The sequence below is a fragment of the Bos indicus genome, chromosome 3 (assembly GCF_029378745.1).
Source record: "Bos indicus isolate NIAB-ARS_2022 breed Sahiwal x Tharparkar chromosome 3, NIAB-ARS_B.indTharparkar_mat_pri_1.0, whole genome shotgun sequence".
NCBI classification, from domain to species: Eukaryota; Metazoa; Chordata; class Mammalia; order Artiodactyla; family Bovidae; genus Bos; species Bos indicus.
Window position 1 is genome coordinate 173,991 of NC_091762.1, and position 68,088 is coordinate 242,078.

Consider the following 68,088-nt stretch of genomic DNA (forward strand, 5'->3'; position numbering starts at 1 on the left):
GAAACAACAAAAACCCCAAGAGGAAGAAATTCCAATACAAGCCATGGCAGCTTTAAAAATTTCCAAAAAGCGCTGCACTCGATGTCATCGACCTTATCATCTTCCTACTTGAAGACAGATAAAAACCCTTACTAATCAAGCTGAAAATCTGATTTCTCAACAGGGAATGCCTCGGAATCCTGAAAATATTTTTGTCACTATGCTTGCTTTGCTTGCTTTTGCTTCCCCCTCTCAGGCTGACTTGATTGATCACACTTATTGGGCTTATATACCTAACCCCTCCCCCTTTTATTGTAGGTTATAGAATGGACAGATATAGGGCCAATCGTATCCACTAATGACTCAACACATATGCTCCCTCCTTGGAGCTTGGAGGGGCCCTCTCATCCTGAGGAAGAAGGAAAACTAATTAACATTTCTCTAGGCTATGAAATCCTTCCTTTATGCATGGCCCCAACAAAATTATGTATTAATACTAATCAACAAACATGGGCTTTCATCCTGCCTCCAAAAAGGAACTTTCACACATTGCTTGGACTGTTTACTGCCCTGCACTTTTATAAAAACCATGTCAATGCTACCAAAACTCTAGGAAAAAGACAAAAGTTAAAATGTAAGGGGTTTACTTATGAAGACTTTAAATATACTCCTGTTTATTGAGATAAATGTCAAGCTAAATCAGGGAAATTAATGTTTATAGCCAATTACACCATTGTTGATCGGGGACCCCATTGTATGTGGGTATCTAACTGCTCAGATGGTATTAATAGCACTTTGTATGACTATGCTACTCAAGTAGCATAGAAGGTTACTAACACTACAATGGAACATTACCATGACAAAGGACTTCTTGGGTGGCTTGACAATGGAATGCCTCCCCCACCCAATCCTTGAATCGTCCTTGATAAACAGATTGAGCCTGAACAATGGAACATCTGGAAACTTGCTGTGAGCACCAAAGAACTTGAGATTTGGACCGGACATTTCACAGGGACCAATTGTAGTCATAGAAACTATTTCTTTCGTTATAATCAATCATATTTCATACAAGCTTGTGTTCCCCTTCCTTTTGTTCTAGCTATAGGAAGTTTATAATTCAATAAGACTGTATGCTCTGTAACTTGCATAAATTGCAAATTATATACTTGTCTTAACTCTTCTGTTTCCTTAAGAAATGAATCCCTTTTGATTCTTTGATCTCGACGTAGTCCGTGGTTACCAATAAATCTCCAGCAGCCCTAGTAAGAAGGTCCCATGGCTAGACTTGCTTCCTGGTTGCTTAATAAACTGCTCCAGGGACCTAAACAATTCATTGGATGGCTGATTCTTGACATTTTGGGATTGATAGCTATTTGCACCACTGCTGCCATCACTGGTGTTGCTTTGCAAACCTCAATTCAAACACACAATTTTATCCAAAATTGGACTAAAGATGTTCATACTATGTGGGCCACTCAGGCTCAGATAGCTGAAGATATTCAAGATGAAATACAGGAACTAAAAACAGCTATCAAATGGGTTAGAGATCAATTAATAGATGTACAAAAACAGGTGATGCTAAAATGTGATTTAAATTCTACTCAATTTTGTGTTACTTCTGTTCAATTCAATAATAGTGCCTACAACTGGGAACAAATCAAATTTCATTTACAAAACATACATGATAATTCCTTTCTGAATGTACAATTATTACAAAAAGAAGTCTTTGAAACCTTTTCTAAAAATCTGCCCTCTTCCACTAATTTGAAAACTTTAGCTGAACAACTAGCTGATCAATTATCTGGGCTAGAACCACACGAATGGTTTCAAAGCATTACTCACAGTATCTGGTCTGGAACTGTAATTTTGGTGATTGTCTTGACAATTATATTTGTCGTTTACTGTTGCCTTCATGCAAAAATTGTTAAAACTAAACAAACTCAGTCATAATCCTTTTTACAAATATTATAAATAAATAAGGGGGAATTATCAGGGAATGTTTAACAAGAGGATTCCTACATGCTGTTTCTCATAAATTCTCTGTTCCTTATCAGTTCCTATTCCGAGAGCGAGTAGACCTGCATGCAGCTCTCAGGACTGAGATCATGAGAAACGGTATCTGCTTGGATTCCTTTCAGTAACTCCCTTCAGTAACTCTTTTCAGCATCAGCGACCTTGTATGTATTAGACTATCCATATTGTGGCTATTGATAAAATTTCATCCTGTGTAATAGCTGAGTAATCATCTTACTAAAGATATATAAGCCTGCATTTCTGCTAATAAAATACCTTTGCTCCATCAGAGCTTGAGTCCCCATGTCTTTCCTTCTTTTTCTCTCTCTCTCTCTCTCCCTCTCTCCAGATCTCTCTCTCTTTCACTTTCTTATCATCGACTCTGGATGACCAGGTTCTGGTCCATTAAAGAACCCCAACACCTGACCATGTATCTATGGTTACCTGTCCACAGTCATAGGGTGACCCCACCTCATGACACCTTTTTATCTCAGGTCGCACATCCACAGTCTCCAAGGTGAGCCTCTCCCCCCAGACCCTGCTTTTGGGGTACACATACATAGTCTCCAGGATGACACCACCCAGACCCTTACTAGGGTTCACACGTCCACAGTCTCCAGGTTGACCCCACCACACCAAACCATGCAACTAGGGTCACATGTCCACAGTTTCCAGGGTGACACCCTCCCAGAGGCTGTAACTAGTGTCACATATCTACAGTCCCCTGGGTGACTCATCCAAAACTGTACCTGGGGTCATACGACCACAGTCTCCATGGTGACCTCTACCAAACCTGCACCTGAGGTCACATGTCCACACTCTCCATGGTGACATTCCCCAGACCCTGCACCTGGGGTAATATATCCACAGTCTCCTGGGTTACCCCACTTTCCTTAAGATACACCTGGGGTCACACTTCCACAGTCTCCAGAGTGATCCCCCTCCAAAACCCTGTACCTGGTACCACAAGTCCACAGCCTCTAGGATGGCCCCACCTTCAAGACCACGAACCTGTGGTCACAAGTCCACTGTCTCCAGGGTGAGTTCAGTTCCCAGACCCTGCACTTTGGGTCACATGTCCAGAGTCTCCAGGGTGACCCCACCTCCCAGCTGTGCCTAGGGTGAAATGTCCACAGTCTTCAGGATGACCCCAACTCCTAGAACCTGTACCTGGGGTCACACTTCCATAGTCTCCGGGTGACCCGACCTCCCAGACACTACACCTAGTGTCTTACATCCCAGGTCGCCAGGTTTACCCCTTCCAAAACCCTGTAATGGGGGTCACATGTCCACAGTTTCCTATGTGTCACCACTTCCCAGACCCTGCACCTGGGTCACACATATTCAGGCTCCATGGTGAAACCCTCGCAGACCCTGCACCTGGAGTCACATATCCACATTGTCCTGGGTGACCGCTCCCTAACCTGTACCTAGGGTCATATTTCCACACTTTCCACGGTGACCATCCCCCAGACCCTGTACCTGGGGTCATATATACACAGTCTCTTGGTTTACCCCACTTCCCATACCATGCACCTAGGATTACACCTCCAAAGTCTCCAGAGCTTCTTCCAAAGATCTCCAGAGCTTCTGCCAGAGCTAGCTTTGCTCCGCATTTTGACATTTTGCAGGCCAGCGGCTGGCCCACCACTCGGTGCCAGGTGCTCTCAGCCAGGTGACCCCAGCATGGCACCCAGCCCCCTCAGACACACTCCCGCAGCCTCCTTCCCCACAGGTAGGACCGAGCTGACCTAGGAATGTGTTTGCAAGGCTTTGAGAGTGCAGGGAGACACACGGCCCTGAATCAGGAATTGAGGCCCTCGGAGCAGGCCCCGAGGTCTGGCGTCTGAGGAGCCACACACTTGCTGCCAGGTAGAGGCCTGAAAATCCACTCTCTGGGGCTGCCATTCCTGCCTCCAAGGAGGATTGCGTTCCCAGCCGCCTGCAGGCTGTGGGTCAGACCCAGATGGGAAGCTCTGGCTGGGAGGTCACTTCTCAGTGGCAATGGCCCCTGAGGTCCTGCACCTAGAGAGGGCTCCCACACTCGCAGGGAATGTCAAAGCAACCTCCACATGACTGTTCAGTCACGTTTGCCCTGCAGGAGAGAGCTCGTAAGCCTAAGTCTGTCTGCACCATGCTCAGATCCTGCGGGGAGAACACTCTGGGCACCCACCTGGTTCCCGGGCCTAGGGGCTGAAATTCGCATGTTTCTCCCGGGGAGCCCTAATGCGGGGTGGCTCAGCAACTGCTTGCAAAGGCATCCCGTTGCTGCTTGGTTCCTTCTGCCATAGCTAGCTTTCCTCCCTGCTTTGGCATTTGGCAAGCCAGGGAGCAGACAGACACTCCTCCCCAGGGGCCCATGGGAGGTGCCAGGTGCCCTCAGCCAGGTGACCCCAGCATGGCACCTTGCCCCCTCAGACACACTCCCATAGCCTCCTTCCCCATGGGCAGGACTGCGCCGATCTAGGAAACTGCAAGGCTTGGAGAGTGCAGGCAGACACATGGCCCTGACTCGGGAATTGAGGCCCTCGGATAGGCCCGGAGGTCTGGCATCCGAGGAGCCACACACCCTTGCTGCCAGATAGTCCTGAAAACCCACTTTCTATGGCTACTGTTCCTGCCTCCAGGGAAAAGAGCTTCCCCAGCCGCCTACAGGCAGAGGGTCAGACGCGGATGGGAAGTGCTGGCTGTCACTTCTCAGTAGCAATGGCCCCTGAGGCCCTGCACCCAGGGAGGGCTCCCACACTCCCAGGGAACGTCAAGGAAATCTCCACGCTGCTCTTTCGTCATGTTTGTTCTGCAGGAGAGAGCTCATGAGCCTAGGTGTGTCTGGAATGTTCTTGGATCCTGCGGGGAGAACACCCTGGGCACCCCCCTGGATCTCGGGTCTAGGGGCCCAAACTGGCACTTGTCTCCTGGGGAGCCCTAATGCGGGGCGGCCCAGCAACTGCTAGCAAAGGCATCCAGTTGCTGTTTGCTTCCTTTTGACGGAGCTAACTTGGCTCCCCACTTTGGGATTTCTGAAGAAAGGGGGAGGCCCGCAACGTTCAGCTGGGGACCACTGAAGGTGCAAGATGCCCTCGAACCGGTGACACCAGTATGGCACCTGGCCTCCTCAGACACATTCTCACACCCTGATTCCTCATGGGCAGGACCGATCTGAACTAGGATGTGTTTGCAAGGCTTGTAATGTGCAGGGAGACACACGGCTCTGACTCTAGATTTGAGACCCTCGGAGCTGACCTGGAGGTCTGACTTCTGAGAAGAGAAACTCTTGCTACAAGAGTTTAGGCTTTGAAGCCTAAACTCTTTAGGCTTTGAAGCCTAAAACACAGTCTCTCTGGATGCCTTTCCTTCCTCCAATGAAGATAGTCTTGCCAGCCACCCACATACTGAGAGTCACACACAGCTTTAAAGGGCCTGCTTGTAGTTATTTTTCAGTAACAAATGCCTCTGAGTCTCTGCACTTAGGGAGGGCTCCCACACTCCCAGGGAACGTCAAAGCACCCTCCTAACATCTGTTCCTTCATGTTTCCTGTGCAGGAGAGAGCTAATGAGCCTAAGTGTGTCTAGAACGTTCTCAGATCCTACAGGGAAACACCCTGTGCATCCACCTGGATGCTGGGCGTGGGGGCCAAAATTCATTTTTTTCTCCTGAGGAGCCCTTGCAGGATGCGGCCTAGCAAGTGCTTGAAAATCCATCCAGTTGCTGTTTGCTTCCTTCTGACAGATCTAGCTTAGCTCCCGCTTTGGAATTTCTGAAGCAAGGGGAAGACCAGAAACTCCTGAACTGGGACCTGTTGTAGATGCAAGTTGCCCTCGACCAGGTGACGCCAGTATGGCAACCAGTCTCCTCAGACACACTCCTGCATCCTGATTCCTCATAGGCAGTACTGTTCTGACCTAGGAATGTGTTTGCAATGGTCCGAAAGTACAGGGAGAAACATGTCCCTGACTCTGGAAGTGAGGCCTTCAGACCAGGTCTGGGGGTCTGACATCTGGCAAAACACTTGCTGCCAGAAGCATGAAACATGCTTAGAAGCATGAAAACACAATCTCTGTGGATGCCTTCCCTTTTTCCAAGGAAGATAGCTTTGTCAGCCTGCAGCATACTGAGTCATACACGGCTGGAAAGGGCCTGTTTGGAGGACATTTTTCCGTGGCAAAGGCCTCTGAGGCTCTGGGCCTAGAGATGGCTCCCACACTCCCAGGAAAGTCAAAGCAACCTCCAAACGTCTGTTCCTTCATGTTTCCTGTGCAGGAGAGAGCTAGTGAGCCTAAGTGTGTCTGGAATGTTCTTGGATCCTGCATGGAAAACACCCTGTGCCTCCACCTGGATGCTGGGCCTAGGGGCCAAAATTAGCCTTTTTCTCCTGGGGAGCCCTAGCGGGGTGCAGCCTAGCAAGTGCTTGAAAATCCATCCAGTTGCTGTTTGCTTCCTTCTGACAGAGCTAGCTTGGCTCCCCGCTTTGGAATTTCTGAAGCAAGGAGGAGACCGGCAACTCCTGAGCTGGGGCCTGTTGGAGGTGCAAGGTGACCTCGGCCAGGTGACCCCAATATGGCACCCAGCCTCCTCAGACACACTCTTGCAGCCTGATTCTTCATTAACAGTATCACTCTGACCTAGGAATGTGTTTGCAAGGCTCGAAACATGCCGGGAGACACACAGCCCTGACTCTGGAATTGAGGCCCTCAGAGCAGGCCTGCAGGTTGATATCGGAGAAGCAAAACACTTGCTGCCAGTTAGAAGCCTAAAAACACAGTGTCTCTGGATGCCTTTCCTTCCTCCAAGGAAGATAGCTTTGCCAGCCTCCTGCATACTGAGACTCATGTATGGCTGGAAAGTGCCTGCTTGGAGGTCATTTTTCAGTGGCATAGGTTTCTGAGTCTCTGCACCTAGGGAGAGCTCCCACACTCCCAGGGAATGTCAAAACAACCTCCAAATGTCTGTTCCTTCATGTTTCCTATGCAGAAGAGAGCTAGTGAGCCTAGGGGTGTCTGGAACGTTCTTAGATCCTGCAGGGAAACACCCTGTGCATCCACCTGGTTGCCGGGCCTTGGGGCCAAAATTCGCCTTTTTCTCCTGGGGAGCCCTAGTGAGGTGTGGCCTAGCAAGTGCTTGAAAATCCATCCAGTTGCTGTTTGCTTCCTTCTGACAGAGCTAGCTTGGCTCCCCGCTTTGGGATTTCTGAAGCAAGGGGGAGGCCCCCAACTCCTCACCTGGGGCCCATTGGAGGTGCAATGTGCCCTCAACTGGGTGACCCCAGTATGGCACCCAGCCTTCCCAGACACACTCCCGCAGCCTGATTCCTCATGGGTAGTACCGCTGTGACCTAGGAATGTGTTTACAAGGCTCAGAATGTGCACGGAGACACACGGCCCTGACTCTGGAATTGAGGCCCTTGGAGTAGGCCAGGAGCTCTGACATATGAGAAGCGTAATGCTTGGTGCAAGTTAGAAGCCTGAAAACACTGTCTCTGGGGATGCCTCTCCTTCCTCCAAGGAGATGTCATTCCTAGCCTCATGTGTATGGAGAGTCACACACAGTTGGAAAGCACCTGCTTGGAGGTCATTTTTCAGTGGCATAGGCTTCTGAGTCTCTGCACTTAGGGAGGGCTCCCACACTCCAAGGGAACATCAAAGCAACCTCCAAACATCTGTTCCTTCATGTTTCCTGTGCAGGAGAGAGCTAATGAGCCTAAGTGTGTCTGAAACCTCTTGGATCCTGCAGGAAAACACCCTGTGCCTTAACCTGGATACAGGGCCTAGTGGCAAAAATTCACCTTTTTCTCCCAGGGCAATCTAACAAGGTGCAGCAGAGCAACTGCTTGAAAATCCATCCAGTTGCTGTTTGCTTCCTTCTGACAGAGCTAGCTTGGCTCCCCTCTATGGGATTTCTGAAGCAAGGGGGAGGCCTGCAACTCCTCAGCTGGAGCCCAAAACACAATCTGAGTGGATGCCTTTCATTCCTCCAAGGAAGATAGCTTTGCCATCCTCCTGCATACTGAGAGTCACATAAGGCTGCAAAGCACCTGCTTGGAGGTCATTTTTCAGGGGCAAAGGCCTCTGAGGCCATGCACCTAGGGAGGGCTCCCACACTCCCTGGGAACCTCAAAGCAACCTCCATACGTCTGTTCCTTGATGTTCCTGTGCCAGAGAGAGCTAGTGAGCTTAGGTGTGTCTGGAATGTTCTTAGATCCTGCGTGGAAAACACCCCATAAGTCCACCTAAATGCCAGGCCTAGAGGCCAAAATTCGCCTTTATCTTCTGAGGAGCCCTAACGGGGTGTGGTCTAGCAACTGCTTGAAAATCTATCCAGTTGCTGTTTGCTTCCTTCTGACAGAGCTAGCTTGGTTCCCCGCTTTGGGATTTCTGAAGCAAGGGGGAGACCCACAACTCCTCAGCTGGGGCCCATCAGAGTTGCAAGGTGCCCTCGACCAGGTGACCCCAGTATGGCACCTGGTATCCTCAGATACACTCCCGCAGCCTGATTCCTCCTGGGCAATACTGCTCTGACCTAGGAATATTTTTGCAAGTCTCGGAAAGTACAGGGAGATATACAGCCCTGACTCTGGAATTGAGACCCTCAGTCCAGGACTGGAGGTCTGACATCTGAGAAGCGAAACACTTGCTGCAAATAGAGGCCTGAAAACAAAATCTCTGTGGATGCCTTTCCTTCTTCCAAGGAAGATAGTTTTGCCAGGCTCCTGCATACTGAGAGTCACACACAGCTGGAAAGCGCTTGCTTGAAGGTCATTTTTCAGTGGCAATGGCCCCTGAGGCCCTGCTCCCAGGGAGGGCTCCCACACTCCCAGGGAATGTCAAAGCAAACTCCAAACATCTGTTCTGTCACGTTTCCTCTGCAGGAGAGAGCTAGTGAGCCTAGGTCTGTCTGGGATGTTCTTGGATCTTGTGGGGAAAACACCCTCTGTGTCCACGTGGATACTGGGCCTAGGGGTAAAAATTCGTATCCAAGTCTTTGGAGTATCTTTACTATCATTATTTTGAATTATCCTTCAGGTCGATTGCTTATTTCCTTTTTGTTTATTTGGTTTGTGAGCTTCTCCCTTGTTCTTCCATGTGTGCTGTATTTCTGTCTTTTCACTTTTTTTCTTGCTCTGCTTGAGGTCTCCTTTTCCCAGGCCTTAGGGTGTATTCCTTCTTTTTGGTTTTTGCCTTTGGAGGGAAATGTTGGTTGAGTGGTTTGTGTTGGTTTTCTTGTTAGGGATGACTTGTGCCTATTTTCTAGTTGGAGGAGATCAAGAAGGTCATTAGAGAAATAGTAGGACATATACACACACTTTCACATAGAGTTATAACCAAAGTATTCTGAAGAAAAGAGTACAGGAGATTATCTTGGTGAACAAGGGAAACCAAAAGGGATATCAACCAATTAAAAGAAGAGCTAGCTAGTATTCAACCTGGAAAACTAAGCCTGAGCAGGGTGCCAACTGGGGAATATAGCAAAGAGAGCTCAACAATTTAACTTACAAAAAAGAAAGAGTGAAAGCAAAAGGGAAGAGAAAGAGAAAAAAAGAGGAGCGAGAGAAAAGAGAAAGGGAAGGGGTGGAAAAGGTTAGCAAAGAGAGTGAAAAAAGGAAAAATAGAAAAGCAAAGATAAATAGCTCTATGTGAAAAAGATTCTTATATAGTCGGGAATAGCAGCAGCCAATAAAGAACTACAAGAAAACAGTCAAATATACCAAAAACAAAATCAGAAAAAAATCACACACACACACAAAAAAATGGTGACAAAGGAAAAAAAACCTTTAAAAAAATTTAACAAGAAAAAGAGGGAAACTCTACAGCGCTGCAAAGGGCTAATGTGAAGGTGGAAATATGTAGGGGGAAAACATAGTGTGCTATATAAGAAAAACTTTAAAATAGTTATCAAGATCATAGTTCTTGGTTGTAGGGTCTGCCCCCATAGATGGGGCTGGGTTAGTGTCCTGTGATGTTTTCCTCGTTGGGGGAACTTGTGCCTGCGTTCTGATTGATGGAGCTGGATCTCGTCTCTCTGAAGGACAGTGCAGTGTACAGTAGTAGGTTTGGGGATGTCTATGGATTCAGTATGGCTTTGGGCGGTCCTTCTGGCTTTGGCAGTGTTAAACATGTCTGTTTCCATAGCCACTATCAAAGTGGCCCTCTCAGCATATCTTTCACTGCTGCCAGCCCCCTTACTTGTCCCTGGAATCTTTGCTGGTTCTTCTGTTCCCCAGTCCTTCTCTGCACTGCAGGCCAAAACTTGCTAGTTAGGGGCTTGAGTCGATCTTTTCTCAGCTCCCCAACCCTGCCCTCTGTGTCACTGAGAGTTGTGTGGGATTCCCTCAGCCTGCTGAGCTTGCCCTCTTTATCATGGGGCTTGTGTGCACTTGTCTCAGCTTCCTGGGCCTGCCTTCTGCGTTGCAGGACTTGTGTACACTTGTCTTGACTCACGGGACCCACCCTTTACTTCACGGAACTTGTGTGTTCTTTCAGTCCCTGGGACCCACAGTCTGTGCCACCGGCTTTGTGTGTGCTGGAGAGGTTTGTATGCCACACCTCTCTTGGTGCCCCAGGCTCGCCCTTTGTGCTGAGGGGCTTCTGTGGGCTTCTCTCAGTTCCCCAAGCCTGACATCTGGTTGGGGCCAAGTCTGTGAGTTGTTATGGGCTGAGAAGTGCAGTTTTCTCTGTTTCGTGCCTTCTAATCCTGTGCTTTGCCCTGTTTTCTGAGATTCCACAGCTCCTCTTTGGGCTCTGTAAGGGAGCTTCCCAGTGCATGGGAACTCTTCCTGCTTCATGACTCTCTCCCTCCCTCAAGGCATAAGCTCCCATCAGGAAGTTCTCTTGTCTTTTCCCCTTTTTTGTCTCCATTCTCTCTCCTACCTCATTCCAGGGAGCTTAGCCTGCCCCACTGGAGGCCTGGGGTCTTGTGCTGTCACCTAGAGGTTGCTTTGTAGGAGTTGTTCCATATTTTGATGAATTTTTGATGTTATTTGTGGGGAGGCTGACAATCTCCCTGTCTTACTGATCCACCATCTTCTTCTGCTCCCAAGCCATACATATATACATACATTTACACAGTCTTTGACTGTGTGGATCACAACAAACTGTGGGAAATTCTTAGAGAGATGGGAACACTCTGCCACCTTACCTGTCTCCTGATTAACCTATACACATGTCAAGAAGCAAGTTAGAACAAGACATGGAACAATGAAGTGGTTCCAAATTGGGAAAGGAGTATGTCAAAGTTGTATATTGTCATCCTGCTTTTTTTACTTATATGCAGAGTGTATCATGCAAAATGCCTAGCTGATGACTCACAAGCTGGAATGAAGATTGCCAGGAGAAATAACAACAACCTCAGATATGCAGATGATATCACCCTAATGGCAACAAGTTAAGAGGAACTATGGAGCCTCTTGATGAAGGTCAAAGAGGAGTGTGAAAAAGCTGGCTTAAAACTCAACATTCAAAAAACTAAGATCATGGGATCCTGTCCCGTCACCTCATGACAAACAGAAAGGGAAAAAATAAAAACAGTGGCAGATTTTATTTTCTTGGCCTCCAAAATCACTGTGAATTTTGACTGCAGCCATGAAATTAAAAGATGCTTGCTCCGTGGAAGAAAAGTTTTGACATACCTAGGCAGCAGAAACATACCTAAAAAGCAGAGACATTACTTTGCCAACAAAGATCTGTATAGTCCAAGCTATCATGTTTCCAGTAGTCATACATGTATGTGAGAGTTGGCCATAAAGAAGGCTGAGCATGGAAGAATTGATGCTTTCAAACTGTGGTGTTGGAGAAGACTCTTGAGTCCCTTGGACTGGAAGGAGATCAAACTAGTCTATCCTAAAGGAAATCAACCCTGAATATTCATAGAAAGGACTGATGCTGAAGCTCCAATACTTTGGCCACCTAATGCAAAGAGCCAACTGATTAGAAAAGACCCTGATGCTCGGAAAGATTGAAGGCTGTAGAAGAAGCAGTCGACAGAGGATGAGGTGGTTGGATGGCATCACCAAGTCAATGGACATGAGTTTGTGCAAACTCTCAGAGATGGTGAAAGATAGGGAAGCCTGGCATGCTGCAGTCCATGGGATTGCAAAGAGTCGAGCATGACTGAGCAACTCAACAAGAACAATTATACCACTCATGATAATGCAGTATCAGTGGGAGCCTTGGGGTTGTTTTTCTGCAACTAGACAGTCTCATCTGGGTGTGATGTGAGACAATAACACCTGAAGTTTGTTGTTCGTATCCAATCTACTCCATAATCTTGTTTTGGTTGCTGTCACTGCAGAAGATAAGATGCTGCAAATGGAAGCAGACTTTTCAGTGCTTTTGTGGCAATCTCAGGACTTTGACTTTAATCCAGAATGTATGGAGATTTGAAGTTGCTTCAAACCTACTTTCAAAGCCACCATCATTTGCGATCTCAAGCAGTTGATCCTCTTGTAGCACAGACAAAGTAGATTCACCTGGCTTATTCACAGATGGGTCATGGATCCATTCCTTCCCAGTTCAGGGGTCTTTTGTGGTTGGGAAGTAATGCTCAAACTCTTTTGAAAGCTGAGATAGGTGCCCATGCACCAGCTGGGAGGTAAAACCCTAGTTCAGTCCCTTTCAAAATCTCTACTAATATGTGAAATCTGTCAAAAATATGAAAGATCACTCATCACTCCCCATAATTCCAGTTTGGCTTTGAATGCAGCTACTTTATTTGCTGACTTGAACACAGTTGTTCTCTCCTGAAGTGACAGATAGAGTTCGTTGAGCAGGTTGAATATGTTAAACAATTAAGGAAGTTTTGTGACCCATTCTTTATTTTGCTAGTGGTGAATGTTTTTCTAAAATAAATCTCTGGAGCAGTTATAACTCAAAAACTCTGGCCAGTCGTCTACCTTTAGAAAGCCATCTCACTTCGTGTATAAAAGAAGATGTGTGTGCTCTGCATTCATCTCCACAAAGCTGCATAAACAGATGTGACTTAAGGTTATGTACTTTAACATGGTTGATAATTTTAATCACAGCCCACAAAACATTGTTAATACAGGTAATTTTTCTTGGCTAGTCAGCATTTCTCTATAGATGATATAGGCTGTGTTCTATGGTCAGAAGCTACTTTTTTGTCCCAAGTAGTGAAATCAGAAACAGTTCAGTTTTCCTGATATGTAATCATTCAAAGACTTGAATAATTCTGCAGCTGTGATGTTAGTCACAAAAGTGCACATAACATATGCACACTTTCCTGGAAAATATACTGAAAAGGAAGTGCAGACATACTTGATGAAGTGCTGGCCTTCAATAATTCCTTCTGTTCTTTGTGTTTATGTTTTTTTCTTTTGAAAACCTCCAAAGATTTTTTTCACTTTTTAAAAGTTTTAATTGGAGGATAATTGCTTTACAATATATTGTTAGTTTCTGCCATACAAAAACATGAATCAGCTATACATATGGCCCTTCCCTCTTGAACCTCCCTCCCATCTCCTACCCCATCCCACCCCTCTGTGTTGTCACAGAGCACCAGATTTGAGCTCTCTGCATCATACACTGGTTATCGATTTTAGGTGGTAATGTATATGTTTCTGGAGAAGGAAATGGCAACCCACTCCAGTACTCGTGCCTGGAAAATCCCGTGGACGGAGGAGCCTGGGAGGCTGCAATCCATGGGGGTTGCAAAGAGCCAGACCGACTGAGCGACTTCACTTTCACGCATTGGAGAAGGCAATGGCAACCCACTCCAGTGTTCTTGCCTGGAGAATCCCAGAGATGGCAGAGCCTGGTGGGCTGCCATCTATGGGGTCACACAGAGTCGGACACGACGGAAGCGACTTAGCAGCAGCAGCAGCAGCAACAGTATATGTTTCAATGTTACTGTTTCAATTCATCCCACCCTCTCCTTCCTCCACTGTATCCACAAGTCTGTTCTCTATGTTTGCATCTCCACTGCTGCAAAAGATTGTCTTTTAATGCAGGGTGCTTAGTCTCCATGTGGCAAAGAAGTTTTGAAGGTTTCATGGCTTCGTCGGTTAGCCAGTCACCACATATTATACAAAGTGGGCTTAGAGAATGTGGCTCACCTGTTGCAATGAACCCATAGTTTAGGACGCTTAGTGTTCTTTAAAATTCAGCTTTCTTTTTGTTGACAGTCTTAGAGTCTTCTGCTATCTCATCATTGGGTCTTTCCCCCTGTTCAAAGAAGCTCTCCAGAGACATTTGTTTTTTACTCATTTTGGCTAGGTTAGCTTGTAGGCTTATCAAAACTGTGACTGAGACAAGTGCAGTGCATGAAATAGTCATGGATAGAAGTGATAAATAAAATAATATGTGAGCTATGCATGCACTAAAATAAGTGTCAGATTTTGATTTAAAGTCTGCCACCAGATGCAGCTTAATTGTCACTTGCCATTCACTGATAGGGTTTTGATATGAGTCTGTAAACAATTGATTTATTATGGTATCTGTGCAGCCAAACCTCTTTGCTAATGATGATCTCCACTTGTGGCCACTTCCCTGTGCTAGCTTCATCACCTCAGTTCTACCTCAGATCATCAGGCATTAAATTCTCATAAAGAGTGCTCAACCTAGATCCCTTGCATGCACAATTGACGGTAGGGCTCACCCTTCCATAAGAATCTAATGCCTTTGCTGATCTGACAGGAAGTGGAGCTCAGAGTGTAATGTGAACAATGGGGAATAGCTGTAAATACAGATGAAGCTTTGCTCACCTACCTGTCACTCACCTCCTGCTGTGCAGCCCAGTTCCTAACGGGCCATGGACTGATAGTGGTCCATAACCTGGGGGTTGAGGACCCCTGTTCAAGTATGTTTCATTTGATATTATACAATTATGATTTATCATATAGCTTAATTTATATAATAATACTTCGCTTAGAATATCTTCACCTTTGCTTATGAAAAACATGGCCTATACTTTGTTTTCTAATGTCCTGGTAGAATTATGGTGTCAGTGTAATGGTGGCCTCACAAAAGAAACTGAAAAATATTTTATTTTTCTCCACAAATGGCAAATGCAGATTATTTATGAGTTAAAATTTTTTTTAATTATTTGGGTATTTTATAATTGCAGACCTATAGTTTTGTTTGTGGAAAGTTTTTGTTGCTTCTGTGGTTAGTTGGTCTGGCTTTTTAATTATGTTTTTTTCTTTTTTAAAGATTTATTTATTTTTTAATTGAAGGATAATTGCTTTACAGAATTTTGTTGTTTCCTGTCAAACATCAACATAAATCAGTCATAGGTGTACATATGTCCCCTTCCTCTTAAATTTCCCTCCCATCTCCCTCCCCATCCTACCCCTCTAGGCTGCTACAGAAATCCTGTTTGAGTCCCCTAAGTCATACAGCAAACTCCCTTTGGCTATCTATTTTACTTATGGTAATGTAAGTTTCCATGTTACTCTCTCCTACATCTTGCCCTCTCCTCCCCTCTCACCATGTCCATATGTCTGTTCTCTATGTCTGTTTCTCCACTGCTGCCTTGCAAATAAATTCATCAGCACCATCTTTCTAGATTCTATATACATGTGTTAGTATACAACATTTATCTCTCTTTTTCTGACTTCACTCTGTATAGTTGTCTCTGCTGATGCTGCTGCTAAGTTGTTTCAGTCGTGTCTAACTCTGTGCGACCCGATAGATGGCAGCCCACCAGGCTCCCCTGTCGCTGGGATTCTCCTCTAGGCAAGAACACTGGAGTGGGTTTCCATTTCCTTCTCCAATGCATGAAAGTGAAAAGTGAAAGTGAAGTTGTGTCCAATTTTTCACGACCCCATGGACTGTAGCCTACCAGGCTCCTGCGTCCATGGGATTTTCCAGGCAAGAGTACTGGAGTGGGTTGCCATTTCCTTCTCCACGTAAAAGTCTCTAGGTTCATCCATCTCATTAGAACTGACTCAAATGTGTTCCTTTTTATAGCTAATTATTAATTAATTAGCTATGATTTATTTAGTAGATATATACATTTTTCTTATTTTATTCTATTTTTATGTGTCAATTTTGATACATTGGTATTTATAACATACGGAATTTTGACCTCTGTTGTTTAATTATTAGTCCTAAATATTTCACAAAGTTCTCTAAGTACCTTGTCAAGGTCTAGTTTAGTTCAGTTCAGTCATGCAGTCTTGTCCGACTCTTTGTGACCCCATGAATCGCAGCACGCCAGGCCTCCCTGTCCATCACCAACTCCCAGAGTTCACTCAGACTCACGTCCATTGAGTCAGTGATGCCATCCAACCATCTCATCCTCTGTCGTCCCCTTCTCCTCCCGCCCCCAATCTCTCCCAGCATCAGAGTCTTTTCCAATGAGTCAACTCTTCGCATGAGGTGGCCAAAGTACTGGAGTTTCAGCTTTAGCATCGTTCCTTCCAAAGAAATCCCAGGGCTGATCTCCTTCAGAATGGACTGGTTGGATCTCCTTGCAGTCCAAGGGACTCTCAAGAGTCTTCTCCAACACCACAGTTCAAAAGCATCAATTCTCCAGTGCTCAGCTTTCTTCACAGTCCAACTCTCACATCCATACATGACCACAGGAAAAACCATAGCCTTGACTAGATGGACCGTTGTTGGCAAAGTAATGTCTCTGCTTTTCAATATGTTATCTAGGTTGGTCATAACTTTCCTTCCAAGGAGTAAGCACCTTTTAATTTCATGACTGCAATCAACATCTGCAGTGATTTTGGACCCCAAAAAAATAAAGTCTGACACTGTTTCCCCATCTATTTCCCATGAAGTGATGGGACCGGATGCCATGATCTTCGTTTTCTGAATGTTGAGCTTTAAGCCAACTTTTTCACTCTCCTCTTTCACTTTCATCAAGAGGTTTTTTTAGTTCCTCTTCACTTTATGCCATAAGGATGGTGTCATCTGCATATCTGAGGTTATTGATATTTCTCCCGGAAATTTTGATTCTAGCTTGTACTTCTTCCAGCCCAGCATTTCTCATGATGTACTCTGCATGTAAGTTAAATAAGCAGGGTGGCAATATACAACCTTGACGTATTCCTTTTCCTATTTGGAACCAGTCTGTTGTTCCATGTCCAGTTGTAATTATTGCTTCCTGACCTGCATACAGGTTTCTCAAGAGGCAGGTCAGGTGGTCTGGTATTCCCATCTCTTTCAGAATTTTCCACAGTTTATTGTGATCCACACAGTCAAAGGTTTTGGCATAGTCAATAAAGCAGAAATAGTTGTTTTTCTGGAATTCTCTTGCTTTTTTGATGATCCACTGGATGTTGGCAATTTGATCTCTGGTTCCTCTGCCTTTTCTAAAACCAGCTTGAACGTCTGGAAGTTCACGGTTCACGTATTACTGAAGCCTGGCTTGGAGAATTTTGAGCATTACTTTACTAGTGTGTGAGATGAGTGCAATTGTGCAGTAGTTTGAGCATTCTTTGGCATTGCCTTTCTTTGGGATTGGAATGAAAACTGACCTTTTCCAATCCTGTGGCCACTGCTGAGTTTTCCCAATTTGCTGGCATATTGAGTTCAGCACTTTCACAGCATCATCTAAGTGCTATATAAAGAATTCTTCTTAATTGATTTCTGATACTGGATATTTGTGGTTTCTTCCTTGTTCTTTAGTTTTACTAGTAGTTTATTAACTTGGAGAATAACTATTAATTTTAGAAATATTTGGAAATTTAGAAAACTATTAATTTTAGTAACAGTTTATTAAGCCTGCAGAATCCACGTGGACAGAGGAGCCTGGCAGGGTACAATCCATGGGATTGCAAAGAGTCAAACATGACTGAGTGACTAAGCACAGCACAGCACAGTGACTGTATGCTTAGCTTCACAAGAATCTGGCAAGATTTCTTCCCAAGCAGCTTTACCATTTGGAGTCCCATCAGCAATGAAGAAGTTTTTCTGTTGTCTTACATCTTCACCAGCAATTGGTAATCTCGATTTTTATTTCTTAGCCATTTTAATAGATGGATAAGCATATCATTGTTGTTTTCCTTTGCTTTCTCATTTAAAATGCATGATGCATTTTATTTTCCACAATTCCCCAATGTTGAGCACTTCATATATGCTTTGGTAAGATGTCTATTTATATATTTGTCTACTTGTTTCAATTCAGGGATTTTTCTCTTACTGTGAAGTTTTACTGGTTTTTTGTTTGTTTGTTTGTTTTTTGTTTTTAGTATTTTTAATGAAAGTCTTTCCTCACATAATGTGTTTTGCAAATATATTCTAGAGACTTACCTTTCCATTCTTTGAATATTTTCTGTGTTCCACAGAGTGTATATTTTAGATTTAATAAAGTCTATATTACTGATTTTTCCTTCATGGATCATGCTTCTCACATTGTATATAAAAACTAAACATCAAACTAGCTTATGTAAATTTTCTCATGTAAAGTTTCCCACTATAATTTTTATAGTTTTGTATTTAAGTTGATGTTGAGAGAATTTATGTCTAAGGTCCAAAGTTTGTGTCTATTTCTTTTATTATGACTATCCATTTGTACCATCACCATTTGTGGTTGATGATTAAAGACTAACGGACAAGAGATTAAAAACTAAAGGGTTTCCAGATGGCTAAGTGGGTAAAGAATTTGCTTGCAATGAAGGAGACATGAGTTCAATCCCTGGATCAGGAAGATCCACAGGAGAAGGAAATGGCAACCCACTGCAGTATTCTTGCCTATGAAATCCCATGGACAGAGAAGCTTGGTGAGTTACAGTGCCTTGGGTCCAAAACTCAGACACAACTTACACCTGAAACTAATATAATATTGAAAGTCAACTATACTTCTATTTTTAAAAGATATGCATTTATTAGAGTTACACTGTCCTTACTTATCTTCACAATTTTATACTTAGAAATGAGTTTTTAAGCTCATTTTATTTTTTATTAAAGTATAGTTGGTTTACAAAGTTGTGTTAATTTTAGGTATACTGTATATATAATTCATGTATATATATTTGAATTTTTCAGATTCTTTTCCCCTAGAGGTTATTACAAGACTAGTTCCCTGTGCTAAACTAAAGGTCCTTGTTGATTATCTATTTTACATACACAAGTGTATATACATGTTAATTCAAAACTCCTAATATATCCCTCCCCCATTTCCCCTTTGGTATTCATAAGTTTGTTTTCCATGTCTATGGGTCTATTTCTATTTTGCAAAGAAGTTTGTGTCTTCTTTTTACATTCCAACATATAACCAATATCATATGATATTTGTCTTTCTCTGACTTACTTCATTTCATATGATAATCTGTAGGTCCATCTATGTTTCTAGAAGTGACATTATTTCATTCTTTTTTAATGTCTTTGTAATAGTCCATTCTTGGTTATTGCAAATAGTGCTGCTATGAACATTGGGGTGCATGTATCTTTTCTTTTTAGAAGTTTTAAGAATGTGTTGGGACAGAGAGTATTAAAAGAGCACAGTGTATACAGCAGAAACTAATACAAAGTTGTAAAGCAACTATATTTCAATAAGATATTAATTTATATGTGAATATAAATTTATATAGACATATTTATCCATATATATAAGTAAACACAATATTCCATTAAAAATACTTACAACTTACTGTGATACATGGAATACACTATTTAAAGTCATATGTATAAAAGGCATTTATAGTCATAAAGTCTAATTCTGTTTTGTAAATAAGTTCATTTGCATCATTGTTTAGATTCCTCATATAAGTGAAGAATCAGGTAAACCTGACACCAGCAAAGGAAACTAATAAGATGCCAATATCCCACCCTGAATAATAGGAGATCAATGAATTGTCTGACAAAGAACTTAGAATTATCCTCTTAAAGGCATTTAGAGACCTATAAACACACACATAGCTACTTGAAATTAAGGCACAATGCATAAACAAAATGAGAAGTTCAACAAATAAATGAAAACTATCCCCCACCCACACACACACACATAAAACCAGAAATTCTAAAGCAGGAAAATGGAATAGTTGAATAGAAAAAACTATTGTGCCCTTGAACAGCAGCTCACAAACTCTACCAAACAGAAAAATGAATCCATGAACTCAGCTGATTGTTTGAAATTACCCAGTCAGAGGAAAAAATAGACAAAAATGAAAAAGAATGAAGAAAACCTAAAGCAATTAAGGGACACCAGTAAGAGAAACAACTTATTGCGAGTCCTAAAAGGAGAGCAGAAAGAGAAAGGGACAGAGAGTCTATATAATGGCTGAAAACTTCCAAAACATGGAGAGAGAAATATAGAGAGAGACCTATGAGACCCACAGAACCCCAAAATAAGTTGAACTTGAAAAGGGCTACCCCAAGAGATGTTATAATTAAATTGTCAAGCTGCTCCTGCTGCTGCTGCTAAGTCGCTTCAGTCATGTCTGACTCTTCACGACCCCATGGACTGTAGCCTACCAGGCTCCTCCATCCATGGGATTTTCCAGACAAAAGTACTGGAGTGGGTTGCCATTTCTTTCTTAAATTGTTGAGTCAAAGGCAAAGAGAGAATTTTGAAAGAAAAGGAAAACAACACACCATATACAAGGGGAGCCTCCATAAGGCAAGAAGCAGATTTCTCAGCATAAACTACAAGCCAGGAGAGAGTGAAATGATGCATTCAAAATATTGAAAAAACAAATCATACTAGGCAAAACTGCCCTTCATAAAAAAAAGACTTTCCATGAAAAAAAAAAAAAAAAAAAGCTGAGGCTTTCCATCACCACTAGACCTACCTTACCAGAAATGCAAAAGGTTGTACTTCAAACTGAAATGAAAGGATGCTAATTAACATCATAAAAACACAAATATAAGAAAACTCACTGAGAAATTTAAGTACATAGTCAAAGTCAGATTGTCTGATGTTGTAATGGTCGTGTGTAGATAATTTACACCTATCAGAAAGTTAAAAGTGAATATTGAAAGTAACCATAACTCTAATACTTTTATATTGGATACACAATAAGAAAAACAAATTATATCAGTAACCTGAAATGTAAGGTGAAGGCATAAAACTGTAAACTTTCTGTATGCTATTAAATTATCAATTAAAACAGGATATTATATTTTATGCATCATAGTAACTACAAAGGAAAAGCCTGAAGTCCATAAACAAAATATTATAAAGAGTAATCATCCCATCATAAAAGTTATAAAATCACCATAAAGAGTTATTAAATCATGCAAGACATCAAAAGACAAGAAGAGAGGAGGAAAGGAGAAAATGGATTTGCAAAAGATTCGGAAAACAATTTTCAAATGGTGACGCGAAGGAGGCAGTCCTAAGACGGTGGAGGAATAGGATGGGGAGACCACTTTCTCCTCCACAAATTCATCAAAAGAACATTTAAACGCTGAGTAAATTCCACAAAACAACTTCTGAATGCCAACGGAGGACATCCAACACCCAAAAAAGAAGCCCATTGTCTTCGAAAGAAGGTAGGAAAATATATAAGAGACAAAAGAGGTAGGGACAGAGCTCCGTCCCGGGAAGGGAGTCTTAAAAAGAGAGAAGTTTCCAAACACCAGGAAACACTCTCACTGCCGAGTCTATGGCGAGCCTTGGAAGCACAGAGGACAACATAACAGAGAGGAAAAATAAATAAATAATTAAAACCCGCAGATTATGAGCCCAACGGTAACTCCCCCAGCAGAGCAGCAGCGCAGACACCTGCACCTGCCACTAGCAAGCAGGGGCTGGGCAAGGAGGCGCGGACTGCATTGCTTAGAGTAAGGATGGGCCTGAATGCCCTGAGAGCAATCTGAGCAAACTAACTTGGGTTAGCAAACCCAAGTGGGATAGCTACCATGCAAACAGCCCTAAGACACCACCAGGCCTGCGCACAGAACAAAGGACTGAACAAAACTAGCCGGCTGCAGACCATCCCCCTCTGGTGACAGGCAGCCAGAGCCAGAAGGAGGCAATCACAGCCTCAGAGAGACATTATCTACCAAACTGCAAGCAGGCTTCTTTGCTAACTAAGACTTCTTGGGGTTCTGGACAGTCAACATCTGCCTGAGAAGGTGCACCGGTTGTACACCCAGAAAACCGAGCATCAGGGACTGGAGAGGCGATAAGTCGCAGCGACCGCACTCGCCAAACACCTCATCACCTGAGCTGCTCGGACCTGGGAAGGACACAAAAACGCAGGCCCAACAGAGTCTGCGCCTCTGAGGACTACCCAAGTGCCTGAACCTGAGCAGCTTAGACCTGGGAGGTGCACGCAGCCCAGGGCCGGCCTTGGACGTTTCCCGGCAGAGCAACCTAGAGCCTGAGCACTGTGGGCAGGGAAGGCACACGTGCCGTGAGCGGGGCAGGCCCAGTGTGGGTGAGACACTGCGAGCACACGCCAGTGTTATTTCTTTGCAGGGTCCCTCCCTCCCCACAGCGCAACTGAACAAGTGAGCCTAAAAAAAGTGTCCACCACCACCTCCTTTGTGTCAGAGTGGAAATCAGACACTGAAGAGACCAGCAAACAGAAGAAGCTAAATAAAGGGAGCCACCTTGGAAGTGACAGGTGCAATAGATTAACACCCTGTCATTAGTACCGACTACATAGGAAGGGGCCTATAGATTTGAGAAATACAAGGTGGACCAAGGAACTATCTGAAAATGAACTGACCCCACATTGCCCACAACAACACCAGAGAAAGTCCTAGATATATTTTTACTATTTTTACTATAATTCTTTTTTTAATTTTTTTTGAATTTTTAAGCCCTCTATTACTCCTTTTTCACTTTTATAACCTACTGCTGCTGCTGCTGCTGCTGCTAAGTCTCTTCAGTCGTGTCCGACTCTGTGTGACCCCATAACCTACTACTACTTTGCATAAAAAAGACCCTATTTTTTAAAGCAAACTTTATATATATATATTTTTTTTTGTAATTTTTGTGACTTTTCTTTTTTTTTCTTCTTTCTTTTCTTTTCTTCTTTTCTTTAATATTGTATTTTTGAAATTCCAAACTCTAGATTTTTAATCTTTGCCTTTTGGTGTTTGTTATCAATTTTGTACCTTTAAGAACCCCACTCTTCAGTACCCATTTTTACTTGGGAGCGAGATTACTGGCTTGACTGCTGTCTCCCCCTTTGGGCTCTCCTTTTTCTCCACCAGGTCGCCTCTGTCTCCTCCCTACCCCCTGTCTTCTTTACCCAATTCTGTGAATCTCTGTGTGTTCCAGATGGTAGAGAACACTTAGGGAACTGATTACTGGCTGGATCTGTCTCTCTCCTTTTCATTCCCCTCCTTTTATCCTCCTGGCCACCTCTGTTTCCTTCCTTCCTCTTCTCTTCTCTGTATAACTCCATGAACATCTCTGAGCAGTCCAGTTGTGGAGTGCACATAAGGAAGTGATTACTGGCTAGCTTGCTCTCTCCTCTATTGATTCCACCTCATCTCATTTGGGTCACTTCTAACTCCCTCCTCCTTCTTCTCTTCTCCATGTAACTCTGTGAACCTCTCTGGGTGTCCCTCACTGGAGAAACTTTTCATCTTTAACCTAGATGTTTTATCAATGGTGCTGTATAGAAGGAGAAGTCTTGAGACTACTGTAAAAAGAAGACTGAAAACCAGAAGCAGGAGGCTTAAGTCCAAATCCTGAGAACACCAGAGAACTCCTGACTCCAGGGAACATTAATTGACAGGAGCTCATCAACGCCTCCACACTTTCACTGAAACCAAGCACCACCAAGGGCCAACAAGTTCCACAGCAAGACATACCACGCAAATTCTCCAGCAATACAGGAACACAGCTCTGATCTCCAATATACAGGCTGCCCAAAGTTACTCCAAAACCATTGACATCTCATAACTCATTACTGGACACTCCATTGCACTCCAGAGAGAAGAAATCCAGCTCCACCCACCAGAACACTGACACAAGCTTCCCTAACCAAGAAACCTTGACAAGCAACCTGTACAACCCCACCCACAGTGAGGAAACTCCACAAACTGCCAGAATACAGAAAGGCCATCCCAAACTCAGAAATATAAACAAGAAGAAGAGACAGAGGAGTACCCAGAAGGTAAAGGAACAGGATAAATGCCCACCAAACCAAACAAAAGAGGAAGAGATAGGGAATCTACCTGATAAAGAATTCTGAATAATGATAGTGAAAATGATCCAAAATCTTGAAATCAAAATATAATCACAGATAAATAGCCTGCAGGCAAGGATTGAGAAGATGCAAGAAAGGTTTAACAAGGACCTAGAAAAATTTTTTAAAGAGTCAATATATAATGAATAATGCAATAAATGAGATCAAAAACACTCTGGAGGCAACAAAGAGTAGAATAACAGAGGCAGAAGATAGGATTAGTGAAGTAGAAGATAGAATAGTAGAAATAAATGAATCAGAGAGGAAAAAGAAAAATGAATTAAAAGAAATGAGGACAATCTCGGAGACCTCCAGGACAGTGTTAAACACCCCAACATTTGAATCATAGGAGTCCCAGAAGAAGAAGACAAAAAGAAAGACCATGAGAAAATACTTGAGGAGATAATAGTTGAAAACTTCCCTAAAATGGGGAAGGAAATAATCACCCAAGTCCAAGAAACCCAGAGAGTCCCAAATAGGATAAACTCAAGGTGAAACACTCCAAGACACATATTAATCAAATTAACAAAGACCAAACACAAAGAACAAATATTAAAAGCAGCAAGGGGAAAACAACAAATATCACACAAGGGAATTCCCATAAGGATAACAGCTGATCTTTCAATAGAAACTCTTCAGCCCAAGAGGGAATGGCAAGACATACTTAAAGTGATGAAAGAAAATAACCTACAGCCCAGATTACTGTACCCAGCAAGGATCTCATTAAAATATGAAGGAGAAATCAAAAACTTTATAGACAAGCAAAAGGTGAGAGAATTCAGCACCACCAAACCAGCTCTCCAACAAATGCTAAAGGATCTTCTCTAGAAAGGAAACACAAAAAGGGTATATAAACTTGAACCGAAAACAGTAAAGTAAATGGCAATGGGATCATACTTATCAATAATTACCTTAAACGTAAATGGGTTGAATGCCCCAACCAAAAGACAAAGCCTGACTGAATGGATACAAAAACAAGACCCCTATTATTGTTGTCTACAAGAGACCCACCTCAAAACAGGGGACACATACAGACTGAAAGTGAAGGGCTGGAAAAAGATATTCCATGCAAATAGAGACCAAAAGAAAGCAGGAGTAGCAATACTCATATCAGATAAAACAGACTTTAAAACAAAGGGTGTGAAAAGAGACAAAGAAGGACACTACATAATGATCAGAGGATCAATCCAAGAAGATAGAACAATTATAAATATATATATGCACCCAACATAGGAGCACTGCAATATGTAAGACAAATGCTAACAAGTATGAAAGGGGAAATTAACAATAACTCAGTAATAGTGGGAAACTTTAATACTCTATTCACACCTATGGATAGATCAACTAAATAGAAAATTAACAAGGAAACACAAACTTTAAACGATATAATAGACCAGTTAGACCTAATTGATATCTATAGGACAGTTCACCCCAAAACAATGAATTTCACCTTTTTCTCAAGCGCACACAGAACCTTCTCCAGGATAGATCACATCCTGGGCCATAAATCTAGCCTTGGTAAATTCAAAAAAATTGAAAACATTCCAAGCATCTTTTCTGACCACAATGCAGTAAGATTAGATCTCAATTACAGGAGAAAAACTCTTAAAAATTCCAACTTATGGAGGCTAAACAACACGCTGCTGAATAACCAACAAATCACAGAAGAAATCAAAAAAGAAATCAAAACATGCATAGAAATGAATGAAACTGAAAACACAACAATCCAAAACCTGTGGGACACTGTAAAAGCAGTGCTAAGGGGAAGGCTCATAGAAATACAGGCATACCTCAAGAAACAAGAAAAAAGTCAAATGAATACCCTAACTCTACACCTAAAGCAACTAGAAAAGGAAGAAATGAAGAACCCCAGGGTTAGTAGAAGGAAAGAAATCTTAAAAATTAGAGCAGAAACAAATGCAAAAGAAACAAAAGAGACCATAGCAAAAATCAACAAAGCCAAAGCTGGTTCTTTGAAAGGATAAATAAAACTGACAAACCATTAGCCAGACTCATCAAGAAACAAAGGGAGAAAAATCAAATCAATAAAATTAGAAATGAAAATGGAGAGATCACAACAGACAACACAGAAATACAAAGGATCATGAGACTACTATCAGCAATTATATGCCAATAAAATGGAAAACTTGGAAGAAATGGACAAATTCTTAGAAAAGTACAACTTTCCAAAACTAAACCAGGAAGAAATAGAAAATCTTAACAGACCCATCACAAGCACGGAAATTGAAACTGTAATCACAAATCTTCCAGCAAACAAAAGCCCAGGTCCAGAAGGCTTCACAGCTGAATTTTACCAAAAATTTAGAGAAGAGCTAACACCTATCCTACTCAAACTCTTCCAGAAAATTGCAGAGGAAGGTAAACTTCCAAACTCATTCTATGAGGTCACCATTACCCTAAAACCAAAACCGGACAAAGATGCCACAAAAAAAGAAAACTACAGGCCAATATCACTGATGAACAGAGATGCAAAAGTCCTTAACAAATTTCTAGCAATCAGAATCCAACAACACATTAAAAAGATCATACACCATGACCAAGTGGGCTTTATCCCAGGGATGCATGGATTCTTCAATATCCACAAATCAATGTAATATACCACATTAACAAAATTGAAAAATAAAAGCCATATGATTATTTCAATAGATGCAGAGAAAGCCTTTGACAAAATTCAACATCCATTTATGATAAAAACTCGCCAGAAAGCAGGAATAGGAGGAACATACCTCAACATAATAAAAGCTATATATGACAAACCCACAGCAAACATTATCCTCAATGGTGAAAAATTGAAAGCATTTCCCCTAAAGCCAGGAACAAGAAAAGGGTGCCCACTTTCACCACTACTATTCAACATAGTTTTGGAAGTTTTGGCCACAGCAATCAGAGCAGAAAAAGAAATAAAAGGAATCCAGATTGGAAAAGAATAAGTAAAACTGTCACTCTGCAGATGACATGATCCTCTACATAGAAAACACTAAAGACTCCACCAGAAAATTACTAGAGCTAATCAATGAATATAGTAAAGTTGCAGGATATAAAATCAACACAGAGAAATCCCTTGCATTCCTATACACTAATCATGAGAAAATAGAGAAATTAAGGAAACAATTCCATTCACCATTGCAACGAAAAGAATAAAATACTTAGAAATATATCTACCTAAAGAAACTAAAGACCTATATATAGAAAACTATAAAACACTGTGAAAGAAATCAAAGAGGACACAAATAGATGGAGAAATATACCATGTTCATAGATCAGAAGAATTAATTTAGTGAAAATGAGTATACTACCCAAAGCCATCTATAGATTCAACGAAATCCCTATCAAGCTACCAATGGTATTTTTCACAGAACTAGAACAAATAATTTCACAATTTGTATGGAAATACAAAAAAAACCTCGAATAGCCAAAGCAATCTTGAGAAAGAAGAATGGAACTGGAGGAATCAACCTGCCTGACTTCAGGCTCTACTACAAAGTCACAGTCATCAAGACAGTATGGTACTGGCACAAAAACAGAAATGTAGATCAATGGAACAAAATAGAAAGCCCAGAGATAAATCCAAGCACCTATGGACACCTTATCTTTGACAAAGGTGGCAAGAATATACAATGGATTAAAGACAATCTCTTTAACAAGTGGTGCTGGGAAAACTGGTCAACCACTTGTAAAAGAATGAAACTAGAACACTTTCTAACACCACACACAAAAATAAACTCAAAATGGGTTAAAGATCTAAATGTAAGACCAGCAACTATAAAACTCCTAGAGGAGAACACAGGCAAAACACTCTCCAACATACATCACAGCAGGATCCTCTATGACCCACCTCCCAGAATATTGGAAATAAAAGCAAAAATAAACAAATGGGACCTAATTAAAATTAAAAGCTTCTGCGCAACAAAGGAAATCATAAGCAAGGTGAAAAGACAGCCTTCAGAATGGGAGAAAATAATAGCAAATGAAGCAACTGATAAACAACTAATCTCCGAAATATACAAGAAACTCCTGCAGCTCAATTCCAGAAAAATAAATGACCCAATCAAAAAATGGGCCAAAGAACTAAATAGACATTTCTCCAAAGAAGACTTACAGATGGTTAACAAACACATGAAAAGATGCTCAACATCACTCATTATCAGAGAAATGCAAATCAAAACCACAATGAAGTACCATTTCACGCCAGTCAGAATGGCTGCAATCCAAAAGTCTACAAGCAATAAATGCTGGAGAGGGTGTGGAGAAAAGGGAACCCTCTTACACTGTTGGTGGGAATGCAAACTAGTACAGCCACTATGGAGAACAGTGTGGAGATTCCTTAAAAAACTGGAAATAGAACTGCCTTATGACCCAGCAATCCTACTGCTGGGCATACACACCAAGGAAACCAGAATTGGAAGAGACATATGTACCCCAATGTTCATCACAGCACTGTTTATAATAGCCAGGGCATGGAAGCAACGAATGGATAAGAAAGCTGTGGTACATATACACAGTGGAGTATTACTCAGCCGTTAAAAGGAATACATTTGAATAAGTTCTAATGAGGTGGATGAAACCGGAGCCTATTACACCGAGTGAAATAAGCCAGAAAGAAAAAAATTAATACAGTATACTAATGCATATATATGGAATTTAGAAAGACGGTAATGATAACCCTGTATGCAAGAGAACAATTGAGACACAGATGTATAGAACAGTCTTTTGGACTCTGTGGGAGAGGGAGAGGGTGGGATGATTTGAGAGAATGGCATTAAAACATGTATAATATCATATAAGAAACAAATCGCCAGTCCAGGTTTGATACAGGATACAGGATGCTTGGGGCTGGTGCACTGGGATCAACCAGAGAGATAGTATGGGGAGAGAGGTGGGAGGGGGGTTCAGGATGGGGAACATGTGTACACTCGTGGCGGATTCATGTTGATGTATGGCAAAACCAATACAATATTGTAAAGTAATTAGCCTCCAATTAAAATAAATAAATTTAAATTTAAAAAACAAATAAAAGTAAAATGGTGATGCAAGTCCTTATATATCAATACTTACTTTAGTTGTAAATGGATTACATTTTATAATAAAAAGACAGAGAAAGACTGAATGGATAGGAAAATAATATCCAACAATATGTTACCTTCAAGAGATTCACTTTAGATTTAAGAACACATGAAGGCTGAGAGTGAGGAGATATAAAAAGATATTTCAAGAAAATGATAACCTAAAGATGATAAGGGTAGTTATAACTTTATCATACAAAATAGGCTTTAAGCTAACAATGATCATAAAGGACAAAGAATTTCATTATATGAAGATGCCAATTCATCTAGAGGAAATAATAAAGGTAAATGCTTATGCACGCAATGTCAGAGCACCTAACCATATAAATCAACACTAAAATAAAAGAATAAATAAACAGCAATATGATAATAGTTTCAGATATTATACCTCACTCTAAACAATGCATATATCACCCAGAGAATAAACTGTAAAAAAAAAAAGTTAACTTGAACATTATTACAAAATGAACCTAATATACATATATAGAACACTTCATCCAAAAGCAGCAGAATACGTTTCTCCTCAAGCGTATATGAAATATTTTCTAGCATACATCACATATCACACCACAAAACAATTCTCAAAAAATTCAAGAAGATAGAAATTACATCAAGTATCTTTTCCTACCACAATGGAATGAAACTAGAAATCAATTAAAGAAAGATTATTAAAGATTTCATAATACATGAAAATTAAAGAATCTTCATCTTACTAGCCATTTTCTTAGTATATTCTCAATACTTTTTTAATAGTTCACATTTGCCAAGAGGCTGAAAATGGGATTTGAGAGTCAAGAGATTTACTGGTGGAGGGAGATTTTTACTGGCAAGCCTTCAGATTGTGGTGAAGGCCTGAAAACTGTGAAAGGTGGCAGAAAAAGAAGAACTGGCTAGGAAGAGTCTAGGACTGCAGCATTATTCTAAGAAAGTTTCAAACAGGTTGATAGTGAGTCCTTGAGCTAACATCACCTATTGGGAGTCCACCATCTTGCCAGAATGGTATTTGATAGTATTCCTTCTGTGGTCAGTCATTGGCTGGGAACATTCTGTGGGAAACATGGCCCTGACACACCAACACTGGAGTGAATTCAGAGGGCAACAATGGAGTTATCAATCATGCTGCCTGTAGCAGGAGATTTGAATTGTGCATTTTCATATCTATGGGATACACTTGCCCCATTCCCCAGCAACTGATGCTCTCAAAGCATTTACTTTCCATTTTTATTTGATTTCACCCACATCCCTTTCCTTGTTTCCATCCTATTCTCCTATTTCAAAAATTTCCAGATCTTTCTATGATTTTTTATTACAATTCATTTCAGTTCTTCTCAAATAGTCCTTCTAAAAGTGTCCCTTCTTTTTCCTTATTCCATGCCTTCATAGAATGTGTTCTAAGCTAGGAAAAACCATACACTGCTCATTATTTGAGCTCAGGGCTCAGAGCTCAAACTTTTCTGAGTATAAAGATCTCATAGCCAAACTGAACTTAAAAAATGTTAATAAAATATCCAAAGTTTTCCTATCAGAAACATCCAGAGATATAACTATGGAAATAAAACTTATAGTCCCAGAGATAAAACTATGCTGGGTACAGGATCTACCAGAAATCAAAGAAAATTATTTTTAATAATTTTAATTCCATCTAGAAAAGAATATTCTGGCATGTTGAGTGGTTATGTAGAACAGGATTCTACCCAACCATAGAGATAATCAATAAATACTTGTCAAATGAATGACTGTCTTATAATGGCAAATGAGATTATGAAGAAGTCATGTTTCCCTCCTGACCAATCTACTTCTTCCTGCCACATAGGAAGAAATGAATCTCTTGGATGTGCTATGAGCATCAGTCAATCCTACCTACATGTTGTTTTTCCTAGAAGTCTGGTATTCTCACCCAAGGAACAAATTTTGGATGGTAGATCCTTTTGGATAGAAAACCAGTGAAGGGTTTGACAAGCCTACTTCTTCCACTAGTGGCTCTCTGGTACCAAAAGGATGTTACCGTCACTCTGCCTTTCAGCATGCTATTATTAATTATTATTATTAATAATATTGAAAGGACCCAACAATGGGATGTCCTTGGCCAATTTCAAGACTTTAATTTTTTAAACTCTGTGTACTCTAACCTCCAGTATAACCACTCCAGAACTCCCAATGGCTTCTCTACATATTACTTAAACTTGACTTAACCCAGATGTTAATGTGCCTGACTATTATTCCAGAGGATGGAGTTGCTGTCACTAGCAATCTCACACATTTTACCTTCTTCCCAGACTTGTTAGATAATACTTGCTTATTTAGGATGCCGTTTACCAGTAGTCCCAGCAGAATATAGTCATCACAGTCATTGATCTGATCATTAAAATCATAGCCAAGTTCTATTTGTCCCTCTTTCAGCTGATTCTCACCTTTTAGGTCAGAGCCAGTCAACACTTGAACTCGGAACACTTTAGCAGGTGAGTCCAAAACCACAGTCAGATGGCTTCCAGCCTCAGCTGACTTGGCATAAAAGAAATTCTTATTCAAGCTATAGGCATTCATAGGAACAGAGTCATTGGTAGCCTTCAGGCTAGTGTAGATGGAGGCAGCAGGGTTGTTGGGAGAACTAATGTCATCCTCTTCAAACTCTTTATCTTTGAGATTATTGAATTTGCCTTCAAAGGAGAAGTAATTGCCCATGTGCTGGAAGAGGGAAGGGAGGAACTGGACTGGTGTTTGCTGCATGAGAAGATCATGAAAATGGGAGAGGAGGGAGTCACAGGGCATTTCTTGATAGAAGAGAAGAAGGAAATTAACAAAACAAGGGAGGTCTTTAGTACGAAAGAGTTTTCCAGTGAAGCCCAATGGAGAGAATTCCAGAGTCACCCAAGGTTTGTTTTCCCAGGCAGACACTGTAGTAGCTATCTGGGTGACAAATCCAGGGACACATTTCACATCATCTTCAATCATCAAGAAATAGTCAGAGTGGTTGGTAGCAAAGTTCATGAGGAAGGCATAATCCATATTCCTCTTGGAACGGAAGGCTACATAGGCAGGAGTGTCATTAAAGTTTCTCTTAAGGCTCTTCAAGGGAAGATAGCTTTTAAGAGGCGTGTTAATCACTACTAGCTGGCTGGCCTGGATATATGGCTTAAAGATGGTTGAGATATTGGAGATCACTTGACCACGCCACATGGGATCAGGATCTGCCAAGTGTACCAGAACAATGAAGTGTTTCTGCTCAGATAAGGAGGAAGAATAAAAGAGAGATTCCAGGGTGTCCAAGAGGTAGCTCCTTTGGGGACGCTTCATTGAGGAAATTCCTATGGTCAGCAGTCCTAGGATTGAGGGGAAAAAAACAGAACTTGTATCAATGTAGGAAAGTGAAGGAAATAGTTGCTGTGGTTGAGGTTATAAGATTTTCTTATGTCTTTCTAATATGCCAACTCTCTGTATTACTATAGCTATTTTACACTTTCTCCCCCCTAGACCCGAGTACGGACTATGTTAGGAGTAATGCTTCATCACAAGTTGTGAGGGTTTTTTTAGTGTTACCTTTGAAACACTATTGTGGAAGAAATAAAGATGATAGACTAAAAACATTTGCACCTGTGTCTCCTTCTTCCCAAAATCACATTGAAAAACCAGAAAGTTTACCATGAGAGAATTTCAATATTTGATGAATTGCTGCAAGAATGACAGAATATGAAATAGGATTGGAGAAATCTAAGCATAAGAATTCATATTTCAAAAGACACACAGAGAAAATGACTGCACAGATATATCTTTATTCCAAAAGCCTCAGAAGAATTCTAAGTTTGAGCCACCAAATACAAAGGAAAGGGCCCTGGGATGGTCACCTGGATAATTAATCACAGAATTATTTCCAAAACTACTGAAGCAGTGATCACCAAGTAGCTGGTGGGAGATCTGCCAGGGTGTGAGTCCTATGGCTGGAGAGAACTTAAGAATGGAAGCCAAGAACTCTAGACATAAGAGGGAAAAAGGAAATAACACAGCTGACTGGCATTTGTTTATATGGTAAAGTTCTACGTATGGTTCCCTGAAGAACATGAAGTAGGTATTCAGAACTATAGAGGTTGCCAGAGAAGTTTATCTAAGCAGATAAGGGAGGAAATAGCACAGGGGACTTAGGGCTCTAATAGAAGAGACAAAGGGTTAGTCACCCAAATCAGCTACCCACATTCCTTACTTTCTCCTTATGTCACTGCTTCCCTGCAATCTAATGAGGCAAGCTTTCTTAATCACAACCCACTGTAACAGGGTGGCAAACAGAGATGGCAATTAGCGAGAACAAATGGAAAATCTATCCATTCTAGATTCTTGAATATTAATTTGAAAGATGAATCATCAAACATTTGATTATAAAGCTTGAAACAAGAATAACCAATATAACGAAAGAAAAACAACTTAACCAAGAACAGAACTCTACAAATAGAAACTAACAGGAAACAGTGCATAGAAGAACATTTCAAATATATTAAATCCAGTCTCAAAGAGATTGGAGAGGAAATCAAATTCTTTGGCAAAAGAACAAACTTGTAGAGATCAGAGTTTGTAGAAAATATTGACATGAGTATTTGATCAAATTCAGGTTATATTTTCTGGCAATAATACTTTATGAGTTGGTGATACATTCCTCTATCAGAAGGCACATAATGGCAGGTAATTTCTGTTTTTAGGATGTTAGCAGACTTTGAAGTTCGGTGTCTAGATTCATTAATACTCCAGAGGTTGCAATATGGTGATATTCTAAGGCTAACATTCCTTCTTCATTTGTTAACTGGAATGCTTCTATAAAAAGAAAATTCCTTTCATCTACGTCTTGGTTACCAAGTAGTATAGTTCACATAAGGAAAGTGAGATAAATATTTGATTCTTTCCCTTTATTTACTAGCTTTCAAAATAATGCTAGGAGCTGGTTCCCTCACATTCTCCATGGCGACAAAACTTGTGCTTTTTGGTGGTGGTTGTTGTTTTCTATGTATCTATGTACTCATGGTTTTCATACCATTGAAATTTTATCTTTATTGATGTTCAAATTGTCCTATCATTTGTAGGACAATTAATTATCAGAGATAATCAGCCTCTTAAAATTGGGTCCTGAGCCCTTTTGATACAACTTTAGTTGTATTCAAAAGCTTCCTTTCTATATGGAATAATTCCTGCCTGTGACCTGAGTCACCCTTTTTCCAAGGAACTCCTTTTAGAGGAAGTTCTTTCTAGTGAAAAATTGGATTTATATAATGAGTGCTCATTGTAGTAAGTCATTTCTAGGCTCTAGTGAACAGAGCTAAAACATTTTTAAGAGATAAAACACATTATGAGTTCAATACCAATATTTCAAAATGCATTCAACTCAAAAATGCACTTAAATGTAAAGGGGAAAAAAGTGTTTTCCTTATGAAGAGTATTAAAAGTCCTGATTTGAAATCTCTCATGTTCCCTAGCTAGCCATAGACTTCAGTAACAGATGCCAGCATGGTTATCAGGGACAAGAGAGAAAGGGATACTACTGCAGCAGAGGCCAGTGAGGACAACAGTTATACTTACCTCAAAATTATAGGCTGCTGCTATAGATGATACTTAAAACTGTGAGACTGGATGAGTTACCCAAGAAACTAAGCTTATAAGGTGTTGGGTATTGTAACCCATAATGGAATATAACCTGTAAAAAAATCAAATCACAATGCTATACACATGAAACTAATACAGTATTGTAAATCAACTATATTTCAACTTTTAAAAAGTAAGTCTAGATAAGGACTGAGCTCTGGGGTATATTAACATTTAGATGCTGGAGACAGAAGATAAATCAGCATGAGAGTGAGGAACTATCAAGAAATTTAGAGGAGAATCATAAGAATCTAGGATCCTTGGAAGCAATTAAAGAATGTTGAAAGAGAGTGATCTGTGTCAAATGCTGTCATAGGTCCCTTTTGCTTTACACCTGCCTTCTCTATATACCCTTACCTAACCTGCCCCTGCATCACATAGCCTCTTGAGCACACTCACTTTTTTTCAGAGGAGGAGCTCCAATCAAGATACAGGAGTTCACATTTTTTAGTGGTTCTGAGTTTTTCTGAATATTTTTGAAGGTTTCCAGGTGGTTTGTTCTACTAGGGCTGATCTGCATCCGGGCTCTCTGCCAAGCTACCATCTCCTTTTCCTGCTGAGAAAAGGGTAAGTCTCACCTATAATGTTCATGCCTTGTGAAAATGCCTGGATTCCCCTTTGTACAACATAATAATCTGTCTCCAGGACAGAGGGCAGCTTGCTCAGGGCTCATTTCAGTTTCTTACTTATCTTCTGAAAAAGTTTTACACCAGAGGTTCTTGTATAGGTTATGGGTCCTGGAGCAAAGGGAGAGGGTATTACTTTAGTTATCTTCCATTTTATGTAGGGAATGAGATAATGTCAGTCTATGATATTTTTCACCCACAATCACCTTTATGACTACAGTCTGACATGGGTCACTTAATCCCATGAAGGGCAAAATATGTTAGGTGTGAGAGATACAGGAGTGCTCAGTTGCTTAGTCATGTCCAACTCCTCTCTGTCCGTGAGATTTTTCCAGCAAGAGTACTGGAGTGGGTTTCCATTTCCTTCTCCAGGGGATATTACTGGCCCGGGGATTGAACGCATGTCTCCTGCATCTCCTCCATTAGCAGGTGGATTCTTTACCACTGCACCACCTGGGAACCCCAAGAGATACAGGAGACAACCTTGTCTCCTTTAGAATGATGGGAGACAAGGTAATACTACCCCAATGCCCCAATCTAAACTCCTTCCCATTGGTGGCACTTCACCCTTCCAAATTCATTCACCACTCTCCCTTTGCTTCTTTGCTGTTACTGTTTTCTGGTGAAGTTTTCTTGAAAGTGAAAGTGTTAATCAGTTAGTCATGTCCGACTCTTTGCGACTCCATGGACTGTAGCCAGCCAGGCTTCTCTGTCCATGGAATTCTCTAGGCAAGAATACTGGAGTGGGTAGCCTGTCCCTTCTCCAGGGGCTCTTCCCCACGCAGGGATCAAACCTGCATCTCCTGCATGGCGGGCAGATTCTTTACCGTCTAAGCCACCAGGGAAGCCCAACTCCCTAGAATTTTTTTGGCTTGGGGAAATGACAACTTCCCTGAGGTTTGAGATCCTATTGTATAAAACTGGGGGGAAATGTATAACTTTGAAACCAACGGAAATTTTCTAATTTTTTTTAAACAAGGAAAATATTTTCTACCTTATCAATTGCTGTTAAACAAAGGAGGGGAGGACAGCTTTAAGTAAACATTAAACAGTGTTATTTCTTCCCAGCCCTGAATTCTCTCTTTTCAGAGTGCCACATCCCTTACTGTTTCCATCAAAGAAAAATGATATATTGAGTCCTTAAGATTTGTTATCTTTCTTTTTTGAGTGTCTGGGATTCCCTGGTGGCTCAGACGGTAAAGAGTCTGCCGGTAATGGAGACCCAGGTTCGATCCCTGGGTCAGGAAGATCCCCTGGAGAAGGAAATGACAACCCACTCCAGTATTCTTGCCTGGAAAATCCCATGAACAGAGGAGCCTGGCCTACTACAGTCCATGGGGTTGCAAAGAGTCAGACACTCAGAAAGTGAGTGACTTCACTTTCACTTTCTTCAAATGTCTACTATTTAGTGATAATTTCACACAAATAGACACTTAATGTCCCGCTTTTTTTCTAGTCCAGAGATTTCAACTTTACCCCATCCATACTTTCTGGTACTTACCAAAGACAGGAAACTTGCAGTATCAAAGGGGTTTTCTTTAATGAAAAGAAATATTGGGAACACCATCACTATTGCAATAACAATGAGTATCCATAGGACATCTTTCATGGTACCAACATGGGGAGCTTGTATAGCTGGCTCTCAATCTGTGATCCTTGGATGTATACTTATAATCTGCAATTTACACAGTATTGAGAAAATTTTTCATTTGATAATGATATTTTGCTAATTAATCAAGAAAATACAGCTTACTTGTGTAATTAACATTCTTTTTTAAAGATAATTTTTAGGGCAGTTTTAAGTCTACAGCAAAATTGAAAAAACAGAGATTTTCCATTTACCCCCTTGCCCTTACATATGCATCATCAACACCACTCCCCAGAGTGATACATTTGTTACAATTGATTAATCCACATTGACATGTCATTATTCCTCAAAGTCCACAGTTTACACTAAGGTTCATTCTCGGTGTTGTACATTCTATGGGTTTAGACAAATGTATAAATGACATGTATCTACCATTTTAATATCATTCAGAGTATTTTCACTGCCCTAGAAATCCTCTGTAATCTACCTATTCATTCTTTTACCTACTACCCAATCCCCACTTAAGTTTTAACTGTCTCCATAGTTTTTCCTTTTCCAGAAAGTTGGGATTACATGGTGTGTAGTCTTTTCATATTGACTTCTTTCAATTGGTAATATGTGTTTAAGGTACCTCCATTCCTTTTCATTACTTCATAGCTTATTTCTTTTTAGCACTGAATAATATTCCATTATCTGGATTACCACAGTCTATCCTTTCACCTGTTGAAGGACGTCTTGGTTGCTTCCAAGTTTCAGCAATTATGACTATGGCTGCTATAAAGATCGGTATGCAGGCTTTTGTGTGGACATGAATTTTCAACTCTTTTGGGCAAACACTAAGGAGCACAATTGCTGGATCATATGGTAAGAGTAAGTTTAGTTTCTGTTAGGTCCATACAATTTCTGTCCTTTATCGAGCCCATCTTTGCATGAAATGTTCCCTTGGTATATCTAATTTTCTTGAAGTGATCTCTAGTCTTTCCCATTCTGTTGTTTTCCTCTATTTCTTTGCACTGATAGCTGAGGAAGGCTTTCTTATCTCTTCTTGGTATTCTTTGGAACTCTGCATTCAGATGCTTATATCTTTCCTTTTCTCCTTTGCTTTTTGCTTCTCTTCTTTTCACAGCTATTTGTAAGGCCTCCCAGACAGCCATTTTGCTTTTTTGCATTTCTTTTCCATGGGGATGGTCCTGATCCCTGTCTCCTGTACAATGTCACAAACCTCATTCCATAGTTCATCAGGCACTCTATCTATCAGATCTAGGCCCTTAAATCTATTTCTCACTTCCACTGTATAATCATAAGGGATTTGATTAAGGTCATACCTGAATGGTCTAGTGGTTTTCCCTACTTTCTTCAATTTAAGTCTGAATTTGGTAATAACATTTCATGCAAAGATGGGCTCAATAAAGGACAGAAATGGTATGGACCTAACAGAAGCAGAAGATATTAAGAAGAGGCGGCAAGAATACACAGAAGCACTGTACAAAAAAAGATCTTCACGACCCAGATAATCATGATGGTGTGATCACTCACCTAGAGCCAGACATCCTGGAATGTGAAGTCAAGTGGGCCTTAGAAACCATCACTACGAACAAAGCTAGTGGAGGGAATGGAATACCAGTTGAGCTATTTCAAATCCTGAAAGATGATGCTGTGAAAGTGCTGCACTCAATATGCCAGCAAATTGGGAAAACTCAGCAGTGGAGACACGACTGGAAAAGGTCAGTTTTCATTCCAATGCCAAAGAAAGGCAATGCCAAAGAATGCTCAAACTACCGCACAATTGCACTTATCTCACATGCTAGTAAAGTAATGCTCAAAATTATCCAAGCCAGGCTTCAGCAATATGTGAACCGTGAACTTCCTGATGTTCAAAGCTGGTTTTAGAAAAGGCAGAGGAACCAGAGATCAAATTGCCAACATTCGCTGGATCATGGAAAAAGCAAGAGAGTTCCAGAAAAGCATCTATTTCTGCTTTACTGACTATGCCAAAGCCTTTGACTGTGTGGATCACGATAAACTGTGAAAAATTCTGAAAGAGATGGGAATACCAGACCACCTGATCTGCCTCTTGAGAAATGTGTATGCAGGTCAGGAAGCAACAGTTAGAACTGGACATGGAACAACAGACTGGTTCCAAATAGGAAAAGGAGTACATCAAGGCTGTATATTATCACCCTGCTTATTTAACTTATATGCAGAGTACATCATGAGAAATGCTGGGCTGGATGAGGCACAAGCTGGAATCAAGATTTCTGGGAGAAATATCAATAACCTCAGATATGCAGATGACACCACCCTTATGGCAGAAAGCGAAGAAGAATCAAACAGCCTCTTGATGAAAGTGAAAAAGGAGAGTGAAAAAGTTGGTTTAAAGCTCAACATTCAGAAAACGAATATCATGGCATCCGGTCCCATCACTTCATGGCAAATAGATGGAGAAACAGTGGAAACAGTGAGAGACTTTATTGTTTTGGGCTCCAAATCATTGCAGATGGTGACTGCAGCCATGAAATTAAAAGATGCTTACTCCTTGGAAGGAAAGTCATAACCAACCTAGACAGCGTATTAAAAAGCAGAGATGTTACTTTGCCAATAAAGGTCTGTCTAGTCAAGGCTATGGTTTTTCCAGTAGTCATGTATGGATGTGAGAGCTGGACTATAAAGAAAGCTGAGAGCCAAAGAATTGGTGCTTTTGAACTGTGGTGTTGGAGAAAACTCTTGAGAGTCCCTTGGACTGCAGGGAGATGCAACTAGTTCATCCTAAAGGAAATCAGTCCTGAATATTCATTGGAAGGACTGATGTTGAAGCTGAAATTCCAATACTTTGGCCACCTGATGCAAAGAACTGACTCATTGGAAAATACCCTGATGCTGGGAAAGATTGAAGGCGGGAGGAGAAAGGGACAACAGAGGATGAGATAGTTGGATGGCATCACTGACTCAATGGACATGAGTTTGAGTAAACTCTGGGAGTTGGTGATGGACAGGGAGGCCTGGCATGCTGCAGTCCATGGGGTCACAAAGAGTCAGACACTAGTGAGTAACTGAAGTGAACTGAGAGGAAAAAGCAAGGGAAGTACATCTCTTAGCACAGATCCTCTGTGACCCACTTCCTAGAATAATGGCAATAAAAACAAAAATAAACAAGTAGGACTAATTAAACTTAAATACTTTTGCACAATTAAGGAAATTATAAGCAATGTGAAAAGACAATCCTCAAAGTGGTAGAAAATAATAACAACGGAAACAACTGGCAAGGAATTAAATCTCCAAAATATATAAGCATCTCAATACCAGAAAAACAAACAACCCAATCAAAAAGTGGACAGAAAACCTAAAGAGACATTTCTCCAAAGAAGACATACAGATGGCTAATAAACACATGAAAAGATGCTTGACTTCACTCATTATTAGAGAAAGGCAAATCTAAAGTACATTTAGGTGTCACCTCATACCCATCATGAAAAAAAAAAATGGCCATCATGAAAAAAATCTACAAACAATAAATGCTGGAGAGTGTGTGTAGAAAGTGAATCCTCTTGCACTGTTGATGGGAATGTAAATTGATACAGCCACTATGGAGAACAGTATGGAGATTACTTTAAAAACTAGGAATAAAACTACCAAATGACCCAACAATCCCACCACCAAACATGTACCTTGAGAAATCTATAATTTAAAAAGACACACGTACTAGAATGTTCATTGTAGCACTATTTACAATAGCTGGGACATGGAAGCAACCTAGATGTCCATTGACTGATGAATGGATAAAGAAGTTATAGAACATATATACAACATATTTGAGTCAGTTCTAATGAGGTCGATGAACCTACAGCCTATTATAAAGACTGAAGTAAGAAAGAGAAAAACAAATGTCATGTATTTGCACATATATGTGAAATGTAGATAGATAGTACTGATGAACATACTTGTAGAGCAGCAATGGAGAGACAGAAGTGAGAACATATTTGTGGACACAGTGGGAGAATGAGAGAGAGGATGAATTAAAAGAGTAACATTGAAAAACATTGAAACATATGTATAGGTAGTCAATGTGAATTTGCTGTGTGATGTAGGGAACTCAGACCTGGTGCTCTGTGACAACTTAGAGTCAGGGAATGAGGTGAAGGGGAGGTTCAAGAGAGAGGAGATGTATGTATACCTATGGCTGATTCATGTTGATTTTTTTTTTTTTTTTGGGGTGTTCCCCTCAAGGTACTGGCAGGTCTGTGTTCCTTTCTGGTGACTCTTGGGGGGAAGACTTTTTAAGACTGATGGAGCTCTCAGCTCACAACACTGACTGTCCATGTTGATGTATAGCAGAAACTAACACAATATTGTAAAGCAATTGTCCTCTAATTAAAATTTTTTAAAAAGAAAAAATGAAGTCTATTTTGTCTTATATTAGTGTGAAAGTGTACGATATTAGTGTGAAAGTCACTTAGTCATGTCTGACTCTTTGCGACCCCACGGACTATACAGTCTCTAGGCCAGCATACTGGAGGGGTAGCCCTTCCCTTCACCAGGGGATTTTCCCAACCTGGAGATCGCACCCAGGTCTCCCACTTTGCAGGCAGATTCTTTACCAACTGAGCCACTAGGGAAGCCCAATATTAGTATATTAGATATTAGTATAGCTACCCTTATTCTCTTTGGTTTTCTATTTGCATGGAATATCTTTTTCCATCCTTTTACTCACAACCTTTTTTTATCTTTGTATCTAAAATGAGTCTCCAACTACGAGACAGCACATAGTTGGAGCATATTTATTATCCATCCTACCAATATCTGTCTTTTAATCAGAGGGTCCAATCTATTTACATTTAAAGTAGTTACTCATTAGGAGATACTGTTGCCTTTCTTATTATGTGTTTTTTAAATACCTTATAGTTTTTTTGTCCCTCATCTCCTGATTTGTGGCCACTTTTTCATTTCGTTGATTTTTTTAATAGTGACACATTTCAGTTATCTTATCATTTCCTCTTGTGTCCACCTTTGTGTCTAGCTATTTTCTTTGTAGCTACCATTTAACATTCTAAAGTTAAAACATTAAGTTGAATTTGTACAGGCTGAACTGTAATAACGTACAAAACTCTGCTTCTTTACAACACCACTCCCACCCCTTTCAGTTGGTGATATCATAAAATTACACCTAATATATTGTGTACCCAAAAACATACACTAATAATGCCTTTAAGTGCATTAATCTCTTAAATTGTGTAGAATATAATGTTTGCAGTCACAAACCAAAGTTTAAAATAATGCTAGCCTTTTACACTAACAATTTTTCTTTAAATATGTCTGTTAAACCATGTTTAAAAAAAAAACTGCAGTTACAAATCATTGTTAAAATATTATTAGCTTTTATAATTGCCCATATATTTACCTTTACTGAAAATCCTTATTTCTCCACATGTCTTTAAGTTACTGTCTAGTGTCCTTTCATTGCACTTTGGAGGACTCCCTTGAGCATTGTTTGCAGGGACGGTCTAGTGGCAAAAACTCCTTCAGCTTTTATCTTGTAGTGTCTTAATTTCTCCTTCACTTATGAAGGACAGTTTTGTTGGATAATGGATTATTGGATGATGGGGGGGGCGGGGTTAGTACTTTGAATATATTAGCACACTGTCTTGCTACCTCCAAAACTTTTGATGAGAGATCTGTTGCTAATCTTATTGAGGATCACTTGTGTCTAATAATTCACTTCCCTCTTGCTGCTTTCAAGATTCTCTTTCTTTCTGACTTTTGAAAGTTTGATTATAATATATATCAGTGTGGGTCTTTTAGGAGTTTGTTGAGCCTCTTGGATGCTTAAATTCATCAAATTTGGGAAGATTTAAGCCATTATTCTTCAGATATTCTCTCTGCCTCTTTCTCTCCTCTTTCTTCTGGAGCTCCCATAATGTTTATGTTGATCTGCTCTCTGCTTAAGCTGGGAGATACATTTTCTTAGACATGGCACTTTTGACTCTCATTCCTTTGGATTTAGATTCCCCTTGTTCTTGGGCCTTCGTGTTTTGCTAGAACCACATCACCAGCTTTCCTGGCCTTCTAGTTGAAGACCGGAAATTGTGAGTCTTAGCCTCTAAGCCTCTAACAAATTGTAGGACGTCAGCCAATCCCTCTTAATAAATCTACTTTTACATTATCTATCTCTCTATATTTATCCTATTAGTTTTGCTTTTCTGGAGAACCCTGACTAACATAGGCATTTATTAAGGATCTGAGATAAGCTATGAATGGGATCAAGTCAGAGATCTAAGAGATAATCACCCTTTCTAAGGCTTCCATTCTGAGGCTTCCATTCCCTGAAGGCTTCAGGGGAGACACTATGAAATTTACATACACATATTTGTTTCAGCCACAACACATGAACATCCTCACCTTAACTGGAGCTGTAGTTCCATCTGAGACTTTTTTCTGGGTGCACAGGCACTCAGTTCCATACCTCTTAAGTGTTCAGGACTTTCCCTAAAGTCAAGAAGAAGAAAATATAATGTTTAGGGGGTTGTGATGGGCAAGAGTATGCATGCTATGAGGTAAGACAAAGTTGGCCAGGCTCTCAGGTGACACCCCCCCTGACAACCATTGTTCTACCTGAATGAGCCCTGTTTACCATGTCAAGCACCAGCTCCTTGGTAAGGGTCCCCAGGGAAACTGTGAGAAAGTTCTGACATCAGCTTCTCCAGATTCTGACTTAGATTCAGAACTGTGGTCTCTATGTGGGCCACCTTTTTCTCCAAATAAAAGTTTTATTGGCATTTTCCCCAGTTAAGTATGATACATGTTCAATGTAAAACATTGAATTGATTACCAAGAAAAAAAAAAAGAATAAAGATTACTCAATCTTAATGGTCAGAGATAACCTTTGGTTAACATCTGGTGAACATCTTGAATCAAAATGAAAAGAGTGGATTGGAATTTAGCTTTATGGCAACAAAAGTCAACCCACTAAATTCCCCAAGAAAGTCATTTGGGCAACAGAATTTATTAAACATGGCAATCTCTCAGAGTTTAGAGAAGAGGTAAATCTATCTATGCAAATTTACAATTTTCACTTTCCTTGGGTAACTTCTAATTCCCACTTATCCTAGACATCTTATTTTTTCCCTAAAAATCTCCCTCCTCTTTATCTTGTCATCTTTTTTTATCCTTATTAATGCCCTAAATCTGTGTTTCTAACCCTCACCTCCCATCATTCTCAGATTGCTCTGGATAAAATAAACACTAGTCACTATCTAAGGAAAAATGATGGCAATAGAATACATTTATAAGCCCAGATTGACAGTGTCCACTTTTTAAGAAAATCTTTCCAAAAGAACCAGATCTGTAATAAGAACCAGCTTTATCTGGTGATGATGTTTCTTTGATAAAGCCTTTTACTCAAGATACTAAGATTCTATCTTCCCCTTCCTTTTCATTGACTGTTTTTCCCCTTCCACTTCCTCATTTTCTTGATCCATATTCTCCCCTTTATACATTTCTGTTTCTTCACCTTGTAACCAAAAACCATTCTAAAAGAATAATGTTATGAGTAAAGGACAGAAAGGGGCTTCCCTGGTGGTTCAGCAGTAAAGAATCTGCCTGCACTGTAGGAGACCCCAGGTTCAGTCCCTGCGTCTGGAAGATCCCCTGGAGGAGGGAATGGCAACCCATCCCAGTACTGTTGTCTAGAGAACCCCATGGACAGAGGAGCTTGGCAGAGTGCAGCCCATAGGGTCGCACAGAGTTGGACACAACTGAAGCAACTAAGCAGCAGCAGCAGCAGCAAAAATGATCAGAAAGAGCTCTGGGTGTGAAGACTCAACAGGAGGAGGGAATATCCTAGGCCTGGAAAAGGTGAAGACAGGGTGGAGCATGGCCACCACTTGGGCTTGAAACAATCTCATGGGTGGTACAGGTTGAGGCCTTCTCTTCAACATGTCCTCGATGACGATTGGTTCTCTCCTTGGTAGAGTGAGGCTGGGCCTGGGCCAAGGCTAGGGTAGGAGACTGACAGGTACCACTGTTTTCCTCAGAGAATAGAAATGCACTGTTTGTTCTGTGTCTGATGCAGAGTTGTTGATGTATTTGGATATTTAGAGGAAATTATGATGAGGAGTTCCAAGGGTTACAGAGAATTTGATGGACAAGATGCAGAAGAGAAAAAAAAATCACCCATGTCATCTTTTTTAAAGAAATATATTTCCTCAGTGGCTGGAAGTTTTCTGGGCTTAACTTAGTGGGGTTATGGCACCATCACAACTTCAAAGAGATAAAATGGCTGATGACATATGTGACAGGCTGTCACCATTTATGGATTTTCTGTGTTTCAAAGAAATGTTTCTGGGGTATAGAATAGAAAAGGAATGTCAGGTATTGGACATAAGCAGTGATTTTTTGGCCACTTCATTGCGTAAATCATCTTCCAGGAAAACTCTGCAATGCTAGTTCTCGCCTCAAACCAATGGGATTGTTTTGAACATCTATATCCCAATAGGTTGTTAGATGCTTAGACTGGTAATGACAGAAGAGTATGTCTTGGAAAGACTAAATTTGCTTGTGGTTGTTCATTAATGTTAAGTACTGATGAGCCAAAAAGAAAATTACAAGTTTTTGAATTGTTGAGATGACAACCCTTTTCAAATTGATATACAGTTATAATTTTGTTGCTGTTGTTTAGTTGCTAAGTTGTGTCTGACTGTTTTTGCAACCCCATGGACAATAGTCTGCAGGCTCCTTTGCCCATGGAATTTTCCAGGCAAGAATACTGGAGTGAGTTGCTATTTCCATTCACATGGGATCTTCCTCACCTGGGGATCCAATCTGCATCTCCTGCATTGGCAGGTGAATTATTTACCACTGAGCCAGCAGGGAAGCCCTAAATAGAATGTCAGATCAGATCAGATCAGATAAGTCGCTCAGTCGTGTCCGACTCTTTGCGACCCCATGAATCGCAGCACGCCAGGCCTCCCTGTCCATCACCAACTCCTGGAGTGCACCCAGACTCACATCCATCGAGCCAGTGATGCCATCCAGCCATCTCATCCTCTGTCGTTCCCTTCTCCTCCCGCCCCCAAACCTCCCAGCATCAGAGTCTTTTCCAATGAGTCAACTCTTCACATGAGGTGGCCAAGTACTGGAGTTTCAGCTTTAGCATCATTCCTTCCAAAGAAATCCCAGAGCTGATCTCCTTCAGAATGGACTGGTTGCATCTCCTTGCAGTTCAAGGGACTCTCAAGAGTCTTCTCCAACACCACAGTTCAAAAGCATCACTTCTTCAGCACTCAGCCTTCTTCACAGTCCAACTCTCACATCCATACATGACCACAGGAAAAACCATAGCCTTGACTAGACGGACCTTTGTTGGCAAAGTAATGACTCTGCTTTTGAATATGCTATCTAGATTGGTCATAACTTTCCTTCCAAGGAGTAAGCGTCTTTTAATTTCATGGCTGCAGTCACCATCTGCAGTGATTTTGGAGCCCAGAAAAATAAAGTCTGACACTGTTTCCACTGTTTCCCCATCTATTTCCCATGAAGTGATGGGACCGGATGCCATGATCTCTATTTTCTGAATGTTGAGCTTTAAGCCAACTTTTCACTCTCCACTTTCATTCTCATCAAGAGGCTTTTGAGTTCCTCTTCACTTTCTGCCATAAGGATGGTGTCATCTGCCTATCTGAGGTTATTGATATTTCTCCCGGAAATCTTGATTCCAGCTTGTGTTTCTTCCAGTCCAGCGTTTCTCATGATGTACTCTGCATATAAGTTAAATAAGCAGGGTGACAATATACAGCCTTGACGAATTCCTTTTCCTATTTGGAACCAGTCTGTTGTTCCATGTCCAGTTCTAACTGTTGCTTCCTGACCTGCATACAGATTTCTCAAAAGGCAGGTCAGGTGGTCTGGTATTCCCATCTCTTTCAGAATTTTCCACAGTTTATTGTGATCCACACAATCAAAGGCTTTGGCATAGTCAATAAAGCAGAAATAGATGTTTTTCTGGAACTCTCTTGCTTTTTCCATGATCCAGCGAATGTCAGCAATTTGATCTCTGGTTCCTCTGCGTTTTCTAAAACCAGCTTGAACATCAGAAAGTTCATGGTTCACATATTGCTGAAGCCTGGCTTGGAGAATTTTGAGCATTACTTTACTAGCAGGTGAGATGAGTGCAATTGTGCAGTAGTTTGAGCATTCTTTGGCATTGCCTTTCTTTGGGATTGGAATGAAAACTGACCTTTTCCAGTCCTGTGGCCACTGCTGAGTTTTCCAAATTTGCTGGCATATTGAGTGCAGCACTTTAACAGCATCATCTTTCAAGATTTGGAATAGCTCAACTGGAATTCCATCACCTCCACTAGCTTTGTTCGTAGTGATGCATTCTAAGGCCCACTTGACTTCACATTCCAGGATGTCTGGCTCTAGGTCAGTGATCACACCATCATGATTATCTGGGTTGTGAAGATCTTTTTTGTACAGTTCTTCTGTGTATTCTTGCCATCTCTTCTTAATATCTTCTGCTTCTGTTAGGTCCATACCATTTCTGTCCTTTATCGAGCCCATCTTTGCATGAAATGTTCCTTTGGTATCTCTGATTTTCTTGATGAGATCCCTAGTCTTTCCCATTCTGTTGTTTTCCTCTATTTCTTTGCATTGATCGCTGAAGAAGGCTTTCTTATCTCTTCTTGCTATTCTTTGGAACTCTGCATTCAGATGTTTATATCTTTCCTTTTCTCCTTTGCTTTTAATGCAAATATAATGTCATCCACTATCAAATTCTAAAACAAAACAATTCTGTTTCTTCTTCTAGTTTGCTCACACTTCACTTCTACCACCAGATGTGTGGGTTTTTCCACACCAAGCAATTAAACTCAATTCTGACACTGTCTACTGAGGAATTAGTGTCAGATTCCACAGTTTAAGAATTCAGTCCCACAAGACTGCTTCCCAGTTCAGGTGCCAGCCACAAGTATGCACCTCTGGTACTTCTGACCAACTGGCTATAAATTGTCCTCTGCCACAACTCCCTCATCATTCCATTCTATGAGCCATATAATGGTTCTATGAGCCATTCCATTCTTCACTAGAATGACTCATAGAACTCAAGGAAGAAATTCATTGTATTTACCAGTTTACTGTGTAATAGAGGACACAGAGGAGTCACCAGATAAAAGGAACACAGGATGAGGGCCCTGGGGGCAGAGCTCTCATCTCTGTGGAGTCGGGTGCGCCGTCCTCCCACCACGTGGAGGCGCTAGCCAGCCAGCGACTTCCCCAAACCCCCCAGTCAGGGATGTGTATGAAGGCTTAACTGCTTAGGCATGACTGACAATTGACTCAACCTCTAGCCACCTCCTCCCTAGAGGATAGGGAGGTTATAGAACTGCAAGTCTCGAGTTTCCAATCATGACTTGGTCTTTCTGGTGACTAACCTCCACCCAGAAGCCCATCAAGAGTCACCTCATTGAAACAAAAACATTCCTATCATTAAGGAAATTAAAAGTGTTTTATAAGCTCTGTGTCAGGAGTCAGAGGCAGAGACCAATACACACACACACACACACACACACACACACACACATAATATCTGTATATACTTATACATGGGCTTCCCATGTATCTCAGCAATAAAGAATCTGCCTGCAATGCTGGAGATTCAGGAGATGCAGGTTCAATCCCTGGGTCAGGAAGATACCCTGGAGGAGGGCATGGCAACCTCCTCTAGTATTTTTACCTGGAGAATCCCAAGAACAGAGGAGCCTAGTGGGCTACAGTCTGTAGAGTCACAAAGAATCAGACACAACCTAAGCAACTGAGCATACATGCATACATACATATACATATATATATATATATACACACATATATATACCACTATTTGTATTTTTAAATTTATATGGAAATGTAAGGGACCCAGATAGCATATTAAAAAGCACAGACATTATTTTGCCAACAAAGGTCTGTCTAGTCAAGGCTATGATTTTTCCAGTGGTCATGTATGGATGTGAGATTTGGACTGTGAAGAAGGCTGAGTGCCGAAGAATTGATGCTTTTGAACTATGGTGTTGGAGAAGACTCTTGAGAGTCCCTTGGACTGCAAGGAGATCCAACCAGTCCATTCTGAAGGAGATCAGCTCTGGGATTTCTTTGGAAGGAATGATGCTAAAGCTGAAACTCCAGTACTTTGGCCACCTCATGCGAAGAGTTGACTCATTGGAAAAGACTCTGATGCTGGGAGAGATTGGGGGCAGGAGGAGAAGGGAACGACAGAGGATGAAATGGCTGGATGGCATCACTGACTCGATGGATGTGAGTCTGGGTGCACTCCGGGAGTTGGTGATGGACAGGGAGGCCTGGCGTGCTGCGATTCATGAGGTCGCAAAGACTTGGACACAACTGAGCAACTGAACTCAACTGAATGGAAGGGACCCAGAATTGCAAAAACTATCCAGGGGGAAAAGTAGGAAATAAAACAAAGTTAGAGGACTCAAACTTTCTGATCTCAAAACTTACTACAAAGCTCTAGTAATCAAGACAGTGTGGTACTAGCATGAGGACAAGTAGATAAATGGAATGGAAGACAGTTTAGAAATTTTGAAGACAATAAAATGGGAAAGAATAGACTTTTCAACTACTGATCTTGGAACACCTGAATATCCACAAGTGAAAGAATAAAGTTAGAACCCCCATCTCATTTCATATACAAAAATTGACTCAAAATAGATTTTTTAAAATAAATTTAAGGGGTTAAACTGAAAAACTCTTGGGAAAAAACATAGATGTAAATGTTTATGACATTGGATCAGGCAATAATATTTAGCTATGACACTAAAGCAAAAGCAATGAAAGGAGAAAATTAATTGGACTTCAGAATTTAAAATCTTTGTGCTTCAAAGGACACAGAAGAAAGTGAAAAAGAGGACCTATGGAATGGAAGAAAACATTTTTGTCAATCATGTATCTGATAAAAGACTAGGAGCCAGATGATATGAAATGCAATGCTAAGAGCTGTTGAAGCAGAAGAATTGCTGATTGTCCTTAAGGCACAACAGTTGCATAAGCAGTACTCATCAGAATTGGTTTGGTGCAGACAAGATTTTTGCCTTCCAGGTTTCCCGTGGCTCTAAGGAAGGCATCAACCCCAGTTGGTTAGCACTCTTAACTAGGGAGTGGCAGTTTCTTAAAATAAGTAATTGACAAGATGGAGAAAGGGGAGTAATTAAGGAAATGGGTAAGTGGAGGTAGTCAGGAAGTTCTTGTGGTTTCTTTTTTCAGCTTTGACTTTACTTTAGCTAAAGTCATAGAAGTGACGTGAAAGTTGCTCAGTCCTATCCAACTCTTTGTGACCCCATGGACTATACAGTCCGTGGAATTCTCCAGGCCAGAATACTGGAGTGGGTAGCCTTTGCCATCTCCAGGGGATCTTCCCAACCCAGGGATCGAACCCAGGTCTCCCGCATTGCAGGCAGATTTTTGACCAGCTGAGCCACCAGGGAAGCCCAAAGTCATAGGGACAACTGCAACTTAGAACTTCCTAATTACCACTGGTTGTCAGAAAGTTGGATTAGAAAACTGAAAGGCATAAGAGGTAACTTTATCCAGTAAAGTGATTTTTCAGCAAGTAAAATATTTCCTTGTGTTTATCCAAAAGTGAGATTTAGTCTTAAAACTAAATGGAAGACTAATATCTGGAAACTAAAGTAACTGGAAACAGCTGAAATGCTCGAAAGCACACGTTGAAAACTGGAGACAAAATTGGGCCGGTTGGCTTTTGCTGTTTTTTGTTTTTTTGTTTTTTTGTTTTTTTTAAAGAATAGTTGTTTTGTAAGCTTCCTTTACCCCCTACCCCAGTTCATGTCTTGCAAACAAATCGTTACAGCTTTATCATTTATTGCATTGAAGATTAGAGCCAATGGTGTAAAAGCTAATGTTCTCAAAGGAAACAGATTTGAGTTGTTGGGTTAGAAGGAACCAACTCACCTTCTGAATGTTTACCTAGTAAATATCAGTACTGTCATGTTTACCGTTTGCAGTTGTGGAAAATATGCAGAAATGTAACCCTCATTTTGACAGGCTCTTCCAATCACAGATCATGAGGGTATTGACCAAATTTAAAAAGCCATTGCACTTACATAGCTGTCTTCCTCAATCATTCTGTAATCGAAATTACTTGGGTCTGTGCTCCCAAGGACCTTTTGGCTCTTGAGATTTTATTTAGGTATCTTGAAGATAGTGTAGAACATAGAGACTAACCATAGTAAAACCAATACTAAATTGAATGTTTAATGACCAGACAGCTATTTGGCAAATAGTTTACTGACCCAGCAGACTTATTTCTGCTCCTGTTGGGAAAAGAATTGGTCTTGATTTATACTGGTTGTAAAAGAAACAGAATAACGTGTTTTCTTCGTTTAACTGGTAGTTGAATATAGTACTTAGATACAATAGATGGCTTTTCTCTTTTTGGAATGTTTTGTATTTGAACCTAATAAAACTTGACGTGCATTTAAAAAAAAAAAAAAAAAGAACTTTTACAATAAGTTGAAAACCCACTTAGGAATTGGCAAAGTATCTGAATAGACATTTCTCCCAAAAAGATATACAAATGAGTAATAAGCACATGAAAATATGCTCAACATTCATTAGTCACTAGGGAAATTCAACTTAAAATCACAATGAGGCATTAATTTATATCCACTAGAATAGCCATGTTTAAAAAAAAAAAGGAAAGCAGTAAGTGTTGATGAGGATATGGAGAAGCTGGAACATTTACGTATTAGTGATAGGAACTTTAAATGGTACAGCCACTTAGGAAAACAGTATGGCAGTTTCTCCAAAGGTTAAATATATAATTATCATATGATCCAGCAAATCCATCCCTAAGTATATACCTTAGAGAAATGAAACTACATCCACAGAAAAATGTCTTCATGAATGTTCATAGCATCATTATTCAAAGTACTCCCAAAGTAGGAGCAATCCAAATGTTCATCAATTAATATGTGGATAAACAAAATATGATATTCCATTCGATGAAATATTATTCACTCTAAAAAGGAATTAAATGCTTAACATTCAAGGTGCAAACCTTGAAAACATTATACTAAGTGAAAGAAGCCAGACACAAAAGGCTACAAATTGTATGATTCCAATTATATGAAATGTCTAGAATGTAAATCTATAGAGACAAAGTAAATTAATGGTTGCTAGGCAGAAGGAGAAAGTTTATCAATACAGAGTTTCTCCCCAGTAATCACCTACTCAAGGATACAAGTATTGTGTGCTTATAAGTTTTCAATACTATGAAGGCAAATATATTGGAGCTCCTATTTTACTAAGCAACAAAAAATGTTTGCTATGAGCTTGAAGTGAATTAAACAACGCATCCATTTCTCATGGCATGTTAAGTGGGTTTGTGCATGTTTGCTTAACATCTTTTCCGTATAAATTAGGTCATTACGTTTTCTGGTGAAGTGGGAGCATGTCTGGTTTAAAAAATAATAATAATAACTCTGCAAACTCTGAAATTTCAGGTAAATCCCTCTTCCTGTATAAATCTCTTCTACTGAGATGCTATTCTACAAATCCAAATAGAAAAAGTTAACTTTAATAGTTATCTATTTGGCTTTGATTTTATAAAATATTTGGTATAACACTACTTATAAGAATTGCTCCTTGGAAGAAAAGCCATGACAAACCTCGACAGTGTATTAAAAAGCAGAGACATCACTTCACTGACAAAGGTCTATGTAGTCAAAGCTATGGTAGTTATAGCTTTTTTCAGTAGTCATGAAAGTGAGAGTTAGACCATAAAGAAGGCTAAGTGTTGAAGAATTGATGCTTTTTAACTGTAGTGCTGGAGAAGACTCGAGAAAGTCCCTTTGACAGCAAGATCAAACAATTTAATCCTAAAAGAAATCAACCTTGAATATTCATTGGAAGGATTGACGTTGAAGCTGAAATTCTAATACTTTGGCCACCCGGTGTGAAGAGCTGACTCATCGGAAAAGACCCTGATGCTGAGAAAGATTGAGGACAAGAGGAGAAGGGGGACAACAAAGGGTGAGATGGTTTTGAGAGGGTAACAGGCAGGCTAGTGGCCCCCAAATGAAGGAAATAGGCTGCAAGTGTCAGACACTTTTTCTCTCTCTCTTAAGCGGCAGGAGGAAACAAACTACAAGTGTCAGATTTTTTTTTCCCTTCTCTATACAAAATTAAGAGGAGGTTTCTTTTAAAATTCTGTGTTGCCACGATGACATCTGGTTCCACCTGAACTTAACTTTTCTCGAACTTTGAGCTAACCAATGCATTATTCTTATAGAAATGTTTGTTTTAAGCTATGTTAATGAGCTATGTATTTATCCTAAGCTTTGTCTTTCTTCAAGTCAGTTCCACTCAGAACCAACAATGGCTCAACAGATCAGTATGGTTTACTCATACAATTGTTCTCCTAACCTATGTTAATGAGACTATATATTTGCTTGGAAATCTGCCTTTCTTCAAGATTCATGTCAATCATTTTATGGCCTGGGATGACTCACCTTGTTCCAATGTTGTGGGTGAGAGGCCTGGTGCCACTTTCTGAGTTTTGAGACAATTCCTTTCGCTAATTAGTTATATTAGTAGGTATATAACTCTCTGTTAAAGACTAGCAAGGGGGCACTCTATCTACCCACTTCTGATATCTACATCAGATGCTTTCTCTATCTGTTTTATACTTAATAAAACTTTATCACACAAAAGCTCTGAGTGATCAAGCCTTGTCAGTGGCTCTGGATTGAATTCCTCTCCTCTGGAGGCCAAGAATCCCAGCGTCTTTCATGGCTCAGCAAACACCTTTCAGTTGAATGGCAGCATCAACACAATAGACATGAGTTTAACTAAACTCAGGAGATAATGAAAGACAGGGAAGCCTGGTGTGCTACAGTCCATGGGGTCACAAAGAGTTAGACATGACTTAGGAAATCAGTCCTGAATGTTCATTGGAAGGACTGATGCTGAAACTGAAACTCCAATACTTTGGCCATCTGATGGGAAAAGCTGATTCATTTGAAAAGACCCTGATGCTGGGAAAGATTGAAGGCAGGAGGAGAAGGGAATGACCGAGGATAAGATGGTTGGATGACATCACCAACTCAATGGACATGAGTTTGAGCAAGCTCTGGGAGATGGTGAAGGACAGGGAAACCTGCGTGCTATAGTCCATGGGGTCACAAAGAGTCGGACTGAGAGACTGAGCAACATGCCTTTTTCTCTCTTTTAGATTGTTACATGCCTTTGTGCCAGGCACTCCCAATATGCTCAGGTAGTAGAAGGTGGATGGACCAAGTGATGGAGAGCCACAGACACTTGAAAACCACGGGCGGTTATTACCCATCTAATAAAATAACTCCTTTTGTCTGTGTTTTTCTGTCCTTTCACTTGGGGACAAACGACATTATGAGGAAATATTTTCCCAGTAGTCATTCACTGATCTCTGGGGATTTGAAAGAAGGTAAGAGAAACAGACTCCAGAAGTTAGTTCCCCGTTTGTTTTGTTCTGCTCCTCCCTACAGGCAAGAGGGTTCTACACAGTCCTCGTTTTACCTATACTTTTGAAGACACTAGAACTCTAGGTTACTTCAGATCTAGAGATACATTGTTTGTCCCAAAGCAATACCAAGGGAGAACAGGAGCTCAGCTTCAATAGTTTTCCTCCTATCTTTCCCTCCCACAGTTATGCCTGGCTGACTTCTGCCCAGACCACAAGCCTGACCAGTTCAAAAGAAGTTACATCACAACATCCAAGGTTTCTCATAGTTTTCTCCATTTCTTGGTGTTTTTTTCTATAGAACTATCCTGAGGTTGATCTTGGGAGACTGAGGTCAACAGGTGTCTTGGAAGGAACTGCTGCTATTGTTTCCTCTTTTGCTGTACTGTAGTCATGAAACTACACAAAATGTATTAGACAGCCTCATTTGTCCCTTCATATGGTATATATGAGTTTGTCTGCAAAGCAGGAAGCCAACAGTAATTACTTATCCCTTCTCATGTTTAATATTGTTCTGTATGATAGGGAAATACTGGTGAATCAAGACAGAAACAAATAAAAACAACTAAGAGTAATGTTGGAATGTAAATGGTTCAGTTCATTTCTGTTCAGTCATTCAGTCATGTCCAGCTGTTTGCAACCCATTGGACTACAGCACGCCAGGCCTCCCTGTCCATCACCAACTCCCAGAGTTTACTCAAACTCATGTCCATTGAGTCAGTGATGCCATCCAGTCATCTCACCCTCTGTTATCTCCTTCTCCTTCTCCCTTCAGTCTTTCCCAGCCTCAGGGTCTTTTCCAATGAGTCAGTTCTTTGCATCAGATGAGCAAAGTATTGGAGTTTCAGCTTCAACATCAATCTTTCCAATGAATACTCAGGACTGATTTCTTTTAGGATGGACTGGAAGGATCTCCTTGCAGTCCAAGAGACTCTCAATAGTCTGCTCCAAGACCACAGTTCAAAAGCAGCAATTCTTTGGTATTCAGCTTTTTCTATAGTCCAGCTCTCACATCCATATATGACTACTGGAAAAAACACAGCCTTGACTAGAGGGACCTTTGTTGGCAAAGTAATGTCTCTGCTTTTTAATATGCTGTCTAGGTTGATCATAACTTTCCTTCCAAGGAGCAAGCATCTTTTAATTTCATGGCTGCAGTCACCATCTGCAGTGCTTTTGGAGCCCAAAAAGTCTCTCCTTGCTTCCACTGTTTTCCCATCTATTTGCCATGAACAGATAGGCCCAGATGCCATGATCTTAGCTTTCTGAATGTTGAGCTTTAAGCCAACATTTTCACTCTCCTCTTTCACTTTCATCAAGAGGCTCTTTAGTTCTTTGCTTTCTGCCGTAAGGGTGGTGTCATCTTGAGGTTATTCCAGTTTGTGCTTCATCCAGTCCAGCATTTCTCATCATGTACTCTGAATGTAAGTTAAATAAGCAGGGTGACAATATACAGCCTTGACATAACCCTTCCCCAGGAAAAGAGACTGATTTGGAACCAGTCTTTATTGACTATGCTTTGCAGTAGTCAATAAAGCAGAAGTAGATGTATTTCTGGAACTCTCTTCCTTTTTTGATGATTCAATGGGTGTTGGCAATTTGACCTCTGGTTCCCCTGGCTTTTCTAAATCCACCTTGAACATCTGAAAGTTCTTGGTTCACGTACTGTTGAAGACTGGCTTGGAGAATTTTGAGCATTATTTTGCTAGCGTGTGAGATGAGTGCAACTGTGTGGTAGTTTGAGCATTCTTTGGCATTGCCTTTCTTTGGAATTGGAATGAAAACTGACCTTTTCCAGTCCTGTGGCCACTGCTGAGTTTTCCAGATTTGCTAGCGTATTGAGTGCAGCACTTTCACAGCATCATCTTTTAGGATTTGAAATAGCTCAACTGGAATTCCATCACCTCCACTAAGGCTACTAAGTAAAGCTTCCTAAGGCTCACTTGACTTCACATTCCAGAATATCTGGCTCTAGGTGAGTGATCACACCATCGTGATTAGCTGGGTCATGAAGATCTTTTTTGCATAGTTCTTCTGTGTATTCTCACCACCTCTTCTTAATATCTTCTTCTATTAGGTCCATACCATTTCTTTCCTTTATTGTGCCCATCTTTACCTGAAATTTCCCCTTGGTATCTCTAACTTTCTTGAAGAGATATCTAGTCTTTCCCATTCTATTGTTTTCCTCTATTTCTTTGCATTGATCACTGAAGAAAGCTTTCTTATCTCTCCTTGCTATTCTTTGGAACTCTGCATTCAGATGGGTATATCTTTCCTTTTCTCCTTTGTCTTTAGCTTCTTTTCTTTTCACAGCTATTTGTAAGGCCTCCTCAGAAGACCATTTTGCCTTTTTGCATTTCTTTTTCTTGGGGATGATCTTGATCACTGCCTCCTGTACAATGTCACGAACCTCCATCCACAGTTCTTCAGGCACTCTGTCTATCAGATCTAATCCCTTGAATCTATTTGTCACTTCACTATATAATTATAAGGAATTCAGTTTAGGTCATACCTAAATGGTCTAGTGAATTTTCCCTACTTTCTTTAATTTAAGTTCATGATTGAACCACAGTCCATTACTGGTCTTGTTTTTGCTGACTGTATAGAGCTTCTCCATCTTTGGCTACAAAGAATATAATCAATCTGATTTCATTATTGACCATCTAGTGATGTCAACGTGTAGAGTCTTCTCTTGTGTTGTTGGAAAAGGGTGTTTGCTATGACCAGTGACTTCTCATGGCAAAACTCTGTTAGCCTTTGCCCTACTTTATTCTGTACTTCAAAGCTAAATTTGCCTGTTACTCCAGGTGTTTCTTGACTTCCTACTTTTGCATTCCAGTCTGCTATAATGAAAAGGACATCATTTTGGGATGTTAGTTCTAAAAGATCTTGTGGGTCTTCATAGAACCATTCAACTTCAGCTTCTTCAGCATTACTGTTTGGGGCGTAGACTTGGATTACTGTGATATTGAATGGTTTACCTCGGGAATGAATAGAGATCATTCTGTCATTTTTGAGAATGCAGCCAAGTACTGCATTTTGGACTCTTTTGTTGACTATGATGACTATTTCATTTCCTCTAAGGGATTCTTCCCCACAGTAGTAGATATAGTGGTCATCTGAGTTAAATTCACCCATCCCAGTCTGTTTTAGTTTGCTGATTCCTAAAGTGTTGATGTTCACTCTTGCCATCTCCTGTTTGACCACTTCCAATTTGCCTTGATTCATGGACATAACATTCCAGTTTCCTATGCAATATTGCTCTTTACAGCCCTGGACTTTACTTCCATCACCAGTCACATCCACAACTGGGTGTTGTCTTTGCCTTGGCTCCATCTTTTCAAACTTTCTGGAGTAATTTCTCCACTGATCTCCAGTAGCATATTGGGCACCTACTGACCTGGGGAGTTCATCTTTCAGAGTCCTATCTTTTTGCCTTTTCATAATGTTCATGGGGTTCTCAAGGCAAGAATACTGAAGTGTTTGCCATTCCCTTCTCCAATGGACAATGTTTCATCAGAACTCTCCACCATGACCTGGCCATCTTGGGTGGCCCTACATGGCATGGCTCATAGTTTCATTGAGTTAGACAAGGCTGTGGTCCGTGTGATCATATTGGTTAGTTTTCTGTGACTGTGGTTTTCAGTCTGTCTGCTCTCTGCTGGAGAAAGATAAGAGGCCTATGGAAGCTTCCTGATGGGAGACTCTGACTGAGTCAGAAACTGGGTCTTGTAAAATGGTAGCCACTTTGAAAGAAAGTTTGGTATTTTCTTACAAAAGTAAATATATTCTTAGCATAAAATTCAGCAGTTGTGTTCCTTGATATATACCTACAGGAGTTGAAAATTTGATTTTGGTAAATCATTATGTAAACTGGATCACAATAAACTGTGGAAAATTCTGAAAGAGATGGGAATACCAGACCACCTGACCTGCCTCTTGGGAAAGAAACCTATATGCAGGTCAGGAAGCAACAGGTAGAACTGGACATGGAACAACAGAATGGTTCCAAATAGGAAAAGGAGTACGTCAAGGCTGTATATTGTCACCCTGCTTATTTAATCTATATGCAGAGTACATCATGAGAAACGCTGGGCTGGAAGAAGCACAAGCTGGAATCAAGATTGCTGGGAGAAATATCAATAACCTCAGATATGCAGATGACACCACCCTTATGGCAGAAAGTGAAGAGGAACTAAAAAGCCTCTTCATGAAAGTGAAAGAGGAGAGTGAAAAAGTTGGCTTAAAGCTCAACATTAAAAAAAACAAAGATCATGGCATCTGGTCCCATCACTTCATTGGGAAATAGATGGGGAAATAGTGGAAACAGTGGCAGACTATTTTTTGGGCACCAAAATCACTGCAGATGGTGACTGCAGCCATGAAATTAAAAGATGTTTACTCCTTGGAAGGAAAGTTATGACCAACCTAGATAGCATATTCGGAGAAGGCAATGGCACCCCACTCCAGTACTCTTGCCTGGAAAATCCCGTGGATGGAGGAGACTGGTAGGCTGCAGTCTATGGGGTCGCTAAGAGTCGGACACGATTGAGTGACTTCATTTTGACTTTTCACTTTCAGGCATTGGAGAAGGAAATGGCAACCCACTTCAGAATTCTTGCCTGGAGAATCCCAGGGATAGGAGAGCTTGGTGGGTTGCCCTCTATGGGGTAGCACAGAGTCGGACACGCCTGAAGCGACTTGGCAGCAGCAACAGCATCAGATAGCATATTCAAAAGCAGAGACATTACTTTGCCAACAAAGGTCCGTCTAGTCAAGGCAATGGTTTTTCCAGTAGTCATGTATGGATGTGAGAGTTGGACTGTGAAGAAGGCTGAGTGCTGAAGAAGTGATGCTTTTGAACTGTGGTGTTGGAGAAGACTCTTGAGAGTCCCTTGGACTGCAAGGAGATGCAACCAGTCCATTCTGAAGGAGATCAGCCCTGGGATTTCTTTGGAAGGAATGATGCTAAAGCTGAAACTCCAGTACTTTGGCCACCTCATGTGAAGAGTTGACTCATTGGAAAAGACTCTGATGCTGGGAGGTATTGGGGGCAGGAGGAGAAGGGGATGACAGAGGATGAGATGGCTGGTTGGCATCACTGACTCGATGGACGTGAGTCTGAGTGAACTCCGGGAGTTGGTGAGGGACAGGGAGGCCTGGCGTGCTGCGATTCATGGGGTCGCAAATAGTTGGACACGACTGAGTGACTGATCTGAACTGAACTGATGTAAACTGGATTTTGGAGGTGATGATGTGTCAATGACGGTCCATCAGTTCAGTTCAGTTCAGTTCAGTCGCTCAGTCGTGTCCAACTCTTTGCGACCCCATGAATCACAGCACGCCAGGCTTGCCTGTCCATGACCAACTCCCGAAGTTCACTCAGACTCCCCTCCATCGAGTCAGTGATGCCATCCAGCCATCTCATCCTCTCTCGTCCCCTTCTCCTCCTGCCCCCAATCCCTTCCAGCATCAGAGTCTTTTCCAATGAGTCAACTCTTCGCATGAGGTGGCCAAAGTACTGGAGTTTCAGCTTTAGCATCATTCCTTCCAAAGAACACCCAGGGCTGATCTCCTTCAGAATGGACTGGTTAAATCTCCTTGCAGTCAATGGGACTCTCAAGAGTCTTCTCCAACACCACAGTTCAAAAGCATCAATTCTTCGGCGCTCAGCCTTCTTCACAGTCCAACTCTCACATCCATATGTGACCACAGGAAAAACCATAGCCTTGACTAGACGGACCTTTGTTGGCAAAGTAGTGTCTCTGCTTTTCAATATGCTATCTAGGTTGGTCATAACTTTCCTTCCAAGGAGTAAGCGTCTTTTAATTTCATGGCTGCAGTCACCATCTGCAGTGATTTTGGAGCCCAGAAAAATAAAGTCTGACACTGTTTCCACTGTTCCCCCATCTATTTTCCATGAAGTGATAGGACCGGATGCCATGATCTTCGTTTTCTGAATGTTGAGCTTTAAGCCAACTTTTTCACTCTCCTCTTTCACTTTGATGAAGAGGCTTTTTAGTTCCTCTTTACTTTCTGCCATAAGGGTGGTGTCATCTGCATATCTGAGATTATTGATATTTCTCCCAGCAATCTTGATTCCAGCTTGTGCTTCTTCCAGCCCAGCGTTTCTCATGATGTACTCTGCATTTAGGTTAAATAAGCAGGGTGACAATATACAGCCTTGACGTACTCCTTTTCCTATTTGGAACCAGTTTGTTGTTTCATGTCCAGTTCTAACTGTTGCTTCCTGACCTGCATACAGATTTCTCAAAAGGCAGATCAGGTGGTCTGGTATTCCCATCTCTTTCAGAATTTTCCACAGTTTATTGTGATCCACACAATCAAAGGCTTTGGCATAGTCAATAAAGCAGAAATAGATGTTTTTCTGGAACTCTCTTGCTTTTTCCATGATCCAGCGAATGTTGGCAATTTGATCTCTGGTTCCTCTGCCTTTTCTAAAACCAGCCTGAACATCAGCAAGTTCACGGTTCACATATTGCTGAAGCTTAGCTTGGAGAATTTTGAGCATTACTTTACTAGCGTGTGAGATGAGTGCAATTGTGCAGTAGTTTGAGCATTCTTTAGTATTGCCTTTCTTTGGGATTGGAATGAAAACCGACCTTTTCCAATCCTGTGGCCACTGCTGAGTTTTCCAAATTTGCTGGCATATTGAGTGCAGCACTTTCACAGCATCATCTTTCAGGATTTGAAATAGCTCCACTAGAATTCCATCACCTCTACTAGCTTTGTTCCTAGTGATGCTTTCTAAGGCCCATTGACTTCACATTCCAGTATGTCTGGCCCATGAGTTGTAAGGAATGAACCACTTTTTGGTTGTGGTGACCCAAGGTAGAAAAAGCAGATAAAACCAAGAAGGATCTTGGAATGCAGAAATGTAAAAACCAGACCCTTATCGTCCTTCCCTCCCCACGTTGTAACTATTAACAGATTTCAGGTTCTCTTGAGCAGTATAACCTGTCTCCCTTACTACGCCATATGAAGAAGATATTTGCCTTACTCTCCCCCAACCCCCACCCAGTATATGTGCCTCACCCAATCAGCAAAAGACCCATAAGACCCCTATCCCACTCCTTGTGCCCTGGGGATAAAAGTGGACTAAGAACCCTTGTTCAATGTTGGTTCTCCCTTGAGCTGGCTCACTGTTCTAACAGCATCTCCCACTCTAATCAACTTTATTTCCCTCTCATTCTGTCTCATGTCTGGTAATTCCTTTCCAACTGTGCCCAGACCATGACAGTGGGGATGTTGATAATGGGAGAACCTAAAACTGCATTAAAAATGAAGTCTTTAAAAGAGAATAAGTAGTGTAACAGAGAGTCAAGAATAATGCTAGGTTTTAGAAATGTGATATTCAGGTTGCAACTTGAATGATGAGAAAGATATGAAGATCTAGGGGAAAAGATTTCTAAACACAGATATCTGAAAATTCAGTAGTCCAGAAGAAGGAATAAATCTGGTCTATTTATGGGATGGAAACAAGTTGGTATGTCTGGTACTTTTTATTTATTATTTATTATTATTTATTTACTTATTATTTATTTATTTATTTACTTTATTTATTTATTTATTTACTTATTATTTACTTTATTTATTTATTTACTTATTATTTATTTATTTACTTTATTATTACTTATTATTTATTTACTTATTATTTATTTACTTATTTACTTATTATTTACTTATTATTTATTTACTTTTTATTTATTATTTATTATTATTTATTATTTATTCTTCAAAAGTTTTAAAGAAATCATTCATAGAGCTAAGGTAGAATTCATTTTGAAAGATAAGAATTTAATAGTTATTTTCAGTTTCTTACTTTGTTATGAATCTATTTTGGTGTGGGGGGGGGGGGGTGGTAAGTAACTTTTAAGCTATGTCCTGGAAAACCTGTTATTTCATTGAAGTATAAAGGAACATTTGTGTATTTCATTTCCACCATTTCCTTAAATGAACTCTCTCCTCAGTTGTAATATATGTTCTTTTATTTCTCAGTTAATGTTTTCTGAACAGTCTTCTTTCATCCATTTTGTTATTTTTGTCTCAGAGAATCAGCTCTTGGATGCACTAATTTATCAGTTTCATTTTTTAAATGTATTGTTTTCTCTTTGTAATCTCTTGGGGTTTTAAGTGTTTTTATTTGTCCTAGTCTTAATTTCTTGATTTGAATGCAATAGAAAACACATCTTTTTTTTTCAATACATATGCATTTTCATTTTCTCTACTTACTCCAAGCTGTATGTATGCCTCCTAACGCAATATATATAGAAAGTTCGTGGACTGCTTGAATGATAGTTGTGTGCCAGTAGTTCCATTGTGTTTGATTCTTTGTGACCTAGATTCCTCCATCCATGGGATTCTCCAGGCAAGAGTACTGGAGTGTGTTGCTATTTCCTTCACCAAGGGATCTTCCTAACCCAGGGATTGAACCTGGGTCTCCTACATTGCAGGCAGATTCTTTACTGTCTGAGCCACCAGGGAAGCTTGAATGATAGGGAGAAGGTTAAAGTTAAACGGAAGGAAAACAATTCTCTAATTTAAAATATCCTTTGAGAGTGCTTGGTATAAAGTTGGGTGGTGATGGAACACAAGAATGAATCCTGCACTCTATGGATTATAGATGGAAATCAAGACATGGATAATGAACAAGAATTTGTAATCTGGTTGTCCATTCTCAGGGTCTGTATATTCATTTCCCATCCCACACCACACCTTGTATTGGTGAACCATGAAAAATATATGCAGTTTCCTTGTTTAGGAGCATTAAACTAGTGCTTCCCTTAGGCAACTGTGGTGGATGAAGCAGGGTCACTTTCACCCGAGGCAGAGCTGGGCTGAAAAGATTAGCTGCCTTTCTGCACTTCGAGGTTTTTTTTCTGTGCCTGTCATAGAGGAGATGGAATTTGGGGCTTCCACAGGGTTTTCCTCTCTAAGTTCAGGTGAATTTAAAGTGAAAGTTTAGTCACTCAGTTGTGTCCGACTCTTTGTGACCCCATGGGCTGTAGCCCACCAGGCTCCTCTGCCCATGGGATTTTCCAGGCAAGAGTACTGGAGTGGGTTGCCATTTCCTTCTCCAGAGGATCTTCCTTACCCATGGGTTGAACCCAGGTCCCCCACATTGTAGGCAGATGCTTTACCATCCGAGCCACCAGGGAAGTCTTACTAAATACAGTCTGCTGCTGCTGCTGCTAAGTCACTTCAGTCGTGTCCGACTCTTTGCGACCCCATAGACGGCAGCCCACAAGGCTCCCCCGTCCCTGGGATTCTCCAGCAAGAACACTGGAGTGGGTTGCCATTTCCTTCTCCAATGCATGAAAGTGAAAAGTGAAAGTCAAGTCGCTCAGTCGTATCCGACTCTTGGCGACCCCATGGACTGCAGCCTACCAGGCTTCTCCGTCCATAGGAATTTCCAGGCAAAAGTACTGGAGTGGGGTGCCATTGCCTTCTCCGAAATACAGTCAAATGGGTCTTAAACGTCAAAGTTGGCTACCTCTTTCAGGGAGCACCCTCTGACCATCATTGCTCTCAATGGGGCTGGAGATGCACGCAGAAATTTCACTTTATTCCTCAAGTGCGTGTTACTTAAAGGAAGGAAGGAAGTTCTGATGTCTAACATGAACATTCTTTGGTGATTACTGGGGATTTGTTTGCTCAGCATCCAGTTCAACCTCTTACTAATGTGCTTCACTGTTCTTCTGAGGCTGGCAAGCTAAAATCTACATTTCTCAGATTCCTTAGCAGCTATGTTCCAGTATAATTTTGATTTAGGCTTCTATAATCAAACGGACATGTATAAGATCTCATTGAGGTCAAAGAATGTTACATTTATAAAACAAGGGTGAGAGTAATACCTACTTCATTGGACTTGAAGTCATATAGAGATACGTGTGTGTGTGTGTGTGTATATATATATATATATAATAGTATATATATAACTACTATATACATATAATGGTATAAACTATATATACTGTATAGCATATTATGAATACATATATATTTATACATATATGTCACATATATGTATTAATAGTACATATATATGTATATAATGGAGTGCCTGGGATCACAGTAAGCAGTTAAGTATTATTAGCTAATATTATATCAATATTTGTAAACATCTCAAAGTGATCTAAAATATAGCCAAGGCAGGAACCATTAATTTTACTTTTTTATGCATTCATTTTTTATATTATTTTTCATTATGGTTTATCACAAAATATTGAATATAGTTCCCTGTGCTATATATTAGGATCTTATTTCTTATCCATTCCAAATGTAATACTACCAACCCCAGACTCCCATTTCATCCCTCCCCCATCCCCTCTCCCCCTTGGCAACCACAAGTCTCTTCTCTATGTCTATGAGTCTGTTTTTGTTGTATAGATAGGTTTATTTTTGCCGTATTTTAGATTCCATATATAAGAGATATCAAATTGAAAGGTTGTTGATGAACCACAAAAGGCCAGGATTCTAGGCCTCTGGAGGAGAAGAATTCAATCTGGGGCCAGTGACAAGGCATGATTGCTCAAAGCTTTTGTGTAAGTGTAAGCTTTTGTGTAAGCTTTTTAAGTTTTATTAAAGTATAAAAGAGATGGAGAAATCTTCTGACATAGACATCAGAAGGGGGCAAAAATAGTGCCCCCTCTAGTCTTTAGCTGGATGTTATATAGCTACTGCTGCTGCTGCTGCTGCTGCTAAGTCACTTCAGTCGTGTCCAACTCTGTGCGACCCCATAGACGGCAGCCCACCAGGCTCCCCCGTCCCTGGGATTCTCCAGGCAAGAACACTGGAGTGGGTTGCCATTTCCTTCTCCAATGAATGAAAGTGAAAAGTCAAAGTGAAGTTGCTCCATAGTGTCCGACTCTTAGCAACCCCGTGGATGGCAGCCCACCAAGCTCCTCCGTCCATGGGATTTTCCAGGCAAGAGTACTGACAGTCTGCTAATTAGAGAAAGGGAATGTCTCAAAACTCAGAGACTGGCACCAGGCCCCTCACCCACAACATGTATTTTGAGACGACATTGGCACAAGGTGAGTTGTCCCAGGCCATAAAATGATTGACATGTATCTTGAAGAAAGGCAGGTTTCCAAGCAAATACAGTCTCATTAACATTGCTTAAGAGAACATTTGCATAAGTAAAACATACTGACTTGTCAAGTCGGTTCTGAGCCTAGGTAAGCCAACTTGAAGACAGAGACTAGGGTATGTAGCTCATTAACATAGCTTAAGACAGACATTTCCATAAGAAAAATGCATTGGTTAGCTCAAGGTTTGAGAAAAGTTAAGTTCAGGTGGAACCAGGTGTCCTCACAGCAACACAGAATTTTAAAAGAAACCTCTTTTTAAATTTGTATAGAGAAGGGGGAAAAATCTTAACACTTGTAGTTTGTTTCCTCCTGCTGCTTAAGAGAGAGATAAAAAATGTCTGACACTTGCAGCCTATTTCCTCCATTTGGAGAGCCCTGGCCTTCCTGCCTGTTATCCTCTCAAAATGGTATTTGTCTTTCTCTTTCTAACTTACTTAACTTAGTATTGTTAGGTAGTTAGAATAGCAAAAAGGAGTACAAAATGGTGGCGGCTAAAAGACAAGAAAGGGAAAAGCCCACCAAAATAGAACAAAGGAAGGTCCAAGGACCAGAGTGAGGACCTCAGGTATAACAAACAGCACTCCTGGCTGACCCAATTTACATGGGGAAGACCCAGGGAGAGGAAAAAACATATAAAAAGAAGAGCCAATGGGCCGGGGCTCTCTCACAGGCATGCACTCTCTCTTCTCTTTGCGTCTTTTGGGTCGGCATGCCCTCACACTTCGAGGATGTGTTTTCCTTTATTTTCTAAATAAAACTGAGCTGTAACACGGAGCTGTAACACTGATCTGTCTGAGAGCTGTAACACTGATCTGTCTGAGAGCTGTAACACTGATCTATCCAAGAGCTGAGACATGGTCTGTCCAAGAGCTGTGACACGTCGAGGGCTTTAACGTCCGTCGCTTCAAATTTTTGTTGTGACAAGACAGAACCAAGGAAATTACACACTCCTGGCCCTTTGGTTCCTCTTTTTATATGTTTTTTCCTCCCTCTGGGCCTGTCCTATGTAAATTGGGTCAGCCAGAAGTGCTGTTTGTTCTACCTGAGGTCCTCACTTTAGTCCTCAGACCTTCCTTTGTTCTATTTTCATGGGGTTTTCCCTTCTTTGTCATTTAGCCACTGCCATTCTGGACTCCTTTTTCCTATTCTAACTACCTAACATTCCCCCTTCAAGAGATGGGAGGCCCAGTTCTTTGGGAATAGGGGCATCAAGGTCTTTCTGGCTACTTCCTGCTGAAGTGGGATAGCGAGGGGCATTGGGGCTCCCCCTCTTGCTAGTCTCAGGCCTCAGAGTCTTTATAGCAGTGTCAATCTAAGGGTGAGTGATATTTTCCATGGTCAGCTGTAGTTTTATATATCTTTGTTGAACTGGCACTGCATGTTGTAGCTTGTTGACCTGAGCAGAGACAAAATGGATTAGACAATTGATAATACATGGAGCAATTATAAGCAACATCAATACAGTATAATAAGGACTAGTAGGGGCATTAGCCAACTCCAAATTTCCATCACCAGGATGGCTCAAATCCCTTCTTGTTCAGGGATCAGAAGATCTATCTCCTGTCTGTTTTGGAGTACAACCCCTGCCAAGCTATGTTGGCTCTTTAGAGCTGTCCTGAAAAATATTATCCCCAGAAACTTGATTTTGGGGGTTTTCATTAGGATGGCACTCATTTGTAGTTCTTAATAGGTATCTGAGATCTCCCAGGGACTCACAGGTGTATTGAGTGTCCTCTTGTTTTCTTCCGTGGCTTGACTCATGAGTAGTGAATCCAGGAGTTATGACCCGATACCTTGACTGCTGTGGGGGTAGAAAGTATTACAGGGTAGGGACCCTTCCATGTGGGCTGGATTTGAGCCTTTGGGGACCCACCTTTCCAGACTTTAATTAGGACTTGAGTCCCTGGAGCATATAGTGGTGATTCCTTAGAATCTTTTGGGTCCTGGTTGACATCCCACAAGCATATACCCTGTTGGAATTGACCAATGGCCATGGTATAAGACTGGATGGTCTGAGCCTCTGGATCTAGGAAGAGGTCATTGACATAAACAAAAGGTCTGTTCCTTAGGGGCAATATGGGTGCCAAGGAACGCTATTGGTAAAGCCTCCTTCCATCCCAGGGAGGTCTGGGTTATCTTTTTCATCACTGATTTTAATAATTGGTTGGCTCTTTCTACTTTTCCTAAAGACTAAAGCCCCCAGGCACAATGGAGATAATAAGTAATGCCCAATGCTTTAGAGACCTCTTGGGTGACCTTAGAAGTAAATGATGCCCCATTGTCATTTTGAAATGACCTGGGCAGACCAAATCTCGGAATGATTTCATGAAGCAGTTTTTTTACCACCTCCTCAGCCTTCTCAGTCCAGGTGGGAAAGCCTTCAATCCATCCTATGAATGTATCTATCATGACTAATAGGTATTTATACCCTTGAGAAGCTGGCATCTGGGTGAAGTCCATCTGCCAGTCCTCTCCTGGGTAGGTCCCACATC

The 68,088-nt window shown here is 40.9% G+C and overlaps 1 protein-coding gene across 3 annotated transcripts; it reads right to left on the reverse strand.

The window, feature by feature from the left end:
* Nucleotides 1-8,802: 8,802 nt before the first annotated feature.
* LOC109556662 (alpha-1,3-mannosyl-glycoprotein 4-beta-N-acetylglucosaminyltransferase C-like) lies at nt 8,803-43,606 on the reverse strand. Of its 3 annotated transcripts, XR_011564661.1 has the most exons (5): nt 43,355-43,606; nt 36,875-37,048; nt 35,147-35,303; nt 34,685-34,799; nt 8,803-9,237 (listed from the first exon to the last, which is right to left on the reverse strand). XR_011564661.1 is itself a non-coding variant. In XM_070782150.1 (4 exons), the coding sequence occupies exons 2-4, from the start codon at nt 36,980-36,982 to the stop codon at nt 31,295-31,297; spliced, it is 1,416 nt and encodes a 471-aa protein (XP_070638251.1). In that variant the 5' UTR covers nt 36,983-37,048; nt 43,355-43,606; the 3' UTR covers nt 29,873-31,294. The 3 variants fall into 3 exon arrangements, 2 of the variants coding, with proteins under 2 accessions (XP_070638251.1, XP_019813674.2); XM_070782150.1 differs by lacking the exons at nt 8,803-9,237; nt 34,685-34,799 and adding an exon at nt 29,873-32,448 and having other exon boundaries at nt 35,147-35,300; XM_019958115.2 differs by lacking the exons at nt 8,803-9,237; nt 34,685-34,799 and adding an exon at nt 29,873-32,448.
* Nucleotides 43,607-68,088: the final 24,482 nt, after the last annotated feature.

Excerpts from the sequence above, each read along its gene's own strand:
- LOC109556662 (XM_019958115.2), bottom strand. The coding sequence starts at position 36,982 with ATGAAAGATGTCCTATGGATACTCATTGTTATTGCAATAGTGATGGTG. Across the intron at positions 35,304-36,874 it reads CTGCAAGTTTCCTGTCTTTG|CAGGAAAAGGAGATGGTAGC; the intron begins GTAAGTACCAGA and ends CCCTTTTCTCAG. Across the intron at positions 32,449-35,146 it reads AGCTCCTCCTCTGAAAAAAA|GACTGCTGACCATAGGAATT; the intron begins GTGAGTGTGCTC and ends CCTCAATCCTAG.